This window comes from Leptosomus discolor, chromosome 6 (genome assembly GCF_034619465.1).
Source record: "Leptosomus discolor isolate bLepDis1 chromosome 6, bLepDis1.hap2, whole genome shotgun sequence".
Lineage (NCBI taxonomy): Eukaryota > Metazoa > Chordata > Aves > Leptosomiformes > Leptosomidae > Leptosomus > Leptosomus discolor.
The window spans coordinates 57,904,553-57,976,641 of NC_141396.1; the positions used below are offsets into that span (position 1 = coordinate 57,904,553).

Here is a 72,089-nt window from a genome sequence, read left to right on the forward strand (position 1 = left end):
TTTGTGTTCAGGGGAGAAACATAAGAGAAGGGCACTTTAGCCAAACTGGTATTAATTTTTTAAAAAATAAATAACAAACTCTTAGAGTGTTTTCTTCTTTTTGTTTTTTTGGAGCCCTTTTTAACCTTTGCTTTCTCATTGTTTCCAGAAGAGAACAAGCATGGGGAATGCACATGTTTTGCCATGTCTAATTTACTCACTTTTATGTGCTCAGAGCTTAAGAGAAAGCGATCAAAGGTAAGGCCGTGTGGTTTGTAAACACGAGACTGTGGTTATATCGTGAAATTTGCATATAATTCTGTCACGTGTTTCTGTTTGCTTGTCCTCTCCTGGAGCTTCAGAGGACATGTCCACAAGGACTCCCCTAAAAATGTATCCATTAATAAAGTAGGACTGTGTGGGTTTTTTAGGGGTTATCTGGCTTGGGGATGGGATTTGTCTGGTTGATCCGGTTTCAGATTTAGATGGGGGCCAAACTGGAAATTCAAGATACTGTTAAGAGAGGACAACAAATGAGGAAGGAGTTGGGCTCAAAACATGAGAGGAGCCCAGAACTGCCTTTGCCACTCTCGGCGGGATCAAAAAAGGATTTAGAGCTCCCTGAAAGAGATGCAAGTCAGGAGCCTGCCCCACACAAAACACACCTCCTCCCACTTCCAGGGGTGCATCCTTTGAAGTAGATGTCCTGAAATTCATGCATACATCACCAGGGATGCAGAAAACGGCTTCACATACAGCTTCTGTTTAAAGGGGTGGAAGATAAATCCCCTACGTCTCCTCCAGCCTCAGCTTCAGGTGATTTTACATTATGGCTCCTTGGAGGTGGAGGCCTCACCTCTGCTGCCCATAAGCAGACTGGCCTTATGGAAGAGACCATGAGGCCAGTCTCACACAGAGGCATTGCTTTTCTCCCTGGACGGGGCCTACCCTAAGCTAACTCAACAGGTAAGTTGTGTTCAGCAGAACCATGCTTTAGACTACTTGTCCTGCTCTCTGTGGGCTAACTCTTCAAATGCATGGAAAGGCTTCAGTAAACAGATTGTGTGAAGGGTTTTGGGGTGACCTCGGGGCTGGCGGGACAGCATCCTCGTCTGTGATGTTGTCCAGTGGGTGCCCAGTCACAGGGAGGGAATAGCCTCTGCTGCCCTGGCCCAAACTCCACCAAACCTGTGGTGACAGCCACAGTCTAAGAGATATGCTGTGTGTGGTGTTCCCAGGCTTGTTCTGACTCTGCAGCCCCCCAGTGCATTTCCATGGATAGGTCCTGCATCATGTGCTGCTCCCCTTGCATCAAGCTCACTTCAGAAAAGCTCTTCCACAACGCTGCTTCTGCCATGCTGGCCCAGCACTCCCATGGCAAAAAAAAGTACACTGCTGCCCTCCTGGTGTAAATTCTCTATTTAACAGGTTGTTATGGGACATGCCTATTTTTTTATTCCCTCCTAGGTTGTATTTTCCGTGGTGAGAGCAAGACCACATCAGAAAAGACAGCACAGACGGAGAACTTCACCTTCCCGAGAGCTATGAGCTTGTTCGCAGAGAGAGAGCACTTAAAATGAATTAGTGTATTCCAACACAGCAAAAGCTATAAATAGAGTGCTTATAAATAAACCAGTTTTATCCCTCACTCAGGCATCAATTCAGCAGTCGCCCTGTCCGTGTCTAACACAGGCGTGTACTTACATCCCACTGACTGCAATGGGACAAGGTACTTGTTTTCAATTAGGCATGTTTTGCTTAATTTAAGCCATAATGCTAAATCTATTCAGGTACCAACCCTTCTTTCCTGTTAAATCAATAGTGCTTAGGAGCCTAACTCCCTCTGTGAATCCAGATTTTACATTTTAGGACAACTTCGATGTTTTATGAATGAGAGGTAGATATTTCCTCTTTCAAACGTTTCTGTTCACTGTTCCTAAGTGACTACCCTTCCTTGCATAAGGGAGCTACTATTTGCATAGGACATCTTTCTTATTCCAACACATAAGCAGCCTCCTTATGTTGTGAAAGAAAAAACATCACAACTGTTACAAATCTTCTGAAACAAGGTTTAATTTGAAAGCAAATACGTGCAGTTATCACATGTAAGCAACTCTAAACAGACAGCGCTATCATATCAAACACATTTTGACAGGCCAAGCCAAAAAACCCTTTCAGAGTTGTGCATTTCTGGATTGGCAAGAAGAGCTAGAACATATGGTTCAAACACATCTGCTTAGTTAAACATCCTGAGGACAGTGGTGGCATACTCAAGGAAGTGGTCAAACATCTGATATTAACACATGCAAACTTGGATACAGGTTCATGCCACCCCTTCACACCAAGTATGTGCAGTCACGATCATGCAGAGGTGTTTAAGACAGCCAAATCGATCTCTCTGAGCCTATAAGCAGTTTTGAATCTATCTGACAAAAAGACCGCAGTGACTCAAGCAGGGAGCCTCGTGTAACACAATTTCTGTTCTAACATACCAGCTCTGCTAGTAGTATCCGATTTTGCAGTTTAGGCCTAGCTTGAAAGCTTATACTGACGCACAGAAATACCTTAGGTAATAAATTAGCTTGAATACAGACATTATTTACCTGCAAATTGCAAACAATGGTTTTGCCCTTGTCATGTTTGCTAGCTCAAGAAATGTCATGTGGATATGTGAGACGCCTCTGAGCGCCTGCCGTCAGGCCACCAGCCTCTCCAATGAGTCTCACTGCCTCTTTAACCATTTTCTCCTTGGCTGATCTTTACATCTGAGTGCAAAGCTTTTTCCTTGCAGAAGTGGTCTGTGCTCCTGCTTACTACCATGTATGTATTTTAGTTTCTTTAAATTCAGCTGCAAGTTCATTTTCTTTGCTTATTTTCACATGCTTTCTGTACATGCACCAAAAATACAGTCATCAGTGCTTTATTTTGTTTTTAAATACAGCAGCTAGTTTCAGTATAAACTGGCACAAGCAAATGAAAAATCTGCCACATCTACATCAGCTGAGCAGCAGGCCCAGAGGCTGAAGGCAAAGCAATGCTCAATACCAAGATATGATACTGGGTTTTGAAATGGTCTTTTCCCCAGCCTTTAAAGCTAGCTCTTCTAATCAAACCATAGGACTGGGGAGAATTTTGTTGTTTTGAAGAATTTTGACATAACTAATGTCATGTGTTAATTTTAATGGTGGAGCTGCCTTTATATACTATGAAGTCATGCATTTTAAAAAATTCACTTCTGCTACTGAGATGCCAGAATATGTTGAATTTCAGGTTGCAGAGCAAGGCCTTTGTCAGGGCAAGTCAAGTAAACTCTCCATTATTAATTGTTTCAGTCTCTTTAAATGACAAAGTTCTGTGTATTTGCTGGTACATCGGATAGGAACGATCGCAGTATCACATGGACTGCCAAACGACTGCTGTTGGACTCTTCTACCCTGCCTCTGAAACTTTCTGAGGTTGCCACCAAACCTCTAAGCACAAAAGTTTCTGTGGAGCCCTCTTATCTTCTGTAGGATTTGAAGTAGCCATTAAGTTCAACTGCATACCCCACCATGTGAAATCAAGATCATTTCTTGCAGGTGATGCTGAAGGTTCTTCCTGTCTCTTGTTAAAAAGTGGGGCAGAAAGCACTTTTGGGTTGTTCAGAGCTGTGAGTCATTTCAGAGGAATATAGTCTTCAACATGGCAGAAAGTATCTCACACACTTAAGAGTCCATGCTGGTAGTGTCCCAGGACCTTGTTCTACACTCATGTTCACTTTAAGAAACACATCGTCTTCATGTTTCTCCTCAAAAGGGAAATAATTTCTTTGTGTAACTTTGATATTTTTTTAAGGAAAATGGCAAAAGCATTGGAAACAATAGAACATTTAATTTTGTCTTGATCAATGCTAAAAAATCTTGCACTTTAAAACAATTTATAGTATCTTCCAGTCATGGTGTCTGGAGGTGTTAAAAGAATCTGCCAATGTCACCTGGACCTTAAGAACAAACACATTCTTCTTGAAAGAAGACAGATTAAAATAAAGGCCCGAAATCTACTCCCACAGAAATTTACCCAGCAGAAATATTTCTAAGGCACCGAACAAACCCTGCAGTGGCTGAGTCCTCAAATATTCTGTATTAAGTACTGTCTCTGGAGAGGTGCTTAAAAATTCATAATACGGTGTATCTATTGATGTATTTAACGGTACTCTGGAGTAAGGAAGTAGAACTCTCCACCACTGTCAAGATAACACTGCCAAATTTTCCTTTGGATCTGTACACCTCCAGATGAAAACCTGAGTTCCCTTGGGGCCCAGATATTATAGTTGAAGCTGACAGCTTGGATCTCTATTGTGAGAAATTATTCATGATATTAGCAGTTCTTTCCTCTTAAGGTAAGCATGTGAAATATTACATCTTCACTCAGATTTCCTGCAATAACCTGATACATAACTCAATATTAGGAGACGTTCATCAGCAAGAACAAACGTGTAAGCGTTAGTGCAGCAGTATAATATAACAAAACTCGATACCAGGATGTAGCTGTTGAAGTGAACTTGCAAAGAATAGCAACTATACAGACATTACATCAAGTCAGGAGCCTTTTAGGGAAGGCAGTTAGATGCTTGCACTGTGAGGCTTTCTCACTATATATCAAGTCTTTCCTCTGCATGAGTGGAATTCAGCTTCACAATAGAGCTGCACTCTCTAGTGCATTGTGAAAATATTTGCCCTTTTTTATCTGTTACCCTAGTTTGATACTGTCAATAAGCTATTTGTTGAATATATGGGAGTAAACTGTGTGTTGCTATTGAAATGTTCCATCTGAAAATTCTGATATCAAACATGTGAGAAACAAGAGGGAGGTTAAGCCCTGCTTTGGAACAGGGCAAATCTTTCCATTGAGAGTAGCTTCTTGGTTCATGGTTTTCTGCTTATGTGACTCCCGTTTCAGAATCATACCATCCAGGAGTAGTGAGGCACAGGAAGAGGAGACATGCAGAGGACATACACTGCACATACCTAAATGGAAGAAAATTTGAGTTATAAGGGAGTGCAAATTAAACCAACTAGCATTATTCTCTACATTTGACCAAAAACTGAACATGAATAAAATGCTCTGAATCCTATTGGTTTTTGCCAGCTCCACATTCTCAATGTTAAACCCCACTTTCCCCTAAGCAAATAGACAAGGATGCATTTGATGATATGATTTCAAAACTTTTGTCTCAAGTTTCACTGTGTAATCGTCTGGTCTCGCTCAGGCCCAAGTTATACAGACTTTGAAATACAAAGAGCAGTAAAGACTCCGTGCAAACCCTTCTAACTTCAACATCTGAGTGACCTGTTCTTCTTCTGGAAAGGAGATTGAGGTTGAAAAGCAAATACTGCCCTGTAGTATACATGATTTTTTAAGTAGTCATAGGCACATATAATGACCAGCTGTAAATCCTAATAAATGGAGCACTTTTTCCCACACAAAGCTGAAGAGTTCTACAGTGTTATTTAATTTATACTTTTCCAGACTTTATTGATATGAGAGGTATATTCCATAGCTTGTATCCACACTGGATAGCTTTATACCACATCTGCTTTTCCAGAATGCAGCAATCATTGAAGAACCCAAGAAAGTCTAAGGTCTCAAGAGGTTACACATGAAAAAGAGTTCGACCTGAATTAGTCCAAGGCTTCTCAGTACCACCTGTAAAATTGAATACTGCTGGACAAAGGATGAGGGGCAGGAACATGAGGGAAGCAGGGATGATTTGCATGGGAAATAACGGTAGAGAAACAGTAGATGTACCAGGGATGGGAGGAGAGGTGGGCTTCTTGATCTGCAGTGGTGGAAGGAGTTGGGGCAGTTGTGCCTGCTGCTTCCTGAGAGCGATCTTCCCCTTTCCCAGTAGAAAAGCTGCTCTAGCCCAAATCCTTGTCCCGCCATCAGTAGCAGCAACCAGGCTAGCTCTCTGCGACTCTGGCATAAGCAAAGTGGGTAGTGGGGCCCTGGAAGTCCTTGGCAGCCCTGGCATAGACAAATGGATGCTTTGCTGACCCCAGATGAATTCACAATACTGCTCTGAAGGGAGCCACATTTTTTCTCTCTTTTTCACCAAATTACAAATGGAAAGATTAAAAAAATTCCTTATGACTTATCTTGTGGCAAGTGGCAAGAATAAAATGTGCACTTCCTGCCTGAAAGCCATGCCTTTACCCATAAGGCCACCCTTGCGTCCCACTGACATAGCTGAAGAATTACATTGAATGAGTCACCAGTAACTATTTATATTTGAGGGCTTAGAGCACATGCTGTTAACTAGAACACAGAAGTTATGCTGGGCTGCTGCAAAGGACAACTTGTGGATGTCCAGGGAAGGTCTCACTTGCATTTCCAATCCATCCTCCCACACTATCTTTGTCATAGGGCAACAAGTAGCACAGTGGCATTTTTATGTGTTGGTTTTTTTCCCACCCACTCTGATTTCCGCCTCCAATTTGACCTTTTGGCTGCCACAGATGTCCATTGGAAAGCCAACTGGGTTGCCACATCGCATAAGACCAACCCCTACCCATTTTGATGGACAGAAGTTTAGCTGTCTCCAAGACACTTTTCTACATCTTTTCTACTACAACTCAAAGATGTAAGGAGGAGAGCTGAAAGGTTTGCATGGCCCATTTTGTACGAAAAGGTCCCATGGACTCATGCAACATTATGGTCTACGAAGAACGAATCTGGTGAAGTATGTTTCTGTTCTTCATACAACTTACAGTGTAACACAATCTCATCAAGAGGTTTAAACAGGAACATGAGGAGCAATATATATATTTATATACATATATACACATGTATATGTATATTTGCATGGGCTAGACCTTTGGGCGGTGTAAATCTGCATGATGTTCTGTAACTCCCATCCACTGGCAGTACAGCCATCTCCTGGTGCGGAATTTACTATGGCCTATGCATATTAGGTTAAAAAGTCCAGATTCAAATAGAAAAATAAATAATTGAACATTATGTTAAAAGCTATAATAAAGCTATGATCGATTAGTAAGGTACACTTAATAAATGGTGAACCAGTTTTTAGAATCCAACAGGTTTTGTGTAATCAGTGCTTACAAACATCTATTACATTTCCTTTTGATGTGCTTATAACCATCTATAATAATTATGTATGTAACACAGTCGTAAATCCACTGACTCTACATTAAACCTCTCTGAACCTTTCGTAAATGGAATCTTTATACAAAAAGTGGAAAAGGTACTCCGTTATGGAAACTCAGAAAGCAAGAAACATCTAACGTTAGCAATTTTAAGGGCATGTGGGAGAACTACAGTATTCTGCCAGTTGTGTGCATCTATGTGCACAAAACATATTTTAATCAAAACCGAGAAAAAAAAAATCAAGAAATATTCTGAAAACAGTGAATTGTAGAGTAGTAGATATATAAATGCTGCCCTATTAATATCTACCTCGCTGTATATGCCTATTAATATGTAGATCATATTTGTTCTTTCAAAGAAACAATCTTTCCTAGAATATTTTTTACTTCAATAATGAAAACAAAACCATAAATGTGTATTTCTAAAGATCAGTCAAGAATTAGGCCAAAGCTTGCTCTTCACTGCAGCCATTATCCTGAAAGTGAAATTTGAGCACTTTGTAGAAAAAGCACAGTACTATCTTGGAGAGAAGTTTGCATGACAGTAGCCATACTGCATTAATAAAATGCAGGTTTTGTCTCTCCCAAATGCAAATTCGTTCCCGTAGACTTCAGTGGCCAGAAGCTCTAACACAACTTGAGTTTTTTAAAAAGAAACGAATAGATGGATTAATGCAAAAGTGAAGCGCTTAGGCACTTTTGCATAGGTTTGCATACTGGATTGTCTGCAGAAGCATTTCACAACCTCTCTTAGTGCCTGACTAAGGAAAAGAAGGAGGCATTTTCTTTTTTCAGAATTGCATTTGTACTGTGTAATCCTGTCCAAGGATCACCTCAGCTTGATTGTTTAATCATTTCTTTAAAACAATGCAAATGGAAGGCAAAGTTATTTTGATCCACCACCACAGGCTGAAAGGCCTTGTCTGAGATTTCATACCAGACAATAGAAGAAAGACTGCAAAGAGATAACAAGGAAAACATGATTAAATCACAGAAGTGACACAAAATCAATAGAAGCAGGCAAGGATCAATAATTCTTTGCTCTGAGTAACAGTCAGTAGCGCTTGTACTCATTTTCAGATTTTTCCAAGATTATTTCCTATTTGATTTGTGTAGACAGAGACTTTCTTTACAATATTGCTCTTTTAGCATTTTTATTAAGATTATTCTTTTGTGGGTATTCATTGCCTAATTCATTGGCTACACTGGCGTCATTTGTGCTGGCTTATGCAGGAGCCTATGACTAATCACAAAATAGCAATGTATAGCAATTATTTAAGAAAAGTTGATGTGGATTTATAGCCATAGTAAAGAGGGATTTTCAGCTTTTCATACTTGTAGAGCAAGTTTCATCTAGTTCTTCATCTAGTGTGTCAGTTCACAGTATTTGTTACTAAAAATCCAGAAGACAGTGGCAATTCATTAAATGAAGATGTTCTAAAACAGAGCAGCTGGAGAAGAGAGAATCACTGCCATGGAGTCAGAGGATCTATTGCATTTATGCTGGGGTGAAAGAGGAAAAGCACCAGACAAACTGTATTTTGCAAATTGTCTGAGTTGTACAAATACATCACAAATAAACCTTGAGGCCTATTTCTCAAGTTTTCCTAAAAATGCCTGTTACAAAGCAGCCCAAGCCCCTACAATACTCCAGCAGAAACAACAGCACAGGCGCAGACCCGTAACACCACTGATTCATCCCATGGTGGATCAAGAAAAGAGTATATATGGTCCTAGCCCTGAGTTAACAATTAACACAATGCTAAACCTCAGCCCCTGAGAACTGTTGATGTACCTGATTGCCACTGGGTCTAAGGGAGTAACGACCCCATATGTTATACCCTGCACTTTGGTGTCACTGCAACTTCTTAAGGTGGTTGCTCAACATTCACAGACCCCAAGTTGGAGTAGCTTGCCCATTTATGTCAGTTTTCATAACTACCAGCTCTACAGCTATCCTACTGTATCAGCAGCTATGAGCATTTAAAAATCACTAGTCAGGCTACAGAAAACATAAGCCTGGTTTGCAAACCTCACAAGGTTAAGAAACAGTTCTTTTTCTTTGCAGTCTGGTGCTTGCATTGGTAGGCTTCATTCCAGTTTAGTTTCCCTTTGCATCATCAAAGTTTAGTTCTTCCTCATGAAGGAAGTATTAAGTTCTCACCTAGATTACTACCATGGCTGATACTTAAAACACTGTCAAACCCCACTGCTGTTGACTTATGTTTCAGCATTTTGATTCCAGTGGGGCCAGGATTTTGTCCCAAAGTCTTGGCAAAAATCATGACAGTTTGTAACATCAAGCTGCTTTATGTCCTAGGAGGACTTTAGCTCTTTAAAACCTGTGCAGAGCGTTCTCAGTTCACCTTGATGTCTCTCTCCCATCACAGCAGGGTAATCGAAAGGGCTTTACTTCAGTTAGAGCAGTATGAAGTGGGAATAACACCATGGCAAGAAAGGCCACCAAAAAAGGAGTGAGAGGTACAAGGTATTACCTCGAAGTATATCCTACCTGTAATCACCTGCTAACTCTTAGTGTTTTTTCCCTCAGGTGCTTTGATTTTAACTACTTTCAAATACACCTGGTAGTTTAACAATAAACTTACTTGAATTGCAATGTAATGGAGCATTTCACAATCTGGCCTTGATCCTCTCACCAGATGACACAGAAAGTCACTCAAAAAAGCCCACTCTGAATTTTCTGGAGGTGGCAGGAATTTAGAAAGAAAGATATTGGAAGGATGAACAGAAAAGAAAATTCCCCACAACTCTGCAGATGGGTATGAGGCTCAAAAAAATGTTCATCTCTGTGAGGAATAAGAAGCCTTAACAATACAGCCCACATATGCCTTGCATAGCTTCTACCTAAGGAGAGCGCAACAGCCACGGATCCTTCCAGGCCCAGCGATCATCAGAAGGGGGAAAAAAGAGAATATCAGCTGAATTGTTTGATCACCAAAATACCCAACCAAGGTGGAGAAAACTGGAATAAAGGTCAGATGGTAAGACTGTCAGCTGTGTGCTAGTATTGCCTATTTCAGGTAATAATGATGTCTTCAAGGAAATTCATGTTTCTGCATGTGCACAAGACTGTGAAAGTCCTTGAACGCTCATCAGTAAATGGTCAATATCCAAGTACACACTAGTCGATCTGAGTGCCTTACCTACAAGAAGTAGGTATCAGAATTATAAAAAACAGTATTCTCAAAAAAATATCCTCTTTTCAAAATATTCACACTCAGCAGGATGTGGTTCATTATAGGCAAGTATATTATCATCAACCCAAGCTAGTGAAAAACATCTTGTTAGATCTTGTAATCATCTCACAACATTTCCACTCTAGCCCATGTCCAGTGCTAGGTATGGTGCAGACAAAGTGAATAGGAGACACCAACAACTGTCAAGTTTTGTTCTTCATAAGCTCCCCAAAAAAGGGCACAAGTTCCCGACATACGGAGGAACTAAGCAAATGTTAACTTCATATATCCTTCCCATTCAAGCCCTTTCTTCTAGAGATTAAAAAGGCCTTTGAGAATGGATAATATAAATGTGCTAAAGGAAAGACTTAATACAACACCTATACTAGAGTCAAGGATGCACCTTTAAAAGCACAATGTGTTATCTTTCAATTGCTTACACAGTAAATAAAGTGGAAGAATAAAGTATTTTGGTGGTATATACAACTTCTTCTAGTGGTCTTCAAAAACAGAGAGGAAAGAGACACAGCTTTAGCATATCCACTGTTTAGACAGGACATTAGTACTTGGCAGGGATATACCAAATTACACTAACCTGTGTGAAATCCCTATTGCAAGAGAAAATGTAGGAGAATTGTGAGATTTAAGTAGTAGACATCTTACAGAAAAGCTCAGCCCCTTTGTGCCTTTTTGGTCTATTTCCCTATCAGAATGTGCCCTGGCAACAGCGTTTCACAAACTTCTGTAACTGCCAGGGCTAAAACTTCAGCCCTGTAGGCTGCGAGGATAGAATAAAGCTGGGGAAACAATATAGGACTGGATAGCGACAGTGCTCCTATCAAGACTTCCAGGGTACACCAGCAAAATGTCAAACAAAATCAAAATTCAGCCTGCCTAACCACTCCTCTCAACTCCAGCCCTCCCCATCACCAGCAAAAGTCTTCGGTGGCGAACACAGCTGGACCCATGAGACAGAAGAAAAGGAAAAGTGATGAGTAAGTAAGATGAAGGCTTTTCTAAAGACTCAGAAAGTTCTAAAATATTTGTGACGTATGTTAACAAAAAACATACGATTATATGATGAGCTGTATAGCAGCTTCATTCCATTGACAGTGAAGCAATTCTTGAACAATACAAATTCACGCACCCTCAGATAAGCCGCAGTGGTATGATGATGCAACACATACATATACCTATACATTCATATGCAAACACAGAGTTTTAAATGGCATTCCTGGACTGCCTGCACATGCTTGCACTGCTTACGACCCAAAGTTATTTATATCTTGGCCAATATAATCACATAACAACATACTCAGGAGTATTTTGGAGGTAATATGTTTCATGTGTAGACAGTAGCATCTCAGCCTAATGCCACACCGGAAATAGTACTAACTGACAGAAAAGCAAATGCAATATTTGAGTAAAATAACTTGGAGAACCTCAAAATGGAAGGAGGCTCTTTCATCGTGATACCAAATAAAGTTATTTTCCTCTTTATGGGGACCTACAGGATTTATGTTACTTCTTCAGCAAGGAGCACTTAGAGGCACCCTGGGTTGTTCTGTTGGTCCGCAGCTCTTCTGACAAAACATGAGAAGAAGGTCTCTTTCCCTGGGCTGAGCACACCCTGTGCATATAAATAATGAAAAAAAAAAAAAAAAAAAGAAATCTGTAGCTGTTCAAGAGTGGTAAGGTACCATATTTCTAAAATTCTCCTCCTGGAAAATCCACAGAAAATACAGCTTTCTAGAAGTTTCCTTTGCCTCATAGTATGAAAAGAGAAAAATAAAACCATTTATTGTTTTTTCAAAATACTACATTTTAGTCCTTCATATCTTCCTGTAATAAACAGATGCTGCCTTCAAGCTGAAAGTTTTAATTTAACTAGTTTTTAATTGCAATCAGAAGTTTATAGTCCAACTATATATAACCCTGTAAATCATCATTAAAATGCCTCCAGTCATGAAACAATGACCAGAACAATAATTACTGAGTGTATATCAAAAGTGAGAGATTTACACTCCAGCCGAGACAATAGCACAATAAAGCAAATGTTTGCAGTCTTCAAGAATATCAATGTCATTTATAAAGTATGAGTAATAAAATCAATACTGTTGATATTAATCAGTATCTGGGTGGGCCTTGTTCTTGGACTTAAGACAGGCTTTCTGATAAGATAGTTAGCTATTCATATTCCTTCTTAGTAAATAAAAATATATTTCCTTGAAGATATAACTTTCCAGCTATAATAATGTGCCAGTATGCTGACGATTTATAAACATATTATAAAACACACCAATGCAACAGCTGTGGAAATAAAACAATCAGCCTTCCACCTCTCTGTTATATTAGGTCAAACCTCTTATTTGCCTGTAACGACAATAAGGAATAAATAAATACCCCAGTACCTGATGAGGGGGGTGAGGATCGCTATTCTAGAGTATGTGCCTTGCATCGCAATCAACAGTGTGCACTGAGGGAGGCAAATGACATGTTCAACCACTCACTATTTATAGGACATGTAGAGGATGTTTCTTTCAGAGACTCTTACCTAAGCTGAACTAGAAAGGCACTTATAAAATTGAATCTGCTGCTCAGAACTTGGACTCTGCCGTAAATTACGATCTATAGTTCTGCCTGTCTGCTGAGCCACGATGAGCTCACCGAGTTGCTCGAATCCTCGCTGAGGCCGTGGTTTCAGTTTGCATTTTATGCAACTATCCTTCTATGTCAGACGCACACAAGAAATAATAATCAGAAGGCAGAGAAACACGTCACCAGGAAGAAAATATTTTGCAAGAGCAGCTTCTAAAAGGATGCATTACTTCGTCTTTACAACACAGTCCTGGCTCAGCAGTCCTGCTGCGGTCTCATAGTAATGTTGGTAGAATTAATCCAACCCAGTGTTATGAAGAAAAGAGAGGAACTGCTCCTTTGCAGGTCACAGCCTTTCTCTCTGTTTTCCCTCTCATTTGTACCTCTTTTATGGGGCTCTGTCAGACTGTGGCATTTGCAGGTCACAGTAGCATTCATTGGGTGTAACACTTATTTAAGCTTATCTGCAGAAAAGAACCTGGCAATGATCTACCTGGAGCTCTTTTACTGCTGGAGATGATCCAGGTTTTCCTTTCCTTCCTTACCTCCCCCCTCTTTTCATTGCACGAAGCAAATACTAAACCTACCTCACTGAGCCTGTATTTTGCAGGAAGGGGACTGAAGGTCCAAGGTTGACAGAACATAACTTCCTTCAAAACAATGGAATTATTTGGGCTTTTACATTGAATTACAGAGAGAGGGTTTCGATCTCCCAACCAACACGGAAAATAAATCAGAATCATTCAGCTCTACAGCAAGACACACAGTACACCAGGTAATTCGGCTGGCTAACAAGCTGCGGCAAATAATACACGTTTGCGTCCAAAATTAAACTTGCATTTTTGCTGTTAAAATCGATCCGAGAATGGTTTATTCAATTAAATTCATTTAAAAGTCTCACAGTAGTGCTTGCATGCTTCCTACATTTTGATTAAAGTCACTAAGAATTATCCCCATTGTGCGGAGACTAGCAAAGTAAAACTAAAATATTAAAACCTGTTTTGTCTGCCAAGCACAAATAAGCGTTAAGCTGGCAGAGCTTGGAGCCTGCCAGAACCTCATGATTTCAGTACTTGTGTTTGTCCAATAAAAATAATTCTGAGCATTTTAGATCTCAACACAGCAACTCGCAGCATAAAAATAGAATGCTTTGGGATATCAATTTTGCAGGCAGCCGTGCACTTTCACAGAAACCAGCTAGATCCAGCAGAGCTGGGACTGCTCCTGTAAAAAGTCCATGCTCATCTGAGTTCAGCAATCCAGAACACTGGCTGCTAAAGCGGTGATCTCAGTAGCAAGATTTTTGTCTTGTCTCACCCCACCGAAATGGAAAATACTGTAGATCTGGAGAACCACTGATTCAAAGTGTGAATAGGCCTGGATGATTTAGAAAGAAATGAGACAGATCAGCCTTTTTTATTGTTGTGCCCTCAGAAATATAAATCTTGGTACGCGGCATGCGTATCTCTATATGCATATCTACACACGCATAGGTAATACGTCTTACAACCCTAGAGCTACCTCAGTGGTCATGTGTCCAAAGTCTTTCTGAGACAGAAATGCAGTCTTACAGTCAGATAGATTTATTGTTGTCATTGCTGTTGTTGTTTCACTGAAGACAAATGTATGCTTATCTTGTATCACATTTTCCTCTGTACACAAGTCAAGTCTTATCTAGGAATGGTAATCAAAAATAGTGCTTAAGATCAAAAGGACAAGGAGTTATAATCCAGCTGGAAAATTAGGTATGACAAATCCAGCACTATGTCCGTGAGCTGGCGGGGAGGAGACTCGGAGGACTCTCCAACACAATTACCTTCTCTTGAATAACTCTACAGCAGGAACTCTATTATCTCTGTGAGACTAACAGGTTTCTTCCTAGCTCCCCCTAGTGAACCTAGAGACTGGCTCCTACTACATCCCACTGACACCCTCAGCCCAGGCCAGGATTTACAACAAATTGGTATTTTCCTTTAGTGCAGATGCTCCTTGCATGTAGATATGGATATTATTTTCTTTTTCCCAAGTAACTGATGGAAGAAGATGAGGCCTTTGGAAGTTAAGGATGAGATCCACTTATCTCATCTCTAAATATAGCCCATGAAAAGTTAGATGTTTACTCTAGACCAGTTGTCTGGGCTCCACCTATAGTCAGCACAGAAACATAAATACCTCCAGAAGGCCATTCATTGCACTCTACCTGTTTTCACTGGCAATGGAGGAATCCTAGACAACCCATTTAGATTAGATGACTGAGTGTCAAGGGGATAAATCTAGGTGAGATAAATCCCTTGTGGTCTGACTTCTCAGTCTTGACAATATCTTCAAGACTTCACTGTACCTGCCCCTTTGAAAATTTACGTATTTGATTCAGCTCTTCTGTTACTCCTCCTGTTAAAGTATGTTCTTCTCTAACAAAGTTCATTCCTAACCTCGGTCCGGAATCATGAACTGTTTAACTAAACAAAGCAGAAGCAGAGAAGCCTTCTAAGAATGATGAGCCCAGCACCATCACAAAGCAGGCAGCAGGGTACCCACATTTTTCTCTGACATAAAATAACTTTTAGATGAAAATATAGACCATCTGAGTCCACTGTAAGTTCAGACAACCTTTGAACCATTGACGTAGAAGCGTGAATCTCCAAGAACTAAGCAAATAGTGGCTGGGATGAGTTCATCCTTTCTTCTTCTGTGAAGTATCCATAGGAAAACATTTTTTTGAATATCTTCTCATTTTCACAGGTTTAGTTTCTACGTGCACCTAATAGACTATTCATAAAAATTTCACTCTGAGAATTGAAACACACTGATTATTAAAGACTGCAGCGCAGCAGCACCCAAAGGCGCTGACCGAAACTGAGGTGCCATTGAGCGAGGGGGTGTGTAAGTACCTTGGGGCCAGACTCACGTACTTTTGCTCCCATTGGATACTCCCAAACAGTCTCACAGAAGCCAATGGGATTGCTCAAGGAGTATGTTGCTCAATGGGAATAGATGTACCAAGATTTGGTTTACCCTGAGGATCTTGCAAGACTAAAGAATATGGGTGAAATATTTGGTCATGTTAAAGACAGCGTCAAAGAAAACAAAACAATTAATTTCAAAGAGCAATATTTCACCCAAAGAATAGGCAAAGAGAAGAGGACACATCATCTGCACAATGCAGTCAGAATGGCAGCAAGCACTGCTTGGCTACCTTTTTCCATTCTCAATGAAAAAAACACAGATACATACAAAATTTGTGGAGAAACAAGCAATCAAAATTACTATAAATGTTACTACTAGTATACCATATATATGCACGCTTATATCTCCATTGTACACATCTCCTTTAGTTTGCTTTCTAAATTGAGAGTTGTTTACATCGCACAACATGGCATTATTCCTCTTTCCTGATGACATAAACCCAGTCCTAGTCAGAAACGGTTTTGATCAAAATATTTTTCCATTGGAAACCTCCAGTTAGGTGAAAACAGTGCTTGTAAAAAGAATAATCACTCTCATTTAGTGACGACACAAGCTCAGACCATGAGCATAAGCTCATGGTCATGTGTATATACGTATACGACAAAGAGAGAGTAAAAGTCTTAATAACCTAATGGCTAGACCATAATGAGGGATTATTAAAAAAAAAAAAAAATGGGGTACTGTCCCTGTGGTGATGGATTATTTATACAAATGATCAAGTCCTCACAGGAAAGACTGAGAAAATTCACTCCCCAAACATCTCAGTGGTTAGGACACACACTGGAAATAAAGGAAACCAAATCCTCAGTCTCTGCTCTCCAGCAGGCAAAGCAAAGCCTTCCTGAAGTCCTCTGAATCCCAGGTGCGAATGGAGACTGCTCTCAAGTATGCTTTTCTGTCTTTTTTTTGTGTGTGAATAGTCTGATGGCTCTTGCTTTCATCCTGCTGAGGAAAGAGGTTGAAGTTTCCAGTATGCTTTATGGTGGGAAAAATTCAGGCCAAGTTCTGCCACTTGAAGACTCACACTATTCAGACTTTTGGGCTGACATCTGTTAGGGGAGCCAACAGAAAAGCAAACCTACTGAATTTTGGGAGGAAATCCTGCCACTTTTAGTATCATTTCTCTTAGAAAAACCAGCTCTAAACTCAACTACGTAATGGCAATTTCCTCATTTAAACCTTCAGCAGGGCAGGTAGGAGCAGGGCCCAGGAGTGAGCAATACCCACTCTGGGTCATGGGGTGGGGAAAGGACAGAAGTGCATTACTCCAGGAAATACCTGGAAGTGCTGGGGCTCCTTTGAATATGAGCACTGTCTGATTGCACCATCGCACCTGCTGAAAACCACCCTGACTCTCCAACAGAATGATGCAATTTTCTGTGACAGTGCTACAGAGGTACCCTCTAATCCTTGCCTGTGTTAAGTGCCTTTGTGTCAAGATTCTTAAAAGAAGTTTCCTGAATACTATCATTCTAACAGCCTTCTGTCCCATATGAAATATAACACTCACAGTGGAAGTGGCCAGGTGTGGGAAAACACAGCTTTCCACAAGGATTTCTGTATGAAATCCCCTTCACTGAAAAATCAACCAAATATTTGTGGGTAAACATAAAGGGAACACACAGTATATGCTATACATAAATGTTTTGAATCTTCCTGGGTTTTGCAGCGTTCACCCAATGTTCTGCAGCTCATTAAGAAGATAAAGGTACAAGATCTCCATTTGCCAAGCAGCTGGGAACAAGTTGGGAGTGAGCTGCAGATTTTAACTCTGTGTGTGTATGTGTGTGCATGTGTGCACCCTCACACACATTACACAGCAAAATGTTCTGGAGTTTGCTTTATTATAGTTCATCTTTATCACAGAAAAAAAAATTCAGTCCATGATAGTATAAAAATGATAACAGATTGCAGATTTTGATTTATAAACTGGAAAGTTACTGGAAAGATTAATCAGAAATGCAATAGGGGAACACCTAGAAACCTATTGTTTAATTAAAGATAGTCGACATAACTACAGAGAAATCATGTGTAAGCAAATCGCAATTCTTGACTTTTGGACACAGAGCCATGCAAAAGCATAACATCATACATAAGTATTGGTTGAAGGGCAAGCCAGTCTGTTGATAAAGAACTGGCCTATAGATTAAGTCCATGTGAAATTAGTTCGGGATAGAAGGACAAAACTCAAAAGGTTTAGTATATGGATAAAGTTGCTCATACAGGTACGCCAGTGACCTTAAAGAATCAATGAACCAGGTGACTAAATTAGCCATACGGCATCTGCTTGGAAAGATGGTCATTAAAGAGTGCTCCAAACCTGAGATGAGCTTCTTGATTTAAGAACGTGACATGAATGAGACTGAATGATATAGAGGATATGTGCTATATAATAGAAGCTAATATGTAGGACAAGAAAGAAGTATTAAATAGAAGAAGTGGATGTTTTTTGTGTGTTGCTCTAACTTTTCCTTTTCAATCTGGGTGAATTTTAGCACTGCCCTCAGTGGCAGCAGCTGTTGGTGCAATTCCACATTAGACAAAGGAGGACAGGTTGCTGTAGTGGCTGGTGGCTGCAGGAAACTGGACAATAAAACCAGTGACTGAGTTCTGCCGGAAAATGGACAATACTGAAATGAAAAATAAGAAATAAAAAAAAAAATCCGCCTATCTCCAAGACTGCAAATCAAAGGAGACAGGTTTCAAGACAGAACAAATTATCTATAGTAAAGGTTGTAGAGACATAGAGATATATACAGGCCATAGAGGTCTGCCATATGTCTGTCAGACATAACAATGATCACTAAAGTGGATGGTAAAGTCCCAAATCAAAGAGAATATTGTCACTTCTACCACTGTGCAAATCACTTCTACACTCGAGTTAGTTACATCCTTTCCCTGTTGAATTTATTTAAGAAACAAGGTAGACAGTTGTTTGTGACTTCACATTTAAATGTAGCTCAAAAACAATGGGACCGTGATTCCACAGATGGTTTGTGGTTGGCATTATAATAGAAATAATAATAATAAATGTTCATCTAGTTTTGAAAGCATGCAACAGAAAGAGAAGCAATCAAGGGCACTTGGAACAATACTTAGATTCAGGAAGTTCATCTGCATCAACATGTTCGGAGAGGATTGTTCACATTCATTATAAAGGAAAGTACACATATGGCACGAGGGGCCTGATTCATTGTCTTTTAAACTGGCAAAGTTCTTCTGATATATTTATTGTAATGTTTCAGTGATGAGAGAGAGCATTATAAAGATCTAAGCATACTAGGGATGACAGATGCCAAGAGACTATCTCCATTATTGATAGAACTTCCCTTAAGATAAAAAACTTGAGAAGACAAGGCTGAAGATGACTACTGATGGCATCCTCACATAGGCTTCTTTCTGCAGATCAGTTGTAAACAGGAGCTATAGCTCACAAGTCAGACAGGACGGATCCAGATGGGCCCTTTGGCTTCCTTCCATAATAAAAACTTTAATTTTCCTAAAGAAAATAACAACTTCATGCATATGCTGCTTACTTCAGAGCACAACTTGGTTTACGAACTCAAGTAGTTTAAGGATTAAAAAGTTTAGTCTATCTCTGCAAATGAACTTTATCAAAGTGCAGGTAAAATCAAGCCTTCAGGTAAACAGGAGCATTTGCCAAGTGGAAATCCCAGCTCTTTGTATATTTAGTAATGAGTGAAGATAAGATTTCTTTTTTTGACAGCATGATGGATACAATCATAAAAGGAATCACGCTGCTGTAACAGAGTATACTTGAAGAGTGAATTTGATGGCTACGGCTTTATTCCCAAACATGTCTTACCTTTCTTTTATTTAAAGTACATGAAAGCTAGTTTTTCTGGCATGTGAAAATGTTAAAGTTTTGTTGGGTTTTTTTTCTTTACTTCCCCCATCCCACTATGGATGTGTTACGTTTAATTGTCAAACTCAGATGTGTTTCCCAGTTCAATAACCACTGAGTCATTTAAGCATATTTATTTATTTTTTTTATAGATAGAAAGGTACGGTAAGCAAAGAAATGCAACCTCTTGGGCGAACACAAGCTCGTAAATTGTTACATGTGATTCTGCTACTGTGGGTTAAAGGAGGGAGCAGCACCAAGAATGTGGTGAAACCAGCTGGTTTAAGCCCTGGTATTTCAGTATAAAAGCCATGTTCAAATCTGCCATAGATTAAAAACGAAATGAGTTTATTGGTCTCAGCCTGTTACTTTTTGGATGCTTATCCACATCACAAAACCGACAAAAGCTGACTTGACTGACGTGTCTGCTCAGAGAAAAACCTCGTAGCTGCTAGCCACTTGTGACTGAAATCTAATGACCCAGCTCTACTGGAAAGCTCATGTAAAGATAAATTCTACTGTACTTCACTCAAGAGGTATAGCACCAAGATAACTATCTTTAATTAGTCTTAGCATTCACCCGAAACTTGAAGGTGTTTGAAGCACTCACACACAGGACGTAGCTAAGCATAGGTTCCAGAATTGTGGTGGGCATTCATCATAAGGAGTCCTTCAGTGATTTCTGTGAGATTCTCTTTTCTCTCAAAAACCTCCTGAAGAAAGCCCAGGGCATAACACTTCATAACACTAAGCTCACAAATTGCATAAGTAACAGAGACATCTTCCAGCTGACCTCTTTGGATACCGGATGCATCAAGAGATCCCAGCAGAAAGAAGATAAAAGTATGAAAACAGATTACCCCACAACGCATTCGTCGTTCCATGACTGGCCTCAAAATGAGGTTGTGAAGGTGAAATGAAAATTTTAGCTGATGTTGGCAGGCCAAGATAGTCCAGTTTACCCACCTGGGAAAAGATTCCACAGATGACTGCTGTCTCTGACTTGTTCTCTGTCCATGGAGGGAAGGGGGCCTCATCCAAGCCCAGCCACATCCTTCTGCAAGCACTTAGACCATGCAACAGACATTTGCAAGGTTGAACTTCTCTGCCTTTAACCTCTGATCAAAATGAGATACAGGACCCCGGTCCAAAATAAGATCTACACCTCTGTACCAAACACAGTCCCAACTGAAGTCCTTCACAGTCAGGTAGTTGATGATTTGCAAATGAAGAAAAGGTTCTTATACAGCAGGGGAAATGCTCCTTTTCACTCGTCAACTGAGAGAAAGTAAAATTTACCATTCTGAAAGGAAAAACAAGACATGCTATTTTTGATTGTATTACTTTTATTACTTGAAGTTCAAATCCTCTGCATTTCTCATCAAGGAATGATGTAACAGAGTTCTCAAAAAAAATTATGTTGAAAATGTAGACTTCCATTCATGAATACATAACAAATTATCCGCAAAGGTACTCGTTGCAAAAGTTGTTACCTGCAGACCTCTATGGCTCCAGGAACAATGGTGGAGGACAACCCAGTAATGACCAGAGCTGGGAGCATCGGTAGCAGCACCCCAACCTATGGCAAAAATATGGCCTCTAGTTGGCACCTAATAGATGTAAATTGTCTTGTCTAAAATGCAATGGATTGGGAGATTTCAGTCATTACAATAACAAATGGAGAGAGGATGGATTGGAGATTATCTTAATAATTTAGTTTATATTTAAAAGATTTCCCCTCATGATCATTTTAAACATTTCTTTTTAAAAAATGATCAGAGAAAAATTGTTGGTTTTCTATGTCAAGAAAAAAAATGGTAGATTTTGATCAAAAATATCTGTGGCTTTGCCACTTAGAAACAGGTCTTTTGAGTTTAAGTCTTCATTTTAGAAAAATTATATATTTGTTCTGGGAACTCTTTATCAAATGCAAAAACAAATTAAGTTCATTGGAGAGGAAATATTTACAGCCTCTCATAAACTATATTAGGCTCCAATAACTCTCATGGGGGTGTTTTGTGGGCTATGCACATATAGAAAATCTGGCCTAACAGAGTCCTAATCAAACAGGTCTGTACAGAGAGGTGTCCATAAGTTCAATAGATATCCTTCCCTCAAAGTGCTCTCCTCACATGCAATGAGTGACGTGAAGAAAACACTGTTTTTTCTTCACAATCTGGAGAAAAATAAGTTCTCTGGTAGTTTCGCTTTCATCTCCCTTGATGATCTCAACCCCCAACACTTTTTTGTTTCGTAGGTATTCTACAGAAAATCAAGGGTAGCAATAACTTAACATCCCTTAAATACAGTAGCACAGATCTTAGTAACTATGTGATGTTTTAAGAGGGCCTCTCCAAAGTCATTGTGATATTTTACAGAAATACACAGTAGACACTCTTTGTCAATAACAGTTCTGCCTTCCTAGAGCCTGTCAGTGCGTTGCACTAGCATAACAGAGGCAAATCTTTGAAACGATACAGTATGTGAATATGCCAGGTTAGGATATTACTCTTACAATTGTTGACAGTGTATGAACTAAACATGGCTTCTATGGAGTCATTCCAGTGAATTCTGCCAATGCAGATCAGGAATAGTGTTCACAATACTTTCTTTTGAAAACTATGAGTGTATAATCCTCAACAGGAAGTCACTTATTTTCCTTAAGGGAAAAAAAGATTGCACAAAAGGTCAAAGAGTTTGAGGAGGATATAGAAGAACATTTCAGCCCTTCTCTAAGAGGAGTGCATGGTCAGCAGTTACCTATGAAATACCTTCTGCTGGGGAATCTGCAAAAGGGTTGAAAGGGGATGTTGCCGTTCTTTCTTGATGCACAACAGAAGATGCACAATGTTGTAGCCAGTGCCTCTAACATGCACTTGTTTCCAAAATCTGCATGTTTAGTAGTGAAGCAGTTCTGGTTTAACCCAAACCAGGACATATGTCTAAATAGGTGATCCTGATATGACGCAAGAAGTAAAGCTAGATAAACTTCTTGGGATAGTTTCTAATTCTATCCCATAATTGTGCTAACCAAAAACTAGGTGGGGTTTAAATAGCAAATTTCAGGTTTCTAGTATTTTTTAACTTGGAGGGGGGAACAAAAAAAAAAAAAAAAAAAAAAAAACCCTCTGTCCTTGAATTCAGGGTATGAGAGTCATTTAATATATTAAAAGAACTACGGTTAGAATTAGCAACGCAGGGCTTTCCAGCATCCCAGCCAGCTGGACATGGCTTTGCAGGTCTCAGACTGCATGGATCCCAACAGAAGTACACAGGTATAAACAAAGGCAGAATTTAATTACAAGTGCACATTTTGTTGCACAATAATCTCTCAAAAATGCCTACATGAAGTAGAAACTTGACACTTAGTGTGATCATTTGTTCAAAGCTCTTTGTTAAACAGAATGAGTGCAGTGTAATACTCTGCCATCTTCTTACGGGTCTGACATTTACTAAGGTAGTAAATTAAAGTAATTATGTTAATGTATAATAAATGTGTTCAACAGGAAATAAAAAGTGTACAGTGCAAGAACAAAAAAAAAGATCTTGTTTTTCTAAGTTGCTGTCATGTACAGAAGACTAAGATCTTAGCAGAGATTTTTTGGAGGCTAATAATATCTTATAAGCATGGCTTGAAATAATCCTTATTTCTAGTGAAAATATAATTTAACGTAATGAATTTCAAGACATCAGATTAGAAAATGGCAGTACAAATTAAAGATATCCATTCTCCATGTGCTGTGTGTGACTTTAAGAAAAAAGGTGTGGGTTTCTTTTGCTTCTTTTCTCTGTGGAAGACTTGCCATCTGCAGTCTGATTCCTGGTTCACTGAATAACTTGGACAACATTTTCGTATCTAAGTGACATTTTCAAAAGCCACTAAGACACTTATGGATCTGTAGATTCAAAGAAGTACTCAGGTGACAAAGCTGAGTTAGTTACCGTGCTGCAGCTCATCTACTATCACGGGCCATGTGTGCTCTCCCAGCTTACTGCACCCACCAAGCAACATGAGCTTACTTAGACCGTCCCATCAACCTGTTCTCGCACATCCACCACGAGCAAGGGTGCCACCTTGAATGACCAAGCGAAGCATCTTGTGAAGCTTTGCAATTCAAACTTGTGCTGGAGCTTGCAGATGCACAAGTCACTCCTTAAAAAGTGCCTTTGTGCTACCAAATCACCAGGGCTCTCTAAAACTTTTCCCCCCTTGGCGCCATCCAGGCCCAGTGACTACTGTTGGCTGACCCTCAAAACTGGTATTTACACGACAAGGTGTTTAAAGGGAGAGTTTCCTCCTGGCTCTGGACAATTAATGGAACTTTCTGTCAAAAATTACTAAGTTTGCACATCATTTAAAACTGTCCACTCAGCACACATACTCCAATTAGGTGAGTATCCAGTCCTTTTTGAAACACTCTGAATATAATTGCCGCAGCAATATCTAGAGATGATGTTGGCCAGAAAGCTTTAAAATGTGTGGATGAGATCTTCAGCCAAGGCAAGTGGGATATTTCTCACGCTACATCCTATTAACAGCATCTGAGGACTTTTACAAAGTTTCATTCTGCTACGTCAGATTGGAAATCTCAATATACCTCATTCTGTATATTCTCCACTTACTTCAGTGGGTCTTCAGGCAGATCAGGTGAAGTACAAACAGCACAAATAAAAGGGTAGGTTCTTTGAAGAAGAGACCTTTTTAGATTTGTTTGGGTAGAGCCTGGTAAAATGGTGCTTGATTCTCTCTTGGCTTCTAAGCTTTGCCACAATAAACAGAAATGAGTAAAAAATAGCAATAGCAAGCTGCGCTGATGTCTGCAGCCTACTGGACTTGCCCCAGGATTCAAGTGGATACTAATAGCAAAAAATTCTGATTAAGGCTGAGCAATTTTGCCCCAAATCAAATTCATTTTAACAGCATAGAGGAAGGGGAAATATTATCCTGCTCTTTGCTCAGTGTATATAGATATAATGACATAATATGAACGCATTCCAAAAATTGCCTGTCTTCAGGTAGTGCGTTTTGGAGTGATTTCAAAATTCCCTTAGGTTATATCAGTGAAACATTTTCCCCTGTCTCAAAAATCACTAAGCTCTCAGTGCCCAATTGTCTGTGTCACTTACCTTGTTTACATGGTGGGTTATTTTCTAGCCTATGGTCTGTGCCTTATTTTGTCAGGCTGCCCTTATGCTACTTTGTGACTGTTTTGATTTTCAAGCCTCCATGTATAAATGATGATTTATTTTGCTCTCTGAGAGGAAGGCTGAGTGAAGTAATAGAGTGTGGGGTTTTTGGTTTGTTTTTTATTATGAATATTTCAATAGTGTGTTTGTTTCTTATGAAGACAATTCTGCACTTCCAGCAAATTTAATTTTTTCTTCTATACATATAAAACAAACACAGAGAAGAGCTGAAATAAAAAGAAAAACAGTATCTTTTGTTCAAGCCTTAAGAGATGCTAAGTTCTTCTAACTCCAGTACTGGAGTGAGAGATACATCGTACTCCTCAAAAGTGGCCTTCTTTGGTCATTAACATTATTTTACATACAGATGGGTACACTGTGCACTACAGTATTGTCAATGCATTGTTACTCCTTGCCCAGAGAGAAGCCATGTGCAGAAAACATGGTTGTATGAATAAAATAAACATCAACATCAACACTGTCTGGTTTTGAGCATTAAAGTAGTGAGGCATACTTCTCTCCAAAATTTACTAAGCTGTTTTTTACGATAGCGAGAGCCAAAAGACAAGGGCATAATTGAACTACTGCCCAAAGGCAATTACTGATTGAAATTGATTAATTCTATGAACAAATTTGACCAACAGATTAATTGTCACGTTATGGCAGATTTGGGCAATACCGCTGCAGTTGTGAAGGAGACATAACCATCCCACATGAATAGTTAATACAGTTTGTTACCCTGTAGAGCTGCTTGTTGAGTTACCCAAAGAAATCTCACCAGGGAACTGAGCAGGACATGCTACTTTGATGCTATAAAACCATTGTGTTACCTCTCTGCTTTTATGTATGAATCTGAGGAATTGTTAACAGCACCAAGAGCAGTTTGCTCTGAGCAACACAAATGTAATGAACTTAAGATCAAAGTGATGCAAAATCTACTGAAAACAACAAAAAGGCTCCGGCTGAATCCAGGGGACTTTGAATCAAGCCCTACCAGGGTCAAGTCTGCTGTCCTAATGGGTTTTCTGAGGGGATCCTGTGGGAACTTGGAAAAAGGATTTCAATTTCTTGAAACCAGGGATTACTGAGGTTTCAAGCTGCCACTTCTGCAAAATCATTGGTTCAGCTTCAGCTTCTTTCCTCTTCCAGGCCAGGACACAACAGCCTGGAATAGGAGCTCTGAGCTTCATGGTTGCACAAATCACTCTCTTCATCCAAGAACCCTCCCTCCCTCCATCCCCCCAGGAAAGATGCTCCAGAAATGCATTTGAGGCAAAAATAATCGATGCTGCTACTGCATGCCCAGAAAGAAGCTGCGCTTGAGTTCCTTACATCATCACATGTCAGAGGATGGTGGGATTTAGATGCAATCATCCAGTCCTTCCATGCTTGGAGATTAAGTTGCTGAATTGGGCATTTTGTTATATTATTTCTGAAACCAATCTAGAAACTGAAGATGGTATGGGGTGTGGCAGCTTGCTCCTAGTTCTGGCTTCACACTGATTTCACAACTGTTACTGGTGACTTAGTTTGAACGGGTTTCTACACCAAGTTCAAGGCTTTGGTTTTGGTGCAGAAAGCCCCATGTGGCTTGAAACGAGCAACCAGAAGACTTCCTGAACTGCCACACAATGCAGTTGCAGATGTGATCAATGAAAGATGTCCTTCTGAGGTTTTCTAATGTTAATATAAGTAACTTCATTAGTTGACTGTGCAGAGGATTGGGGCCTTCTCAGTTCATGAGGACGTATTAGCTGATGGAGCGTCTCACACGCAGTTTCCTGAGCTCTCATATCTACATCTTCACTTGGAAAGGGCAGGGCTTTGTTAAGCTTTCAGGAACATTTCAGAGCTCTTTTTTCCGCTATCAAGGTGTTTTAGAGGGAAAGGACACAAATGAGCAATGTGAAAGATATGGGGAGCTCTTATTTTGGTTGGGCAACAGATGAGGCATATGGGTAATTTATTGCAGTATAATTGTGTTATGTGATATCGATGCTGCAGTATTAATGACTGCAAAGTGCCCAGATTGATTCAGATGGCCATTTACTGTCATTATTATAAATCTAAATAAATAAATAAGAGCGATTGCATTGATGCATCTAAGAAGTGTTTCAAAGTCACTCAGTGACATATATGAAGGCGCTTGTGAACAGAGAGCGACTCAAACAACATCAGGGACATTTTTTATTTGGGTCAGAAAGAAATAGAACAATTAAGTCATTTTCAGTCATATACAATATATTAGGAACTGTTTTAACAAGCACACTGCTAAACTGACTGGCATGAACAAAGCATTTAAAAAGCTGGGGTGTAAATATGCCAGGAAAAAAGAAAGGAAACATGTAAACTATGCTCAAAAATAGTCTGCAAATGTAAGGAAACAAGAAAAACTAAGACAATCATGCACATACCTCTCCTGCTACCATGGCCCAGTGAATACAGTGGTTACCATGGCTGGATCTGGCTATGAGGTGGACTTTAGAGGGCAAGCTTTGTTTCTGATCTCTGCCCAAACAGAGAGCCTTGATCCAGTCTGTTGGTTTGTGTACTTTGGGCAAGCCAACCTCACACTGCAAGAGCCAGCAAGTTAAGTTTGAATTTATCTCATGCCTTCAGGTTTCTCTTAGCATCCCCTGTCTGGCTGTCATATCATAGAGACCAAGAGATGTGTTATTACTCAGTATTCCAAAATATGACTCTGCACTTTTTCCCTAAAATGCAAGAACAGTGCAAGTCAGACAGCTAGCATTACATGCATTTCACAATGCTATTTATGTATCCAACTTTTTTTTTCTGAACAGAAAACAGTACCTTAAAATGCAGATCTTGCTAAAAGGTATTTTTTCCATTAGCCACTTGTGCAGAGTATTAATATATATCAAATATAGGCTCTTTTTTTATGTCAAACACTTTCATCAGCTTCAATAATCATTAGTACTGAAAGCAACAAGAGCAAGCCTGTTAAAATAAATAGCTTCTTCATACTCAGAGGTACATTTGAGAATAGGTGAGACCCCAAGACAGCCAAGTAAGAATGTCCTGGTATTGATCTGCACCGGAAAAAAAATCTTTTTTGACTCTTCATACACCCACAACCTCTAATGATCATTGACTCAGTTGTCTAGATAAATTCCTTAGAAAAACAACCACAACCCAAATTAACATACTAACCATTAATAATCTAGTTAACAATTTTTATAACAAAAACAACAAGAAAAAAGATATTATTTCTTTTGAAGGTTTATTCTTAGCAATGTTTATGTGTGCAAACACTGGATCTAAGTCACCTTCCAATGACCAGGAAAGCATTACAACCAGGACTAAACATTGGATATTCTGGTACTCATGGTTGGTGCTTAAGCAGCCACATTTCAATATCTCTTCATTTTATGGGTCATTAGAAACTTAAGAAATATGAGTCATGGTTGTTTCTTGCCTCCATGCACTCAGATAAGCTCACACACACACATCACAGTTCAGTGTACAGAGGGACAGGAAAGTAACTTCCAAATACTTGGTTGTAAAATTGTCTGCTATGAAAAGAAAAACCTCCAAAACTTGCCCATTTGGTAGGTTGCTGCCTTTTTTAAAAACCTGACACCCGCTTTGAAACTTCCACTCCTGGGGACCGCTGAAAGCTATGTAAGCTGCGAGGAAGATGCTCGGAGGTTACTCCCTGCATGGAGCTCCCCTAGTGGCTGCTTCCTTCCCACCTTCCCTGCTTGGACAGAAACACCTCGACATCTCAGCTGGGATTTTCCCCACTCATGAGCAGAAGGAAGTGGCTGAAAAGGGATGTAGATCACTATCCAGGAAGGAAAAAAAAAAAAAAAAAAGCGATAATCATTCCTACCCAGGGCTTTTGGTACGGGAAACTGTTGCGTTATTCAAGGAGAAGTGAAAAGACCGAAAAGAGAAATCTAAGGGTTTATCTATAAACCTATAATGAGACACTATGTATTGCCCTGTAAGGATATAAGGAAACTTGTGGGAAACTCTGCTTGAGAGTTTGTATTAGCAGCAAATATACACACAAAACATAGATAACGATGTCTTATGAATGATGCTGCCTTTGTTGTGTTTTGCCTGTACGATAGAAGGCTCTGTTGACCATATTCAAGCCAATGATTAGCATTAATCCACAATCACATCGATACGAAAACTGCAAAGTCGATGCACACAGACACAGTTATTCTGGAAATAAACCGTTTTCTGCCTCTCCATACACACAGAATATATTTTTCCTGTAACAGAAATGCTTAGAGAGTACTGCCAGACTAAGGGCACATCGAAATAGATACCAGGCTTCAGCTGCATGACTCCCTGAATTTTGCTGTCAAACCAAATGGGTGGAAAACTATGAGCCTAATTTTTCTTGTTGGTGACAGGGGTTTGGGTTTTTTGGAAGGAAATTCCAAGGAACAAGACTTGTTCTGCTTATCACTGTAAAGGTATATCTGCCAGCTAGCCAGTAAATCTGAACTGAAATTTCTGAGTTGATTTTCAACATAGATATTGCAGTATCACCAGGACAGGCAATGAAGGATGTGTAATTATTCCTTTAAATAAAATAGTTTAACACCATCATGAAAGAGGGTGGAGTATATTAAAAGAAACAAACAAAGCTTCAGATTAAAAGCCTGCCTGACTCTCCTGTTTACACCAGTTTTACTCCAGCATAACCTCTGTTTTCACTGAAGTTGTTCATGATTTACTTCGCTGTCAATGATCACTTTGGTCCCAAATGTCTTGGGAAACCCCATAGGTGCAAAGAGGCTACAAGAATGAAGCTTTAACACTCTAAAAATGTATAATTTATTTAAAAATCATGTATTAAGTGTGAGCACAAATGATGGCTATTAAGAGTGATAAGTGATTAAGACCCAGTTAAAAGCTACACAAACATTTGCCTCCCCAGTTTCCTGAGGGAAACATCCTGTATTTTGGGATGCATCAACAAAAGTACATCAGCGCAAGAAAACTCAGGGAGCTTAAAATGGCCAACAAGCGACCTCGCTTCTGCGCTCTGAACCCTTTCCTGGCTTTATGCAGAAAAAACAGCTGGCAGAAAGTCCAGATAATAACAATAATAGTAACAACTAAGATTCTCAAAGAGCTTGGCCTGGGCCTGGGTGCGCCCACTGCTGCCCCTCCTCAGCCTGGGCCCTGTGGGCATGGCCCAAGTCAGGGCTGCCCCACAGCCCTGTACATGGCCCTGCAAGGTGGGGGAAGTCTTAGAGCAGCCAAGGGGTTTGGCAGAGCTGCTGGAAGAGCCCGTACATCACCAAGGAAAGCTAGGCCATGGGGCTGTGATGGGGGCTTGCACAAGAGCAAGAAAAATAGGACTCTGTGAGGCAGTGGTAGATGCTTCTGGGACTGCGGTGCTTGCTGCACACAGGAGGACCAAGGGTCCAGATGACCCAGGGGACTTCCCACCACCCCACCAGGGCTTTGGGACCTGACAGGGAGCCCAGCGGCAGCTCCAGAAGGTATCTGGCTGTGTGGGCAGGGGTGGTGGAGCAAGTGAGTCTGCACTTAGGGGCTTTCCCCAGTTCCCTCACCCTGGGCATCCCTGAAGGGCCCCCTGAGGACAGCTCCCCATGGGGGGCAGTGGCGGCTTTGGTTTGTGGTGGCACTGGCAGAGGGGTGCAGAGCATCTCACTCCCCTCCCAGAAGACTGGGACAGCCCCAGCCTCCCTTGCCAGGGAGCAAAAGAGCGGCCTGCAGGTTTGGGGGACAACAGGATCAAACATTGATTTTTATAAGCCAAGACCGAGGGATTAGTCCTTCTAAAGAAGGCATCAGTGCCCACCCGGCGGCTGTTGTTTCTTGGTTTGGGGGTTTTGCTGCTGCTGTTGTTAAAATGTGGGTGCGGGCAGGGATGGGTGTGGGTCGGGTGCTGCTGCTCCCCTCGGCAGCGCTGGGCTGGGGCTGGCGGGGATGGGGATGGGGACGGGACACCCGTCGGAGGGAAATGTGCTCCGGTGCCTTTACCCGCTGGTGGGAGCCTGGGGGGATATCGGGGGGGATTTTTTTTCCCAGAAGCTGTAGCATTTAAAGAAGAAAAAGAAAAAAAAAAAAAAAAGGAGGGGGGGGAGGGGGGAGAGAGAGAAGAAAGAACAAAAATTAAAAGAAATGCTTAACGTGGGTAGGAGATGCAGTGCTCATCCCGGAGGCCCGGGGAGCGGCGGGGCGGGCGGGCGGGAGCGGCGGCCGGGCTCCCCCGGCTCCCCCCGGCTCCCCCCGCTGCCGGCGGGGCCGCGGCCAGCTCCAGCCTGCCCTGAAACTGAGCAGACCCTCCCCGCACCCCCCAGCTCTGCTTTCTTTCACATCTAATTTGATAGGAGGGTGATTTCAAGCTTCCCACAGTTACAACTTTTCTTGATTTCTCCCTTTGCCCCCTCCCTCCCCGCGCATTTATTACTTGCATTTAATTAATTCCTTCTTTGCGTTTCCTTTCCTGTTAATCTTTGGGTGACTGCTTTGTACATATGGCAATCTGATAATGAGGGAGTTTATCCTTATTCTCTACACTTCTTCATTGCGATGTCCACCCGCCTAGTGCCTGGGATATCGATCATCTTTCCTTGGGGAGGGGGACAAGGTAAGAGGGGTGATAAAAGATTTGCAGTATCCCACACCATTAAGAATAGCTTTTATTCCTTGGCACTGTTTAATCAACTGTTATATCAAGTCATGCTGTTTAAGCAACCACATCAAAAGAGCATACCCTCTTTTGTATAAATTATATATTCCTTGTATCTGTCTTCTCACATGCACGCAGACAGGGAGATAAAACTTAAGTTTGTTTTTTAATAGCACGAAGCAGGTATTTAGCTGTTATACAACTTGTTTCTGCAACTAAGTCGGTTGATAAAAACCCAGAAGCCAAGCTGCTGACTTTTTAACTTTTTATCCATTCCCAACTCAAAACTCCTAAACGTAAAGCTCGGAAAGAGAAATCAATGTTTCCCTGAAACACTACAAAGAACATAAATAGCAGAAGAAAAGTATAGGTTAAGAAAGAGGGAAGAGCACCAGTTAGAGTCAGTGTGAGAGCTTCGGATCACTTCTTTCGGCTGTTTTCTAAAGTTTTCTCAAGGTAAAAAGACCACTTCGTCGCTTAAAAAGTCCGTCCTGTCCTGCTTGTTACAGTTTGCGGATACACAACTTTTTTACCACTTAAAAACTAATTTTAAAGTCCATTTTCACAAGGTTTAAGTTGATTACAACTCAGCTCAATGTCACAGACCGGAAAACTCCGTATAATTGTTCGCCCCAAAGAGTTTTTTGTTGTTGGTTTTGTTGTTGTTTTTGGGTTTTTTGGTGTTTTTTTTTTTTTAAAAAAAAAAAGGAAACTTAAATAAAGTGGGGGTTTTGCCTTTTTTAATTTTTTTTTTCCTGAGAGTGGACTTTGAATTACTTCAGTATATCGTCCTGGCATTTTTAAGAACTCCTAAAAAACTCCTGAAATTTTCTAGATCCTAGGACAAATTGCATTTTTTTAGGAGCAAAAGTAAATTAGCTCTTTACAGGCAGAGAAGTGTTTGTTCATATGGGACTTTGCTTTTCTGTCTAACCTGCTCTATCAGCCCCATCTCTGCAATTTTGCTCGTCTCTCAACACCTTTGTCTGATTAGTAGCTTTTGGAGATCGGGATAAAGACATCACTTGCCACGCTGCATGAGATAACAATTAATTTAACATTAAACTTATCCCCTTTCCATTCACTTTGCTTGGATCGATCTCTGTTAATTGTGTTTGCGGATGCTTTCAGCACTATGCTTTTCTTAAAAACTTAATGACACCCCGCAAGGAGGTGTAAGAGTCTGAAACGCTCCTCTTCGACTTCGACCAAAGAAACAAAGAATACAGCCCCAGCGTGCTCAGGAGACCATCTATTTTTAATCTGTTGACTTTTCATGCACTTCTGAAGATACAATATTATTTTTAACTGGGTGATAGTCCTGGTTTTATTTAAAAAAAAAAAAAAAAAAAAGCCATTTAGATCTCTCCACGTTGCAGTTGTGTGACACACAAGTCAGACACGCTCGCTTCATCTAGCTGCCGCCTCGCATCAGACTTACTTGTTTCTGCCTTTAAAGTAGTCATTTATCAGCTGAAAGGCGAGTATGTTTAAAAATGTATGTCTTTAGGAGGGAGAGCAATCCCCCTTTTCAGGGGGAAGAAACCTGTTACAAAGCCACTTAGGTGGGTGCGCTCTTAAATGGCACTATCCGCGCCCCCCCCCCCCCCCCCCCCGGGCGTTAATATTTCCCCAATATATTTCTGTTCGCACGGCTCCCCGATAATTCGGCATTTTATTTAAGCGCAACTCCCCTTAGAAACTTGACTTGCACTGAGGCAGCCTGCTAATCTTATTTTTTTTTCCTCTTTCACAGAGGCATCTGTTCCTCTTGCTGACAAATGTACCATTCTGCCAAGAAAGTTTTCAAAAAAAAAAAAAAAGAAAAAAGAAAAAAAAGGAGCGTGTAATTGATGTTATCCCAAGAAAGCGCGATCTCCACCCCTCTCAGCTCCAAGCCCTTCAGGTAAAAGGAAAAAAAAAAAATCTTTCAAGAATTTGTTGCCTTTTTGAGGGTTAAAACATCAGAAGACAAGCTTGTCTCGCCTTGGCCAATCAGCTCTCGGCCCTGGCAGCTATAATATAGAACTAAAGGCAGACTCCTCTCACAAGCGTCTTGCTTTGCTACCATTAAAATCAGACCCTTTTTTTGTCTCTCGATTGCTGTCTCCCGACCAAACTCCGATGTGTTCCGTTATCAGCGACCTAAAGCCTGCCATTCCAGCACCTGTCTTGCTAGGGATCGGTGGATAGTATACGATTCAGAAAGCAGACAAGGACATAGGAGGAGAGAGAGCTCTAGAGACAGCCAGGGATAGGCACAGAGAGCTTTGAAGTAATTGGATTCAATGGACGAAATGCTGCTGTTGACAAGAATTCTCTTGGTGGGCTTCATCTGCGCTCTTTTAGTCTCCTCTGGGCTGACTTGTGGACCAGGCAGGGGCATTGGAAAAAGGAGACACCCCAAAAAGCTGACCCCTTTAGCCTATAAGCAGTTTATTCCCAATGTGGCAGAGAAGACCCTAGGGGCCAGTGGAAGATATGAAGGGAAGATCACAAGAAACTCCGAGAGATTTAAAGAACTAACCCCAAATTACAACCCTGACATTATTTTTAAGGATGAAGAGAACACGGGAGCTGACAGACTGATGACTCAGGTAGAGCCACAGAGATACCTGTATTTGTGTTTGTTAACCTCTCTGAGCAATCCTAAAGGACGCATCTGTCTTAGTATTTTTGAAAGACCCCCCCTTTCCCTCTCCCCCTCCTCCCCCCGCCCCTCCAAACTCGGCTAGTTCCCCCCATTGAATGTAAATACCATCTATACAGACAAGTTAGCAGGGGCTGGAGCTGGAGCTATCTAGATATTTGGTGGGGGAATCTGTGTGATACTTACAGTCATTACCGTGCCATGGCGTTCCCTGTAACTTGGTTAGAGATTGCTGTTTGCATTTGTCCCCAAGGATGCACTTTGATCAAACGAATTGCATACAGCTGAGAGGACCCCAAGTGTATAGTGACCGCCAGGCCACTCACTCATTATTACAAACCTAGTCCTCGGTTGCTACGCCTGCTGACTTGATTTATATATATATATTTTTATTATTATTTCATTTATTTTATTTTTTTTGCTTCATTTCATTTTAGCCTTCATTATTATTATTATTATTATTATTATTTTTCCCTCGCGAGCATATTCTAAATTTAGTAGGCATGCAGTCGTGCACTCACAAAAGGCAGCTGAAGCCGGATCGACCATTCCTCTCCTGATTCCGTATTATATAGCTCGTATTGCAATACCATCATTTGCAATTGTGCCCATCAGAGCGTAAATATATTGATATTTCTTTAAGGATGCTCGCCACCAATGCTCTGGTACTTCCATAGGGGAGGGACTTGCAACTTATCGGCATTGCATCACCTTCTGTTTTAAAAAATCTGATGGCACAAGGTTTACAACTGGGTAAATATTGGATCTCGGGTGGAATCAGATTGCGGAACCATTTTCTAAAAAAAAAAAAAAAAAAAAAAGGAGAGAGAGAGAACCTTTCCGAGAGTCACCTCATAATTATTATTCATGCTCAACAGAGAGCTCGGTGAAGTCAATTGCTCTGCCAATCCCGGAGTTTCTGAAACTACATGCAATCTAGGCACTGGAAATGGGTTTCCTCCAAATATAGGTCAACAGCGCTTTTTTAATATTAATACATTTAAGCCCCACCTTCAGTGCTAGAACAGGACTCGCCTGGAAGGACTAGGCGGGGAGTGGACGCGGGGAAGGGGGGGTGGGGGGGGTGGAATTTCCCAAACTCTCCCGGTTCCTCGGCCTGATTTTCCGCACGTTTGCCGGGTCTCCCGGGGCGAGGGACCGGCGGCCGCCACCATCTCCTCCCGACCACCTTAAATCGCCCCGTACCTCCGAGCGCGGCGGCGCGCCTCCGCCCTCCCGCCGCCGCCCCGCGCAGGGGTGCGGAGCGGCGCGGAGCAGCGCGGAGCGGCTCCCGGTGTCCCCCCCCCGGTGTCCCCCCCGGCTCGGGCGCAGCGCGGTCCGCGCTCCTCCGCGCACCCGCGCTCCTCCGCCCTCGCCGCCTCCGGAGCGAAGCGTGCGGCGGGGCGGGCGCATCTCTCGCATTTTCAGCTCCACTTACTCCCCCCGCGGATCGATCGCGCCGGCTCGGGTTTCGCCCTTCCCTCCGCAGCCCGGCGGCGGCGGCGGCTCCGCGGGAGACGAGGCTCCCGCCGGGGCACGGCACATCCCTCCCTTGCGCGGCTGCGCCGGTGCGTGTGCGCGGCGGAGCGGGGCGAGGGGGGAGCGGGAGCCGGTGGGGAGAGGTGGGCGGCGGGCCGGGGGCGGCGGGCGGGCTGACCCCGGCCCCGCGGCTCTCCCGGGGCACGCCGCGCCGGCTACGCGGCTGGCCGCTCTCGCTGCATTAGCTGGCAGCATCTGAACTCCTGACCTTCTGTCAACTTCCCTCAGACGAACGGAACGAAAACAAATACTTTCCCCCCCCCCCCCCCCCCCTTTTCTCCCCCTCCTTCAGTGCTTATTCCCCCGCCTGAGATACAAAGAGGAGGAGGTGGGCTGAGGGCAGCGGGAACCAGGAGGCCGCAACGCCGGGTACCCAGCGGCAAAGAGGGGAGCGAGGTGGGGGACCCAGCCGGGCTGCGGCCCCCCTCGGCGAGGCAGGGAGCGGGGAAGCGGAGTGGGGCTGGAGAGAAGACGGAGGGGGATGCCCTTGCCCACCCTCCCCCGGGCACGGCCGGGTCCGCAGGTGCCGTCCTGCCGCCTGCCTTCCTTTTCCCTCCTTCCCTTTCTTCCTCGACCAGCAACCTCTCGTTAAATCCCAGCCTTTAAACGCCCGCTTCGTGAGCCCTTCAACCATGGAGAGATCTTCCCTGAATAGAATCGTTAAACTTGCAGAATAGTTGCCGAATGCATTAGCCGCTAGTTAATATTAACTCCAGAAAGGAGGAGGGGGGGGGGGAACGCAAACAGAGGTAGGTAAGTCAGGTTCTCAACTTTGCAGGTGACAACAGCAGTTTGCTGAAGGCTCCCCCCTTCCTCCCCTCCCTCCCCCCCACCCCAGCCATTGGCTGGATTCGGGAGAGAGATAAGGAAGCCAGGTCAGTATGATAAAGCTGGAATTTGTATGAAATAAAATAGCAATCTCGTGTAATGCAAGCACACAACCGGTGCGTGATGTGAGGAATTTAGAGATCAACTTGGCATTTAGGAAGCCCACCAGGTTGTTTACACTGACAGGTACCTGTTAAGTGTTTCCTTCAAGCAATTCATTTGTGAAGAGATTAGGAGCTGGCAGGAGAGGGCTTGTTGAACAACTTTGCCTCCACACAAAGCGTTAGTGGAGGCAGCCCTGCTGAGCTTCACGGTGGCTGAACAGAATTGGGCTTGATTTGTGGCACACGACCCAATGAATTAATAAATAGTCTGGGCTTCACGGCTTTTGACTCTGACAATCCAGCTCAGTCAGTATAAAAGGGAGGAAAGTCCTTTAGGAGGTCGTTTCTTCTTTATTTCGCCTGAAGCCGGGAGCTGGTGCTGGCAGGGCCGTAGCGGCAAGAGCCCCCCGGCACTGCCCGCACCCCTGCCCGCACCCCTGCCCGCTGCCTCCCGTGCGCGGCGGCGGGGACAGGCATGGCCGTGTCACTCAGGACTGTCGCCTTATCAGTAGCTGAGACGTTTGATCCTTCACCCCCTTTCAGTGGAAGAGCGTATCCATCCTCTCAGGTGTGCGAGGGAGAGGGCGGGGGAATAAATCAAACTCCACTTCCTTGTGCTGCTGCGCTTTGCTGCCGGGAACAGTGCCGAAACCCAAACACCCGGCTCTTTCCATAAAACGGTAGGCCAGAGAGTCCAAAGTGAGCTCACGATTGCGTTTCATATCTCTCGGGGCCCTGTGTATTGCTGGAATTGCTTTTTATGGCTGTTGATAGACACACGGGAACTTTCTTGTTGAGCAACCTGGTCACGTCCCTAGAAGTAGCCTCGCCGGGATAATAGAGTGGCTTTGCCTTTCTGGGAGCTGTGAAGGGAGCCTTTGCGGTCTGGTGCTGGGAGAGCACTGGGGAGAACGGTCCTGCAGGAGGCCAAGCATCCCAGTCAGGCCAGCAAAAGTGAGGGAAGAGCAGCTTACTGCATCCCGCCGTGGCTTTAATCCACATTGACATTTGCATCAAACGAGCCACATGGTGTAGGTCCACGAGTTTTGAGTTCCTCTCAAAAAGGGGGACAAAAGTTGGCAACGTGTGTGTTTCTTACTTTGTACCTTCAGGCAAGCGCTTTTCAACGCTTTCGGTGCTGATTTCCTGTTTCACGGGGGTTGCGAGTCCTTTTGCCCACTCGCTGGCGTGTCTATTCCCAGCCTTGGCTAAGCTAGGAGTCTTCCACCCCCCCAAATTTCAGTGTTTCATTTAAAGCTTCCCCCCCACCCCCCCTCCACCACTGCAGCCCCCCTTCCCATCCCTCTCATCTCGCTCCTCTCATTTACTCAGTCCCCGCGGGTCCCCGGGTTCAGGGCCCGGTTCAGCCCCAGGGAAGGCCGGTGGCTCCCGAGGGGTGATGGAAAACCCTGTAGTGGCTTCTCCACGGAGTTGGAAAGCATTTGCCTCCACACAAAGGGTCTCCTAGCTTGCATAGCATCCCTGCTTCGCTTAACTTCCCTCCTTGGCCCTCCCTTGCTTTTCATCTTCCCACTAAGAGCTATATTATTGTGTGGATTTGCTGGGCTTTGTAGGCGAGCGCCGATGTATGTTTGAAGCGGAGTGAGCGCTCCCAGCCCATGCTGCTTTGAGGGCTCTAATGAGTGATGGGCGAAGGGAGAGAAAAAAAACCCCACCCCTCCCTCCAGCGCATAAAGGCTGTTAACATGTATTGAGACCCCTTTCAACACAGAATTAAGCTGAAAAAACCCGGAGAGACATTCCGGGGGGGGGGAATCCGTGACTTCGAGATATATGGCAAGTGTTTGTTCTTGGCAAAAACTTTGCTCTCGGGAAGGGGACAGGGCCCTTAGCGGCAGGAATTTGCTCCTTGCAGGTGGCTTTGAACCGACGCACTCACACACCCGGCGCGGTGATGGGGCGGGGGGTCCCCCTGGGGCAGGGGGTCTCCCTGTCCCTGCGGCAGGTGCTGCAGGAGGGACTGGCTCCGTCCCGGTGGGTCTCTGTGGTGCTTCTGCCCCTCTTCCTCCCGTGTGCCAAAGTTTCACCCCCCTCCTCCTCCTCACCTGCCTCCCAGTCCTTTCCTGGCAGCGGGGGAGATGTTCAGCCCTGGGGCGTCCGGGGTGGGGGGCTGCCGCCGATTTGGCTGGGGAGGGAGGGCAGGATGCGGCCCTGGGGGGGGGATAGATGGTGAAAGGGGGGAGTCTGCCCCTGGCTGCAGCACCCTCCGCAATGCGCCCTTCCCCCTCTGCCCGTATCCCCGCAGCGCTGCAAGGACAAGCTGAACGCCCTGGCGATCTCGGTGATGAACCAGTGGCCCGGGGTGAAGCTGCGGGTGACCGAGGGCTGGGACGAGGACGGCCACCACTCCGAGGAGTCCCTGCACTACGAGGGCCGCGCCGTGGACATCACCACCTCGGACCGGGACCGCAGCAAGTACGGCATGCTGGCCCGCCTGGCCGTCGAGGCCGGCTTCGACTGGGTCTACTACGAGTCCAAGGCGCACATCCACTGCTCCGTCAAAGCAGGTAAGGCGGGCAGCCTGCTCAGGGACACGTCGGGGTGGAGAGGGGCACCCCAGGGCCACGGCTCAGCCCCCCCCAGAGCCTTCCCCGCCCTACCCGGTGCCTCCCGGGCTCCCTTCTCCCCGTCCCCGCAGGGTCCCCATCAGCCCTGCCCGCCCCGTCGGGGCTCCCCCGGGGATGCGGAGCGGAGCCCCCGAGGGCGCAGCCTACCTCCCCCGCCCTCCTCTTAGCGATCCTGCCGGCGTAGGGGTGGAGGAAAGGAAGGAGAGGGGGGAAATAAAGGAGAAGAAGAAGAAGAAGAAAAGCCCAGCCAGCTGCAGCCCCTTTTGACAGCATTTTTGTTTGGGTGATTTGCTTGCCCAGCCTTCCCACGAGCGCTGCGCCGCAGCCACACACCCTTCTCCTCCCCCCGTGGGATTTGCTGCTTTCCCCATCCAAAAAGCATGTTCAACACAAACACTAGTGGCCGTCTTCACTGGCTGCACGCCTTACTCGCGATCGCTAATCTCCGAGTGGGAGCCGGCCAGGAAAATAAATAAGAAACGTGGTCCCCTGCCTTCTTCAGCGGTAGCCGCTAGGAAATTCCCAGATAGGGATACACAGACGCTGAAATTTTTTTTCCCTCCCCTGTGCTTACAACGCCACACGCTGTCTCAACCCGGGAATAGCTCGCAAGAAATTCCCGACTCGCCGAGTTCTTTTTCTTGACACTTTTTTGGGGGAGCAAAACTGTTGGCAAGTGCCAGACCTGCCCCGCCTCCCCGCCCCCCGCGCCCCCCCGCCGCCTCCCTCCACCCGGCTGCATGGCAACTAAAGCGCTTTTTAATAGCATCCTCTAGCCCAGCATGCTGGAAGTGTCAAGAAACACTTGGTTGCAAGAGAAAATAATGGGTTTTCTCTAAATATTGCCGTTGGCTTCAAAACCAGCAGCCCCATGGCAGGGAAACCAGCCCGGCCTCGCTGTGCCTGTCTGCCAGAGGGGCTCATCCCACCCCACTCCAGCCCGAAGCTTCCCAAGGGCTGAGCCGAGGTAGCACCTCTCCTGGCCCATGTGGGCTTTGTCCTCAGCGCCTGCTACTGCTTTTCTTCAGCTCCCTGGTCCTTTCTAGCCAAAAGGAGGCCCTGCAAAGCCGTCAGCCGTGCAGTGATGTGAAACACCCCTTTCAATAGCAAAGATGGGCTTTATAGCACAAGGTGTCCGACTGTGGCGCGCAATGACCTTAGCCTAAGCGCACCCCCTAATCCACCCCCATGGGTGTCTCACAGGAGAGGAGTAACCCCAAGCTGCTCATTGAGATTCGGCACACACGGGCTTGGGGGCAATATTTAGAGGGTGTCAGGCAGGGTCGTGTGACTGTACCACGCGGGCTGCAAGGGAGCGGGCTTGAATTCCACCCGCTCAGCCTGATTTCAAACTGTCCAAACCTCGTTTCATGACAGAGCATCTTATGAGAAGATTAAACCCCCATAATGCCAGGCAGGAAGATTCTTTATCTAGATCTCTGTTTGCAAAAAGTATGATCCCGGAGACTGGAATGCAAAGAAGAGTTCCCCCAAGGCCTGAATTATTGTCACCAGGACAGAGGAGGGAGAGGCAGGGGTGGTAAAAGGGACATTGATAATGCGCTACAGCAAGTATTTAGAGCAAGCTTCTACATTTAAAATTCAAATACTGATCTTGAGTGCCTTGGAAAAGTGGCTCTGCTGTGCAAATAGTGCTTGGAAGGTCCTGGGTTTTTTGGAGAGTATGTGTGTGAATTGGCACATAGGGTTTCTGCACCTGAACAAATAGGGAGGGGGAGAAAAGGGGGGGAAGAAGCTGGGAAAAAAATGGAAGTGTCCTCTCTTCCAAGAGTGTCTGCATTTATTACATGAATCAGAATGACAATGCTGATCCTTTATTGGATTTTAATTAGAGAACCCAAACAAGCACTGCTCAAAGAAGCAGATTTTCACACCTCTGCCAATTCACTGGCATGTTTGTAGAGCTGCTACACTACTAGATCTATTCATCAAGTCCCTGAATATGCAAACAAAGCTCTAGCCAGACCTTTACCGCCGGCTTGTAGGAAGGTGTAGTTTGCTAGCAGAGAGCTCCACATAAAGCGCATAGCTTGTTTGTTGCCATGTCCTCCCTGAAGAGGCCTTGGAGATCTTGCTGCTTCATTTCTGAAGGAGAAGTGATAAAGTCGTTAGCAAATCAATAACGATCTAATTTTTGCCCTTCCTGTCCTTCCTGAGAAAGTCATTAGGAGAAAATCCAAGGATTTATTTAAATCATAAGAGCTTCAGTACCAGCCGCAGAGGCAAAATATAAAATCTGACTGCCTTTAGGAGATAAATCACCAGGACTCTAAACTGGCATAGGGAGTAACTGGGAGAAACCAGGGGAAGGCAAGGGAGGGATGAGGAATGTCAACAGCTGTAGCAAAGACACTTGCTCGCGTGACATACCGTGGGCTACTACCCAATATACAGAAAATCACAGCTTTTAGGAACACTGCAGAGTCCCTTGGTTAAGCCAGAGACCAGCTTGGAACAGAGCAGAGGTCCTCTCCCACCGCCTCGCACGTGGCTGAGCTTCCAGAAAGGGATTTGCAAGAGAGACTTAAAGTCTCATCACTGTTTCTGCTCTCTTTAAACCTGTGATTGTTCTTCTCAGTAGCAGCAGTTGGCAACATCATTTAATATCTAAATTCTGAGTAAATCCAAGAGCTGGAGGAGGTGAAGAAGGGACATACTTGGGTCTGGCGCAGGCGTGGGGCTGCCCAAGGACCACATGCCTTGGAACAAGGAACAGCACCTTCCTTCCAGTGGGGTGGGAGAGGCAAGGGAGATGCTCTTTTTTTTTGGAAAGAGGAATGAACCAGTGTGCTGGAGATGCCAGGCAGGGGTGTTGCGGCAGGTGACATGTGCCCCAGCAGCCACCGTGCCGAGCAGGAGGGCAGCGAGGTCTGGGGGCAGCACAGGATCACAATGCAGGGTGATGGAGGAGGGCTCGGGACATCCAGGCTGTTGCTTTTCAGTGAGGTGATGGACAAATCCCTGTGCTCCTCAGGGCAAAACTTCCTCCTCTTCCCTGCTGTTTGCTGCCCTAGATGGGGTCCTTGAGCAAGAGCTGTGTGGGGACCCCGAGCATTGCGAGCGCAGACACTTGCCTAGAGGAGAAACTTTATGCCAGCAAAACCACTGGGCTTTGAAAGCCTGTGAGCTGTCTGGCATCAGGCGTCGGTGCAGGGCAAGCAGTAGCTGAGTGGGAAGCTCTTCCAGAAGAGATTTTTTTTCTGGAACAGTGTTCTCAGCAGAAATATTTTGGCCCGTTTCCTTACTAAGAAAAACCACCATTGTAACTCCTACCCCAGAGGGAAATGCACTGGCTCAAGTCTAGCAGGAAGGGGATTCTCCCTTGACCCTCTCAGTGCAAACAGGGCACGGTCATAGATGAGGATGGAGGAATTTTGGAGGGGACCGAGGCTGCATCCTGCACCTGTGCCTCTTGGGCGGGTAGGGGTGGCCAGGGAAGCGACGTGTCCCCTCATGCCCCCATGCCCCAGCCCAGCAGGTGCCCCCTCTAACCCTGCTGTGCCTCTCTTCTTGCACAGAAAACTCAGTGGCGGCCAAATCGGGTGGCTGCTTCCCTGGCTCGGCCACGGTGCAGCTGGAGCAAGGCGGCACCAAGCTGGTGAAGGACCTGAGCCCCGGGGACCGGGTGCTGGTGGCCGACGCAGAGGGCCGTCTGCTCTACAGCGACTTCCTCACCTTCCTCGACCGGGAGGACGGTTCTCACAAGCTCTTCTACGTCATCGAGACACGGCAACCCCGGGCCCGGCTGCTGCTGACGGCCGCCCACCTCCTCTTTGTGGCCCCCCAACACAACCAGTCGCAGGCGGGGACCCCCAGCAGCCGGGCGCTCTTCGCCAGCCGCGTACGGCCTGGCCAACGGGTCTACGTGTTGGGCGAGGGCGGGCGGCAGCTCCTGCCGGCGGCCGTGCACAGCGTCTCACTGCGGGAGGAGGCTTCGGGGGCGTACGCCCCGCTCACCGCCCAGGGCACCATCCTCATCAACCGCGTACTGGCCTCCTGCTACGCCGTTATCGAGGAGCACAGCTGGGCGCACTGGGCCTTCGCTCCCTTCCGCCTGCTCCAGGGGATGCTGGCCGCCCTCTGCCCCTCCGACTGGGGGGCCCCGGTGGGTGCCCCCGCCACCCACGGCATCCACTGGTACTCTCGCCTCCTTTACCGCATCGGCAGCTGGGTGCTGGATAGTGACTCTCTGCACCCGCTGGGCATGGTGGTGCCGTCCAGCTGAGAGCATCCCGTGCCGCCCTGGCCGCCTGCCAGCCTCCGAGAGAGAGACAGAGACACAGAGGGAGAGAGAGAGAGAGAAAGGAGAAAAAAGGAAAAAAAAAAAAAAAAAGAAAAGAAAATCCTAAAAGAAAAAAAAAGGAAAAAAAATTACATATTTTTAAAAGAGAGCACGGATTAAGACTTAAAAAATAATAATAATAAAATAATAATAATTAAGTAGGACAGTCCAAAGTAGACTTTAAGGGAAACAAAGACCCCGGGAAGTTCTGTTCTGTTTAGTTTATAAATATATATATATTTTTATTTGTTCTTTTGTTTTGTTGTTTTGTTTGTTTTTTGTTTTGTTTTGTTTTGTTTTCCTCCTCTCCTGGATATTTATTTCTTTGGTATTTTGAATAGATGTTTTAAATGATATGAACCGGACCTTCAAGAGCCTTAAATAGTTTCTTTGATAATTTATTATCATGTGAACTGTACTCACAGGGGAAAAAATTATTTTGTGAGGCCAAGCAAAACTGCGCAGAGTCTATTTTTCTACATGTCACGTGTGTCCTGACTTTCAGAAAGCAAAATTCTGTACTTTCCCATCTCTCCATTACATTGCTCCTTCATTTCAGCAAGTCTAAAAACTAAGCAAACAAACAAACACACGAAAAAAGACAAACTTCATGGGGGTCCGTAAATTATATTTTTATACACAGAATAATGTAAATTAGATTTTTTTGAGAGATCAATACTTAACTGAATCACATTTCGTTTTTTGAAATAGTGTAAAATATGAGAATATATTATTTTAATTTAAATAGTTTCAAATGTAACGACATTTCCTGTGTTGTTTTCCATGTTTTGCTTTGTAAAAACACCATTTGGCCACGTTCATGGAAGTCAAGACTGTTACACAAACTTTTTATTTGAAAAAACCGTAAGAAACTTTGTTATTTTTAACTTCAAAAAAAATTTATTAGAAAATAATATTTTTTAAAAAGCGCACATGGCGGCAATTCTGTGACGATGGAGACGGTAGTTTGTACAGAGGGGAGAAAAGGATGTTTTGCATTAATAAATTGAGAAATAACTGCTGTAAATTTACTAAAATGTATTTTTGAATATTTTGTAATAGTTTTAATAGTTTTATAGAAATAAAATGTGCCATGCACAGTCTGGTTAGTATATAATAACTAAGAGTTCCTGGTGCATCCCATTTTTTTTTTCCTTTTTGCTTATTGGTTTAGGAAACATGATGCCTAAAGGAGTGCCCATTATTTTGTTTAGATGTGTTGCTTATAACTTTTAATTTTGGTACTTTAATTAAGGAAACAAATCCATCACATCTGCGCATAACCTGGAATCTCTTGTACTAACAGTAGAACCTCACTTATTCGCATGAGTGACTGGGAGATGCCGTTTCCCTTCACCGGAGCCCCAGCTCCCCGTCCGTGCTCAGGTGATGGTCGCCTCTTCCAGCTCCAGCCCCAGCTCCGTGTTCACCTCCCTGTCTGGTCTGGAGACTGCAGACGGCTCTTAAAATTGATTTCTGAGGGCATTAACTCAAGTTTGCCTTTTGAAGCACGTTAATCTGAAGGCCGGCTGCTGCCTTCACTTTGTGGCACCACTGAGATTTTGATCGGCTTCAGTTTGGGTGCCTGGGAAATGGAAATCTGGGGGAGAGACACTAGCTTTTATGAATTAACTGGGATTCGTGGGACTGATGCTGGAAGAAGGAGGTGGCCACTGATTCCACTGGCCACCTTGCCTGAGTAACAATGTGGGGCTTGGGGCCACCAAGAAAAGTACAAAACACCCTTTGCAAAAAAAAAAAAAAAAAAAAAGGATAAAAATTTGTTCGTTTATTCTGAAGAGTTCCTTACCTGTAATGCATCAGAGTCTGTCCCAAGCCATTGATGGGTGAACGTATTGGAGATGTGTTTTAGGAGCCGAGTGGTGGGGCCAGTGCCGCATCCCCTGCCTGGTCCCAGCCCCAGGCCCCTCTGAGGGGCCCGTCCTTGCTGGGTGCTGATGAGTGAGGTTCTGCTGCACCGCGTGCTCCTCCCCGGAGGGTTTCCAGGATCCCTTTAAAAATTTTGCAAAACATTGCGTGTGCGTGTGTGTGCGCGTCTGCGACGGGACCATGCTGGAAGGGAGTATTCCTTGAATGTTTTCTCACTTTTTCTTCGGTTTCCATTACTCACCGGTCTAGGACGTTCATCTGTTGGGCATCCACGTCCTCCACCGGGATGGATGGCAGCTCCAGGTGGCCTCCGGGGACGTCTCTGTCTAGGGCCACCTCCAAAGAGTGTAGACCATGCTCTGCCACAATGAAAGCCTGGGAGAATCTAGAGCGGTGCCGGGAGCTGATGGCCAAGTCCTGGGCATGAGCACTCCCATGTCAAGCCCTAACAGATGGATGCAGTCTCTCCTTCCTGTCAGCTTCTAGTCCAGGGCCACCTTCACCCTCCAAAGCTCAGACACGGCCGGGGTGGTGAGACTTCAGTGAGACCACCGGCACGCCGCAGCACCTGTGTGGACCGCTGGGATAGGAACCAAGTCACCTTAATGCCCACACGGTGTGGGGCATTGCAGTGGACTGTGGACTGCCCACTGGGTACTGGGGACCTGCTGCCCACGCTGGCTAGGACTCTGCCGCCTCTGTGTCTTTGGGGTCTGCTGGTGCGTTGGGGGCTGAAAACACAGCTGGTTTGGGGCGTGTAAAAATGCGGTCATGGAACAAATGGGTCTCTGCTGTAAAAATCTGGCCTTCGTATGGCAGTGTCTGAGCTCTCTTACCCCTGTCTATGAACAGCAGCTGGCTTTTTGTAAAACCTTTACACTCAAAAAATGACCATGTTGGAGCCTACCTTATCCAGAAGTCAGGTGGTGGAGGTGTTTAAGGGTGTCAATGATCAAACTGAAAGCTGTTGGCTTGGGGACTTCGGTCTAAATTGTAACTGAGATGAAGAAGGCCCATTAGACCAGAGCCCACTCCTGTGTCAGGGTAGGGTATGTGCCGCAGTAGGGACCATATCAGGCATTGCCATATTTAACCTTCACCAAAGGGCCAAGACGAGCTCAGAGCTTTGTGGTGTGAGAGAAGCTAAGATGCTGTCGTATACTAGGATCCACCTGTTTCGCTAAGCAATGAAATGCCGTGCCATGTTCTCCATCACACGTATTTTGAGTGACTGTATGCCTCCCTCTCACCGTACATTTATTACATCTCTTCTGTCGGCACCTCATGTCTGGATCACCCCTCCGTGGTATGCGTTAGAAGTGCTTCGTTAGATGGACTGATCCAACCTATAGCTACAGCTCTCGTATGAAGGATGTACTGTCATAACATTGTGTAAAACGTCTAGGAGATGTCACCGTCCATTTTCAGGGTCTGAGTATGGCAATAGTTTGTATAAAATGTACACATAGTGGTGGCTACAGAATAGTTTATGACTAAATACATATCTATTACTGTTAAAATAATGTATAAGAATGTACTTGAAGCTATTATCCTTGTGCTCTGTTGTCCGAATAATTAAAGAAATTACAGAGACTTCCTGAAATGTCTGTTATGTGACAGCATTCCTATTACACACTCTCAATTCTGTTTTTTTCCCCTGGTGACATTGAAACAGGGTGGGGAGCTCGGCACTCGGTCCTGTGGGATTTGGCACAGGAATCTTCAAGCACAGCAGGAACTGTGCCCATGCGGCTTCATGTGATGGTGGCAACCTCCCTCTTCTCTCACCTAGGGCCACATAGACAGTCTGTCATTTACCTGCAAAATACCGTGTGGCTCTGCAAATCCAACTCATTTGGCAAGGTTTTACTGGGGAGAGAGAGAGATGCCCTGAAGGTCAGCCCATCAGCGGCTGCCTGTCCTCCCCAGCCTCCCCCATCCAAGCCAACGTGAGAAGTGACCCTAATGAGACTGGGGATAATTTCTGTTTGTCTGACTGGGCTTTCACGCAGTGCCCCGGTGCTCAGCCGCCAGGTAAACCAACTGAAGGGGAGCTTGGATGTGCCAGTGAAAGAGGATCACATCCACAATGCCGTTAAAATCCAAGCCAAGCGCTGGGGTAGACCAGGTCTTTCCCAGCTGGGTAGCTGTGCCATGCCACAGCCAGCAGCTCTTTGTGCCCTCACATACGAAAGTTTGCTTAGCTATACCTTTTTTTTTGTATATATATATATGCACATATATGTGTACATATATAACATTATTATCCCTGTATTAAGAGCTCAGCATATCCTACTGGCTATAAATATGTTTACATTGGCCCTCACGAGCATTCACATCATGCTGAGGTTGAGCAGGCGATGTAAATCAGCCCAGTGGCGTGATAATTGGGCAGCAGTTTTGCAACTCCTGTATGACATCTATTTCAATTACAGGGGAAGGAAATCAGAAAGAGCATTTTATTTTACTCATTACTGCAAGCCATAAGGGACCACTAGATTTGCTAAGCTTCTGAAATTCTCTCTTCAGCAGTTTCTGCCTTAAAAGTAGTGCAAACCTTACTGAAAAAAAGGTCAGTTTTCCATGTACAGAACATTTCAGAGCTTTCAATGGAGCAATGTTAATGTGATCCTTGGCCTATGCAGGCTGAAAGGGAAAAAATCATCTTTAAAAAGTGCATCTTTACAAGAGATGGGATTGTCTCAGATTTTGATAGGAGCAGGATGAGGCCCGCAGGCACTGTTTATGCTGAGATTTAAATATAATTTTTAATTATTTCCATTTGGGGGGTTTAGACTTACATATTTAAACCATTTTGGATTTCAGGACTGAAAAGAAGCGAGCGAATCCAGGGAATACAAGTTTAATAATTCTGTCCTGGTTCCAGTAAAATCAAGAGCAGCATCCAGAGCTGATCTGGGTGCACAGGGAGTTGCTTGTTACCTTAAAGCCTGGTGCAGGACCCTATATAACTTCTTTTCCTTCCATTTTTAAGTGAGAGCAAGCCAGCTCTCCAGACAGATATCGCTGCAAATCAGGAGTGAAAACACAAGGTCAGGAAATCTGTTTGGGGTAAAAATATTTGTTTTGATGTCCTGTGACCTAAATGTGAAATAAATATTAGATTTGCTCAGTTTGGTGTAAACAAATGTCCGTTCGGATTACCAAAGAGAAGAGGTGACAAGGGATGCTCTGTGTGGCGTGACCGCGGAGGGTCCCTTGGCCACCAAACTCGCATCTGGCTGCTGCCCAAGGGCAGGAGGGCTCGGACATGGGCAGGGGAGCAGGGATGCCGTGGGAGCACCGTGTGCTTTGTGTGGCTCTGCCCAGCTTGCTCAGCTCCAGGGACGGCATGGGGACCCCTTGCTCACCCCATTGCTGAGGCAATGTTTGTCTGGACCAGATCTCCGGGACAACACGATCTCTCCCTTGAAAAGCGGATGGGCTCACAGGAAGAATATACTTGGGAACGCTGTATCGTTCCAAGTCTTGAGTCTTTTGATGGCATTCACTACAAGGGAACGGATGATAAATCTGTATGCAATTACAGCAACATCACACACAGGCACTATGTCACAGACCTGCCATGGGGTTTCACTTGACGGAGGAATTTTATTTTACAAGCAGGGTATAGCTCGGGCTTTGGTCAGTTCAGAGCACTAAAATATGTTTTTTTGAAAGGTTTAGGCTGGAAGGGGTCTCTGGTGGTCTTGGATGCAACCACAGCCCTCCAGCAGGCTGCTGGAGGCCATCTCCTGTCTGGTCCCACATACCTCCAAGGATGGAGAGCCACCACCCTCTGGGTAACTGGTGTTGTTAAATAAGCTAACATTTTCGCCCAAATATTGGAGTATTCTGTGATTCTGTATCACGTTCCAGCTACCAATAACATCCCTTTATATTCTCTTCCTATTTCTTCTGGAGGGAAAGGAACCCAAGAGATAAAACAAGATTAGTTTTAAGAAATCCCGGGTTCAAAATCTGGGATGTCCAGAGGTCTGCCGAGCTCTGCTTCTGTTCCTGCAGCACCCACCAAGCAGAGAGAGCTAAAACATTACTTGCTCAGCTAGACTCTTCTCTGTAAGTCTGTCCTGTCCTGTTTTCCACAGCAGTAAGCACTGCTTTTAATTATTAGACTGTGATGAATGCAAATAAATATTAGTCTCAGGATTGCTCATGAACAATTCTTTTGGAATAGTCACCGGTTTGGTGTAAGCTTTGTTGGCTCTGCCAGAAGATGCCCTTTCTACTCTGCAAAGTTTTTCTAGAAACAGGAGCATAGTATGTACGGTATCAAACAAGTCTGTTCTGGCACAGTATTTGTATGAATAACCATTTTGTGCTAACACTGGTGGAAGCTACAGGGTTCACAGGCATCAGAAAGTCCAACTGCCATTCAAATATTTGCAAATAATGAATCATGTGATCCCACAAATAACAACACACCAACCTGGTTGCTTTCATTGAGGAAAATGATTATGAATCACTGTGTACTGTGGTCTCAATCCAACAACCACCAGCGTCAAAAGGAGTCTTTCCACAGCTTCAAACAGGCAGGGAGCTGAGCTGTGTTTGCTCAGCTTTACTTGGTGTATCCCTCACTTTCATATTGCATGATTAAATAATAGAATTTATCAGGCAAGCAGGAATTTCTCAGAGCAGCCAAGAGTGGGCAAATGTCATCTCCTGACTGCATATGTGCAGCTCCCACTGATGTCAGTAGGGTTATGTATGGGCAAAATGAGGTCAGGCTGTGTTGTCCTACTTTACGTGCCCTGTGGTATTACACTCAATTAAGTTTTGTCTCCCAGGACGCAGCCTCCCTCCCACTTAAGTCACCGGGAACTTTGTCACTACACAACAGTACAGGAGAAGGCATGAAATCCTAGTCTTTGATCTAGAGTGCAATAAGATTTAACTCACATATTTAGGAACATGTAGCTGCACTTTGAAGAGGAGGGGTTAAATTCAGTAGGAAAAAAAAATCCATGAAATCCCAATGTGGGCCATCTTCAGGAGAGGGGAACATCTTTGCAAGCTCGCATACAGACTTGCAGAGCACAGCGGCCTCAGCAAGACCTTCTTCCCAAGGCAGCAGGGCATCTTCCCTGCCCTCTGCCAGCAACTCCCCACAGTCCCTTGCAGAAAGATCCTGAACATCATAGGCAACACTTTTTAGGCAGTGCAGGAGAGTCAGCCACATCTTCTGTGTGGGTGACCACATGCTAGACTACTTTGAAAATATTAACCACTGATTATGAAGTGAAACTATAAATAGCCGTAGGAATGTCAGCTGAAGGAGAAAGCAGTAAAAAAATCCCTCATTACCAACAAACAAGTTGCCAGAATGATGCTGTGCTTTGAGTGAACTGGGTTTGGTCCTTGCTCCTTTGATGGGGTTTCTTCTGATTTCGAGCAAGTAGCTTGTTGTCTCTCTGCCTTCATCAGAGATGTGCAGAAAAACATCTCTGAGGATAATTTTCTGTGGTCTATGTGGTCTACATGATGAGAAAAACAGTGATTCAGATATCATCTACTGCCTGGGTGTCACTCTCAGGGATCTCCTCTGTGTGTGCATGGTGAAACCCAAGGACAATCCAGAATCTTTACATTGCAGGCTATTTGAAAGCCCTCTTATTTATGTATTAGTTAACAAATTGTATTTAGTTTTTAAATCTCTCACAACTGCCAGTATTAGCCATTTTTATATATAAAATAAGCATGTTTCCTATGGGATTTTTAAGTCCGCTCTAAATACCTTTGGAAAAGAGGACAGCTGGCTTTTTATATGATGTTAAACTTTGCACCCCGCACAAAAGTCACGAGGAGGAATCACAAGGTAGTAGCCAGCTCAAAGCTAAGATGTGATTTTGGCTTCTGATTTTGTCTCCCTGTGTCTCTTTTAGTGCAGTTGGAGGGCAGTTTCATTCCCCCTGAAGTATGTACCCACTGGCTGGCTGGAGGGGTCTGGGTGGACAACATCTCCACGGATTAATGTGGGAGCTGAGACACCAAGAGCTCACAGACACCTACAATTATGTGTCTGAATGTGGGTGTCCTAACTCAGAGCTGAATCCTGCCCAAAACATCACTTCAGCCCTCCATTTTTTGCGGAGGCTCCCCATGGAGTGTGAGGTTATATTTGGGACATCCTTGACTGATCCAGTGGTCCTGGTGAAGGGTGCATATAGACTTCCCATAGCTCTGCAGAGTGACAGAGCTCTGGGCATTGACTTACTCGCCCCTGCTGTGTTTCCATGCTGGGGTAAGCCCAGTGTAGTCCAAAGCCAGAGCTTTCTCTGGGGCTGGTCCTCCACTATGGGATGAGCTCAGGACTTCAGAGCGGCCACAAACCTCAGCACCTCTCTTTCCAAGAGTGAGGCACACTTGTTCAGCCTTGCCTGAGTTGGTATAAACACTGTGCATGTACAGTGTAGTTAATTAAAACTATTCCCACTCAATTTTCCCCTGGGGGAAGGAAGGGAGAAGAGATAGATGCTCATGGGAGAGGTGCTCTCACATTGCTTAATGTGATCTGGAGAGGGATACACAGTGCTGGGGGGATATAAGCTTTGGAGGGCTGAGGGTTTACCATGGAGAGCATGGAGAGCTGTCCTTGGAAAGACATTTCCCTCAATCTGTGCACTGTCAAAAGGAAGAAGCAGTGTGTTTCTAGGAGAGAGAGACCAAGACTGTCCACTCTCCAGGGCAAGTAGGTATGGATGGAGGCCTGCCCTGACACCCACCCAATGCTGACTTCTTTCTTGGGACCTTTTGGGATCTTGGGAACCTCCCATCCTCCAGAGCCCAGTTTTGGGGCAACTCAAGGAAAGGACATGAGTATTCACAAGCGGCTGGGTGTGGGCATGACACAGCCGGGCCTGCGCCCTGGCGCTCGGTCTTGGTGACTCAGCCCTGATGCCAGGAGCTGTCCTGGGCATCAGACACAGGAGAAGAACAGCCTACAGGTCTCCTGTCTGCTGCTCCCGGGTTACTCATGGAGACACTGGGGAGTCACTCGCGCCTTTGTTTTGCGGTGTGTGGATGCGAACGGGCTCGTTCACAGAAAGCGAGTGCCCTGGTCTGTGCAGCCAGTGCTGCGATGTGCAGGGTTGTTTTCTACCTCTGGGAGAGGCTTGGTTCCCAAGCATGAGGGCAGACGTCCTCTGCACTGAGCACAGGACATGGGACAAACCCTTCTGAGGCATTTTCATTTCAGATCAGCTCTGCTGTCTTGCTTTTGTCAGTGCTGAGCAGCTTGCATTGAGCTGGTGGTGCCACTGTGGGAGGGATGCAGCTGGTACCCACCAGCGCACGGGGTCCTGCTGCCTCATCGGGTCCCCTGGTGCTTTCCAGCAGGTGCTGAACGGTACTGGGTGCAGAAGGAAAGGTGAAGCTTTGTGGGGCCTCGCCGGTGGGCCCTGGCAGGTGCTGCAGCGGTTTGCTGATGTATGCACAGCAAGAAGGACCTAAACACCACCAAGAGATTTCCACCTCTCTGGATAAGATCATGGAGGTGCAAGGGGGCTTTGCTTTTCCCAAACCAGGAATAAACCAACTGCACTTAGTGATGGGCAGGATGCTGTCACTCATCAGGGCAACGGCGTTGTCTCCATGCAGCCCTTGTCCCACCAGAGACTGAGTGGGCAGGTGACTGGGCAGCAGCGACACCATTTCGGAGGGAGCTGTGGCATGGGTTCCTCTCCTGAGGCTCAGGCACTTGTGACCCCACAACAAGAGGAGCCAGCAGGGTAGGGCTCAAGCAAGCCCAGATGTCCAAAATGAAAGAAAAGTTGGATTTCATGCTATAGGTTCCCAAGGAGGCAAACTATTACTTTACAAATGTAAAAGAAGTCAAGTTTGGGTTCTCCTTGGAGTTGCTTTTTGCAGCAGGAAAACATTTCACCTGATCACAAGGCATTCAGGTTTAGGGTTTTTTTTTTCTCTCATCAGGGAAATGTCTGCACTTTGGCTATCAACTGAAGCTGAGAATGAAACACACCTAAATATTATTTCACCTTTGAGTGTAACAGATAAGCAGTAAAATTAGAATATCTTCTTGCATTTATACATCAGAGTTATTCTTTTCCTATTTATAGGGATCCTGACAGGACAGAACTATTTATTGGGGGTTAAATAATGACATCTGTTATCATGAATATCAAATCCAGTGGAAGCTGTTTCATATTAAAAAAGAAACTCAGGGCCAGATTTCCTCTTGATGAATATAGGCACAGCTTTAGAAACTTCTTTAAAGTTTCACTCTTCACACCAGAATAAAATTCAGCCCAAGGAGCTTCTATAAACAAGTACTATACACACGTGCAAAAAGAGTTTGCTTTTAAAAAATGTCTCACCAAAAAACAGAAGCAGAAACAAACACCAGATCTTTTAGGATTTGTTCCTTTAGGTGGAATCAAAGTGACCTCTAGTGATTCCCTATTAACCGTGCAGCTTGGCAGCCGCCAGCAAACAGCACGTGTGGTGCGATGGTACGCTGCTCTCTCGTCTGGTATAAATGCAATCGATAACTGATTAAAGCTAAGTTATAGCAATTAATGTCTGTTACAATGACCATTCCTACAATTCAAGTATAAAATGTTTTCCCGAACTCTACCGTTTCTTTTCATGCAAGTCATGCACTGTTAAAAGAAGAGGATTGGTTTTATTAGCCCATTAAAAATAAGCAACACAATGAATTTATTAGTAACTTATCATCCATGTGTCTTCTGGCACTGCTGGCGTGCTGTTCTTTGGGAATAGGCAGGATAGGAAGTGCACTAGATTTGTGATTTAACTCATTTGTTCCTACTTTTTGTAACAGTCACAGGCTGATCACAAAATTGTTACCAGTTGTGTAGGGAGCATGGAGTGCTCCTGCAGGGCTAAGCCATAACCAACCCTGGGTTCCACCAGGCTGGACAACAGGAGAGAGATTTTCACCTCTATAAGGTCATCTTTTCCCTCCCAAACTATCAAGTTTTTTTTTTTAAAAAAAAAAAAAGCATAGAGAGAGGATATTACAATTCATCAGCTGTGGGGGAAACTAAAAGTATCTATCAGCCAAATTATGTCGGTTTACCATAAAAATCAATAGAAAAGGGGGTTAGAAATGAGATGTCATCATTCAGAGGCAATGCAGGGGAAGCTCAGTCAGCAGCAAGATGGTTGCATGCTCTGGCCTAATATTCCCCAGGGATATTTCAGCGTTGGAGAAGGCAGCAAAAATCATTGATTCCTTTGGCACAGGAGACAGAGACAGGCATGAAGGAGATGCTGAGCTCTGCTGAGACTCAGAATGCAGGTATTTTAGAAAAATGTATCTTCCACAGGTTAGGTGTGTCAATCTCTGAAGCAGAACTAGGTGAAAAACAGGACACTATTCCTGCAAGAAAAAAAACCCACACATAACTGCTTTAGTTTCATCCATGTTTTGAAGAAGTTAAACTCCAACTTCTGATTCTTTCCTGCCCCATCTCCATGTCCGTTAAAGACCATGAGGTTTGTAATCTGCAGAAAGGAGGACAAGAACATCGCTTCCCTCTTGCTCTCTTCCCCTGTTGCCGGCTCTCTGCAATGGTCATGCTGAGAGCAAATTGCTGTTTGAATCCTTTCCAGGGCTGTTTCAGCATTCCCTGTAATTTTCGCGGAGGCTCTGCCGCAGCCGCTGTGATGAAATGTGCTCCCTTGTTGTGGTCAGTGCTACTTTCATCACCCACTTGCAATAAAGCTCCTTTTTTTTGCCCAGATTTGTCAGCACCTTCCACTCCCACCAGCAAGTACCGTTTAGGACATTCCTAAGATGCGTTTCAGAAGGACTTCTCATGGAAATGAGAAGTTTTCTAACTGGTGTCGTTCAACTCGCTGGCTCAGCCTGACACTCTGCCTGCACCACCAGCCCTGTGAGGGGTGCTGGGGGGACCTTCCTGCCTCTCTGGGGGGTCCATGGTGTAAAACCGGGCTGTATTCCTAATAACCACTGCTCTCTAGGCCCCAAATGCCCAGGTCGGACCTGGGTGCTGGGCTGTTATTGTCAACCTGTGGTTTCACCTGCTGCCACTCAGGAGCATCTTCTGAATTCAGCCTCCTCCATCCTGGGGCATGAAGAAACTTGAATGAGTACAACTGTGCAAGTGTTTGTCCAGGGCTTAGAAATTAGCCAGAGAAGATGGATTTGTCATCAAATAATGAATCCAGCTACCACAGAGACTCAGCCCAGGCTCTCTGCTCTGCCTGGGTGAGCCTTCTTCAGAGGCATGGCCGGGGGACCAAGTAACAGGTCCTATCCATGTTTCTGTCTTAAGTCAAATATGACTTGACCTGTGTTTGTTTTTAAGGCTCAGAGACTGAAGGGAAATATTTTTATTTGTCACGAGAAGCAAAACCAAAAAAAACCCAGGTAGGTAAGAAGCAGCAGGGTGCCCAATGCAGGATGATCTGGTGCTAACTCTGTGTTATCTTTCACACCCAGATATCTTTATTGCTGTTAAACCAAACCAGCATCTTTCTGTATTTTGGTTCATTTCTTTCCCAAAGAGTGTTGCACATTTTATTAAGCTCCTTATTAATTTTATTTTCATTTTGGATAAAATGATATAATTTTAATGAAAGGCAGCAGCTAGAAAAATTTATTTTGTCTTGAAAGAGTCACTTTCTGACAAAGAGCCATCTCCTTATTTTTAAAGTAAGGGCTGTGATAATCTGAAATATTTGCATGGTGTTTGAGTCCCAAACCTGAAAGCTGTAAAAATATAATTTATTTTATACATGCATGCTGTGGGTTTATATTTCCAGCTAAGGAATGAGAAAACAGAAGCTGGTTTCACTTTTGTGGTCTAATAGGTCAGTGCAGATTTACCATTTTAAACATGTGCAGCCATAAATACACAACAAAACAAATTGTTGCTGCTGCTGTGATCCAAACCCCAAATTAAAAACAAACACAAATTAGAAATCCCCTTTAGAAATCCTATCTATCTAAAGCTGCTGAAATATCATCTTGATGACAGAACTTCTCGGATAACAACAGTGCACAGTAGTTGGACTTTTTAGAGTATTTTTACTAAACGTCTTTTTTGTTTGTTTTGAATATCTTAATACTTGAGGTATTTTCAAATACCTGACTCTGTGAGCCATGTGATCCCATGCGAGTTCCAAATCAGGTTGGGGTTTTTCAAGTTAGCTTCCAGCCTTCATTGTTTGCAACAAAGACGTTAAGATGATGAACCTGAAATCTCGAAGACCTGGAGGCAAAAAAAAAAATTCAAATAAAATTTGAGTTTAAAATGATCTTGTATTTATGTCATGGTAAAATTTGTGCAGTTGAAGTGGGCATCAGGAGATCAGCCAAAAGTAGCACAGTGGAACATTTGAATTCTTTGATGCCGGGAGCTACAGAAAAGTATAAACCAGCTACCTGGATACCAGCCCACCCAGCTCAGCCTGTCTACAAGAGAGTGGGTCACACTGGTCCTCCATGGGCACTCGTTTGAAGGAAGTGAAACATACTTTATAGAACATATTTTGTTGCATATTTTATAAAACGTCCACCAGTGTCTGAAGGAAAGTTTTCTAAGGAAAGTAGGTTTGACAACCTGTTCCTTAGACAAGGTCTCATCGGGTTTGTTGGGAACAAAAGCAACAGTTGAATGCAGAAACAGAGACTACTCAAACAGCCTGGAGAAATTGTGGTGCATAATACTCTCCTGCAGACCCTTCACAACTATCGGTGCAGTTTTGTTTTTCTAAATCACCCAAGAGTGATTTAGTAATGCCAGAGAAGGGAGCAAGTGAGAGGAGGGGCTAATATTGGGGCTGGGGATGTCCCTTCTGCTCCACCTCCCCAGCATCTCCTGACACGGGTTTCCAATTGGAGCCAAACGCCCTGACTTTCATCATACCAGAGCGGGGAGAGACTTGAAATTATAACAGCACAAGGCTCCTTGGCTCTGGTGGGGCTGTGCAAGCTGCCAAGCACATTTTGGGACCAAAAGCAAAAAAAAAGAGTTTGTCAACAAAACCTTGCATTAACTGAAATGACAATGGCCTGACGTGGGTTCAGGATGAATGGAACTGAAGAGACAATGTCCTGAACATATCGTGAAGCCTTTCGGAGGTGTTGAAACTAATGGCTTTTCTCCCTACATCTTCCTAGGTTGTGTTAGTGTTTTAGCCAATTTTGTGACACCAATAAAGTGCTGAAAATGCATTTCTAGTCCTTTTTAGGCACTCTTGCTCAAAGCCGAACCAGACACTAACATAACTGCAGGCAGATGGCACTCTTGGAGACAAGCTGGCAAACCACTGAGCAGCAAAGAAACCAATCTTTTTGAAGGTTTACAAAGAAAATTGCCAAAGTACAGGTTATGTAGCTCAGTTTTGCATAGGAAAAAGCTAAAAGTTCGTTGAACATCCAGATAAACTGAAGCTGTGCAAGGATAACTTCATTCACCCTATGGAGAAGAGGGAGTCAAAGATAACTGAGGTATGGCTTCAAAAGTACTTTCCCGTGGTTTGCAGGAGGATTCTGATATTGAACATGGGAGGAATAAAAAAAAATGGCTCATGGTAACAAGGGTATGTACGGAAAAAACCTGCATCCACCGTGGAAAAAAGTTGTACTTTTATGCCCTTAAAACAAGAAGCCTTGCTGCTCTCCGTCCAAGAGCAGGAGGGAGGCAACATGTGAGATGTGGCATCCAGGAAGGATGATGTGTTCAACATCATTGGCTGTGTTGGCAGGTGACCGGACAACGGTGAAGGTAGAAACTTTAACTTGTTGTAGGGAGGAGGGGGCCCGAGCAAGCACAGAGCACAAATATCTTGACCCCAGCATTGCACAAGGAAACAGAACAGGTTTTAGATGAAAGAAGGATCAAAGATAGAAAGCCAAACAGAAAATGGGATATATAGTACTGAATCGATTTGGTCAGTTAATGTAGAATGGTTCTTTGATAAAGTCAGCAATTGTATTTTATTTTTAGACAGAACAATTGATCTAAGAAGAATTTGCAATGATGTTACATTAGTATATGCTACCTAAGCCCAAGAAGATGGAAACAAGTGTGTGAGCTGAAGGCTTGGCAATGAGAGGCTGTGAAGGGCTTACTGTGAAATGGAAAGAGACAAATGGATTTCCTCAAGCATTGATTGTTTCACTCATCTGTTCTAATAGCCCTGGTGGAAATTTAGGAGTATGCTGTGGTGGGTGACAAGACAAGAGCTGCCATGGTCAAGAAAGGTGACCAAAATGCTGGTCAGGAAGCATGAGATGACCTTGACTCGATAATAGAAATTATGTGAAAACGAATAACCAAAAGTGCTCCTTGCGCACATAAGCAGTAAACCCAGTTATTCCTTTCAGAAACTGGAGGTAAGGGAGGAGAAATGAGTCCTATGGGCATTAGTCACCTCCATGTAACCATCATGAACACGGCATGCCCACGCAAAAAGCTAATATGATGCTAGGAATTATCAGGAGAGGTATTTCCACCAGAGTTAGGGGAAAAGCTTTGGGAAGCAGCACTTGTGTATAGGAAGGAAGGTGTTTTGAAGTTGAAGTTTTTGCTTAGGATTAGAGTGACTCTGATGATGACAGAGTTGTAGGAAGAAACTCAGGGGGTTGTGAACTCTGAAAGAGGAAGGCTTAGACATGGGTCCTCTGCTGAAAAGCTGTCCGTTCTTCATGTACATTAACACTGGTCAGTCACACCAGTCACGGAAAACTAAGCACTCAGCAGTACATCACATCTCTCCAGGAATTTCATCAGGTTTCATGGATATCTCTATAGCATGTTGTTTAAAACACTGTTTATCCTGCACTTACATGTTGGAACAGGTTTTCAGGGCTGCCAAGCCTAACCTATAGGTGTAGGAGCAGCAGTTAAGAGAAGGATAAAAGCCTAGGTCACACTGAAGATACCCAGCCAGATTCAAGCACTAGTGAATCAGGCATGTCAAACCCAGAGGTTAGGTGTTTGGCAGTAGAGAACTGCAGGCTCAGCCATGGGGCACGTGTTCAGAGCCACAGCCCTGGATGGGATGCCTGGATGGGATGTCCAGATGAGATGCCCAGGAGGGCTCACTTATGGCTGCTGTTATTTTTGGTGGCTGCAGTGAAAGGGCTAGTATGATGTGGGTTAAGAAGAGAAGTTATGACTTCTGTGATGCAGGCACAGGCCAGCTCTGCTCCTGTCCAGGAGCATCACTCCACCACAGAAGCTGGGCACAGGGCAGTGCCCGATGGAGGGTCCAATTTCGGGCTTTTCCTGCGTGGAGAAAGAGTGCACCAGTCGGAGTGGAGCCCAGTTTCTCCCCAGTATGATGAAGGGACCTTTGCCTGGCCAAACCTTCAAGTGTAAAAAATCCACCACCAATATCTGCCCCCAGCCCTGAGCAGGTCTCTGTGCTCAGCAGCACCCTATCTGCCCCACGTCCTGCCCACGCCACAGCCTGCTGTGGGACCTGCCGTGCCCGAGCAAAGCTCCGAAGCAGCTGATGGAGAGAGCTGAGACTGCAACCCCGTAATTATTTAAGACAAATTTGCACATCATGCTGGCACTTTTTTTTCTGTTCCATTGGCTGGGTTAGTGCTTTGATCAGTGGGCAAGATGCTTCCAGGGCGAGCGCATAGAACTGGGCTCCGTGTTTGCTTTTCCCCTGCTCTGCATCCTTCCAAGGATTGATGTACCTGCCAGTGGGTCTAAGCCCCACGTTAACGGGCTCTCCAACTCCTGCCTGGGAGGAACTGGGAGCTTCCAACCCGGCTGTACAACAGGCGTCCAGTTAAAGGCAGCCCAAAGGAAACAGGGAGGGCGAGGGAGCAGCTGGGGCCCTTCCCTCATCAGGAATGTGGGTGGTGGAGTCATCGCCCCACTACCCACCTGGGATGACCGCTCCATCCCCCTGGAGTCCACGCTGCTGCCTGGCTCTGCTCATGTCTGCTGGGTCCCACTTCATTATTTCTCATAGTCAGTTTCCTTCTGTTCAAGAACCTGCTTTTCTTTAACATATGCACAGTTATTATTGAATCAAAACCTTCCCTTTTTCAGCTTCACTCCAGGTAAAGAAAATTACAATTAACCTGATTCGGTTGTGAGTTAATTCATTTAATCTCCAGGTGCCCCTAGCCTTAAAATTAATACCCCTAAAACACTGCTAAATAGCGTTCAAATCTCTTCCTTTAATTATACGTGTAATGAAGCTCATTTAGAAAGCAGCCAGCAGGGTGGAGATCACATCGCAGGCTTTAGGCCTCTTTCCCACTACCATCCAAATCACTTTTTCCAGGTTAGGGTGGCACTCAGGACTTCACTCCCCTGCCCTGGATGCGGCTGTTCAGGCAGCCCAGGGATGCTCTGTCACCCTGCCCAGCCTCCCTGCACCACCTGCTGACACCAGTCCTAAAACCAGCCTTGCACAGTGGCAGCCATGGCCTGGGAATTTTCAGCTCTGCCAAATACAGAGGAGAAAGGGCCTTGGTGGGCTCAGTTTGAGGTGTGTTACAGTTTCCCTACCATCCAACAGCAGGTAAAGAGGTTTCACTGGCAGCAATTGCTTCTCATTCCCCCCACCTCTCCCTGCATTAACGTTCCCCTCTGCCACACATCAGTCAGGCTCCTCCAGCCCTCAAACACTGTAACTGAGCAGCAAAAATGAGTTAAACTATTGTTTTCTACCTCATATCCTCTGTAAGTCTGGAGACTGAGGGGAGACCTTATCACTCTCTACAACTACCTGAAAGGAGGTTGCAGTGACATGGGGATCAGTCTCTTCTCCCAAGTAACAAGCGATAGGACAAGAGGAAATGGCCTTAAATTGTGCCAGGGGATGTTTAGATTGGATGTTAGGAAAAAATTCTTCAACAAAAGGGTTGTCAAGCATTGGAACAGGCTGCCCAGGGAAGTGGTTGAGTCACCATCCCTGGAGGTGTTTAAAAGACATGTAGATGTAGCACTTAGGGACATAGTTTAGTGGTGGATTTGGCAGTGCTAGGGTAATGGTTGGACTCGATGACCTTAAAGGTCTTTTCCAACCTAAATAATTCTATACTTTGGTTTCCTACCTGGAGAAGGGCTGTGAGCTGGACAGTGTTTTAACTGAGCCTTCCAGCAAAGTCCTCAGCAATGATGACACTAGAGCTCAGGGAACCTTCTCCCCTGAGGCTAAAAACCAGTAAAGGGACTGAGGACCTAAGAATCTTGCCATGGCCTGCTTTGGCCACAGCGACAGTGACAGAGATGGCCAAACACTCACAACAGACTGCAGCCCCTCGGTGATGGATAGCAAGGGCAGCACAGGGGATGAGGCCGTTGTGCGGTGGCATGCATGGGGTACCTGAGCTCACATGCCCCGGTGCAATGCTTAGCTTTTTACTCGGGTTTTTGGCTAGTTGAATGTTTTCTTTCAGGGTTACTTTGGATGAGCATCTCAAGCTGGCCACCATTCAAGCACAGGTCACCAGGTGCCAGCCTGCTGCCGCCTCCAGCACCAGCTGTCGGGTAACTGGCTGTCCTGGGTGTTGTGCTTGGTCACAGGTTGCAGCTGCCCGACTCCTGTCATGGAGCACGAGTGTGGCTGGCTTATGGCATGGAGATGTGTCCTGCAAGAAGCATCCTCCCTGCTGCCCTATGCTGCAGCAGGCTGCATTTCCAGAGCTGGCTGCTTCCTTGCCTGTTCATTACGCTTATGTCTAAAGACGTTGCTGGGGATGCCAGGGGAAAAAAACAAGAAGGAAAAACTTCCACCCAAACCCCTTGTATTTAGTTCCTGTAAATGGGTTTCAAGCCTGGTTTCATCTCTGGCTCAGTCTGACCTAGAGTTTTTTTCATGATTTTCCAAAATGATACGTTAAAACCGGTTCTCTGAGAATGTTCTAGGGCATTTGGTATAAAAAATGCTGGTCTAAAACTGCAACAAGGGGTTCTTTGGGGTTTTCGTGTTTCCCTGGTGTGTTTCTAATAATGGCACGAGGACCATATTCCTGTGGGAAACGCAGTCTCACTTTCCCTGCCCATTGAGAGTCCCCAGCCTTCGGGGAGCCTGGCAGCGCCTGGCTGGGCAGCCAGTCCACCACCACACACATCTTGACACACCAGCTCCTGCCCAGACACCTCTCCCAGCACCTCTGGGCTTGACATGAGCAGGAAAACTCCAGCATAACCACCACCACGTTCAGCATCACTCCTTCCCAGTGGCCTGGCATTGCTTCTGCCCACTCCATTACTCCATGTGGGTCCATGTCCCTTCATCATGAAATCTTATTGCAGAGACAGGAGGAGGAAGGGGAAGGTAAGCACTCAAAATAGATCTCTAATCCACAAAATGGATTAGAGGTGGGCTCAGGATCTTCTCGGGATGGAGGGACCCCTTCCCAGGTGGGATAACACTTCCCTGATCCCACTGCCTGTGCTAGGAGAGGCACCACGAACAGGGCAGAGGATTTGGGAGGGAAATGGGAGGTGTTGTCCTGGGGGAAGAATTTCTTGCCATGCATGCCTGTTAGAACTGCATCATGAATTGCTGGCCTGGGGATGGGCAAAGGTGTGGTTGAAGGACATATACGAGGCTTAATTATTTAACTTTATGAGGCTGAGGAAGAAGAAAAGCCCTTATACCATCATGCCCAACATGAGTCCTTTCAGCCAGGGCCCAAAATCATCTTTCTTAATACCTTCTAGAGAGCTGGCATCAGTCATTCACACTCTCTCTCACACTGGCACATCCTCTCTTAAGATACGCTCACCAATATAAGGCAACCTAAAAAAAATCTGAAGACTTTCATGAAGCTTGGTTTTTATGTTTCTTCTCATAGGTAACTTCACACCTTCACTCAGGAAGCAAACCCAAATATCTTGTAACTAAGTACCACCTTCACAGAGAAGGTTCCACTCCCTTCTGTTGTCTTCTCCTCACATTTAGAAACCCAGGGGATTTGAATAGGGTGTATCAGCATTTTTTCATTCACTTTCAGGTTTTTGATGTTTCAAAACGCTTGTCTTCAAGACCTTGACCCCATGGACAGGAGCCTGTAAGGAAGTGGGTGCTGATAACATGGCTCCTGGAGATGGAGATTTAAGGACACTCTGGAGGACTGTGAGAATGGGACCCGTGTTTCCCCACTGGCTGAGCCTCCCTGGGGCACTGTGGCCCAGACGGTGGCTGGGGCTGTGTGCTGGGGGCTTCTGTAACCCCAGCCCCTTCCTTTGCTTTGCAAAGAGTTTTTTAGAAACGGTAGAAGCTGGTACAAAGCTGGTGACCAGGAGCACATGCTTGCAAGGCATTGATGGTTGCTGGGAGGACAGCATCCTTTCCTGGTTGGGTCTTTTCATTTGGTGGGTTGTCTGGTTTTGCGGGTAGGATTTTTGGGTTGTTTTGGGGCATTTTTAGGCTTTTTGGGATATTTATTTACTCTTTTATACTCAGCCTCACAGAGAAAGACTTTGGGTGTTGGTAGATGAGAAACTGAATATGAGCCAGCAGGGTGCATTTGCAGCCCAGAAAGTCAATCACATCCTGGGCTGCATCAAGAGAAGTATGGCCAGCAGGTCGGGGGAGGTGATTCTACCCCTCTGCTCCACTATCATGAGACCCCACCTGCAGTGCAGTGTTCAGCTCTGGAGCCCCAGTGTAAAAAAGACATGGAACTGCTTGAGCAGGTCCAGAGGAGGGTCATAAAGATGATCAGGGGGCTGGAGCACCTCCCCTGTGAGGACAGGTTGAGAGATTTGGGGTTGTTCAGCCTGGAGAAGAGAAGGCTCCGGGGAGACCTTATTGCAGCCTTCCAGTAGTTAAAGAGGGCTACAGGGAAGGGGAGGGACTCTTTATCAGGCAGTGTGGTGATAGGATGAGAGGTAATGGCTTCAAACTGAGCAAGGATAAATGTAGGTTAGATATTAGGAAGAAATTCTTTACCGTGAGAGTGGTGAGACACCGGCACAGGTTGCCCAGAGAAGCTGTGGCTGCCCCCTCCCTGGGGGTGTTCAAGGCCAGGTTGGATGGGGCTGGAAGCAACCTGGTCTAGTGGAAGGCCTCCCTGCCCCTGGCAGGGGAGTTGGAGCTAGGCAATCTTTAAGGTCCCTTCCAACCCAAACCATTCTATGATTCTTGATAAAACAAGTATTTCTGTTCTCAGTAAACCATCCGCTTCATTTAACCATTCCCACAGGAGGAGAAGGAAAAGTGAGGCTGTGGCAGCTCCTTGGTACATTTCCTAACCTTTCCGTTTCCCAGCAAAGAAAAGAGTGGCTCCTTTCCTACCGGAACAGAGAGACACCACCAGCATGGCAGGGAGAGGATGCTCAGAGGACATTGCAGCTCCTCTCCCCCAGCTCAGTGGAGATGCATCCTCCAATGAAGACCACTGGTGTTGGCCAGGGGCTGTCACCAGGGTGGCCACGAGGCTCGGCGGTCTCTAGCATGCTATCTTGTCACAGTGTCCACCCCATCTCCTTCCGAGACCAAACTGAGGGGGAAGAAGCTAAGGCGGCAGCAGCCTCACATCAGGAGGAGACCAAACTGGTGACAGGCTGCATTTGCACTAGATGGCCTGTTACAACCCATGGGAACCTCGGCCCTTTCATGGGTGAAATCATCATCTCAAAATGCAGAGTCTTATCAGAAACAGTCACTTAAAAGAGGAGTAACGAAACAGAGGCTGCTGCAGAGCCTCACCGAGTTGTTCCTTCACTGATGCGGTGCCACCGAGCCCTGTTTGCACCATGGTGGCTCACTGCAGCCATCTGGTGACCATAGTCATTATCTTCTAAAGAAACTAGATAAGTGACGGGGACAGCATTGTAAGGCTGCGGCCAGAGCATCCTCCCATCTTCCTGAGCTGACCTGAGTTGCCACCTGGTTTCGTTTGGGCAGTACGCAGCACAACCCTGGATGGGCTCTTATGCAATAATAATTAATTTACTGATCTGTTTTAATGTACCCAAAGCGTTCGAATGCTCACCAATACAGTAACATAACTAACGAAGCCAGAGAAACGTAGTGGCATTCAATTCTTGCATGCTCAAAACAGTTAGGGTTTGATTTATTTTTTTTTTTTAAAAAAAGGATTTGGCTTCATTGTGATCTGCAAGGACGCCGTCTTCACACTGGAGCACTGCAAGTCTTTTTCTTCCCTGATCTAGGTATTCAGCCTCTCCAGCCTACAAACAAATGCACTCATCATATCTGTTCCCTGCAATTGATTAGAAAGGAATTAAAAAAAGGTGCTTTTAAATCCTAATGCACATCTTTGCAATAAGAAACACAAGGGCTCTTTCTTTGAAATAAAAAGGGCTAAGAGACACTCATCAGTTTTAATCAATAATGCAGGGAATATTTGGCTCTGGGCTCATCCCTGCAAGAAGATGCTGTGTCAAGGTTTTGAAACCCCTGGGACCAGAAAGACAGGAGAGATGTGCTGAGCCACCAAAGGAGATCACCCTATACAAGAAAAACCTTAGTGCAAGATGCTCATGAGAGGTTTAACCGAAATATAGGTATAGAAACTGCTGTAGAGGATCCTGCCTTCTCCTGGGACAGCCCCTTCATCAGCAGCATTCACAGTGTGAGGACCCATTTCACCTCTGTGAGAGTGGGTAATTATTTCTTGTCAGTTAGACTCAATCACTGAACTCTAAACAGCTGGTGGTAAAGAACCATTTAGCCTCATTTACCGCCGTGATAGCCTTTTAGCTCTTCCACATTTCACACGGTCTCTGCCATTTCGCCCATAAATTCTCCTTTAAAAAAAAATCATAAAAATTTATGAGGGGAAAAAAAAAGGCATAAAATGGAGGCAGCTAAGAGAAAAGGTACTAAAATTTTCAAATGAAGATGAGGTTACGTACCCCCAGCTGTTTGAAGTGCAGTGATTGAGGGTCTCGCTGATGAGGGATGATTACATTCCTCCTGCTCCTCACCCCCATTAAAGGCGATGTGCACCCTCCCTCTGGATATGGCTGATTAACAGTAGCGCAGGGAAGACGTGGGAACAACGCATTTTCCCTGTTTTGATGCAACCCATGAATTTTCCTGACCTTAGTGAATGAAAACAAGCCCTTTCCAGTAAGTTAGCACCTTTAAACAGTCTGAAAGGTTTGCAGCAGTAGGAACTGCAGGTATCACTTTGCAGAGGCCAGTTTGTGGGAGTCTTTAAGATGGAGAATATACAAAGAAATGATCTCCTCATTAGTTAGATGGGGTTTGGCTTCCAGAATGGTTTTGTGTCACAAAAATCCAGGCTAGAAATAGAAAAGGACATATTTGCAATGCAGGGGTCGGTTCTCAAACAGTACCCAGGGCTCCGCTGACCAAATCCCAGTTATTTCCTTGGACACAGATTTTGCATCCAGCTACTGTTCACAGAAGCCCCACTTTCAATAATAAGGTTAATAATAATAATAGTTTAAAAAAAAGCAAATGATGGGGACAAAGAATAGACAGGTATCAGGGCCTCTGAATATCTGCCAAGAATCTTAAATCCATCCCAGAGGAAATTCATAGCAGCCCCTCTGTTTTGTTAAACACCTAAGCATGAAGTAGTAAGGATTCACATGACGAGTGTTCAGACTGTCATTTGTAATTTGATTTGCTATCAACTTTTCTTAAAGTGTTAGATTTCAGAAAAATATTCTATTTTTTATCAATTAGACCATGTTAATGAACTCGATTTTGCCTGCATGCGAAATACTTGATACCAGCCACCACCGGTAACATAAATATTACCCAGAGAGCACTCTAAACTCATGAGTACCTGACGCAGGCCCGGTTTGATCTGTGCAGAGCTAAACAGACACTTTATACTTAAGAAAGTGCCCCAAATCCTTGCGTTGTACCTTGGAAACAACAGCTTGAAGACCCCAGCTGCCTCTGTCTGCAATGAGGGCTGGAAGAGCAGCCAGGCACCCCAACCCCCTGACTACCTTTTACCTGCTACCAAAACAAATGGAAGAGCTGCCTTTTACCTTTTTCCTTGAAGCTTTTAGCTATTTCCCCAGCCCTCAAGCCCTGCGGAGCGGGATGCACGTTAACTAAGGCTGTAGAAGGCACAGAGCATGGTGTTGTGCACCTGACTCACCGCATAGATGCACGAAGGAAAAACATCCCCAAAACCCCTCTCCCTCTGTTCTTACTAGCTTTGCTGCAATTGTGTGATGCTGTACAGGAATATCCAAGTTCTGGAAGACACAGCCTGATTTGGTTTTGACCCAAGAAAACGGGATTGAAAAGGGTGCTGGGCTATGTACTCCATCCTCTCATTGTCTTAAAATCCTTATGGAAGCAGAATCCTCTCATCAGTAATTTAATGAAATGTGGTTGTTAATTAGCTAACAGTCAGCGGAACATGGGACTGTTAGAACATGGGAATATCAGAATACGGGAACATCAGACTAAACGGAACTGCTCAGCTCCCAAGTCCTCTTCAAAACAGCCCCAATGCCAACCGCATCTCCACAGAACGATTTTCCTGAGTCAGCATCTTTAATTTTTCACCATTTGAAGGCATACCTTCCCTTGGGAACTTTTCAAAACAGCACAGATGGGTGAAAATATTTAATGTATATTCAGCAGTTGCAAGAATTGACATTTGAAACCAAGGAGCAGTGGCACCGTGTGACCAGTCAATTCTCATTGAACTCATCTAAGGATGTTTTCTGTAGCTTAAGCCCTGGTCTTTGAAAGGCTGAATGTGTAGAGCAAAAGCAGAGAAAATCTTTGATAGCTGAACCGTTCAAAAAAACCTCCCTAAAATAAATATTCACAGCGGGGGTTCTACTTAGGGCAGCAGGGAGGTGGTTGATTGTGCTGCTATTTTGAAGTCCAGCACTAAATCTTCAAACTACACATACACAAGTTAATAGTTCAATCCTGGAAGTGCCTGACCCATCCATCCTAAAAAGGCAGTTTCTCATAGTTCACCACATCTGTAGATCAGCTATCTGCAATTAATTCACTGGTCTTTCTCTTTTCCCAGTGACTCTTACAGCAAAAATCCTTATTTATTAACACCAGAGTGCATGCTCTTGCACTTTGCAAGATTAAATTTAATCTCATCTCTATTACTCTAATTCTCTAGCTCATCCAATTCCTCTAAGGTACTCCGATCCTCCTCCTCATCTGAGCCCTCCCTCATGCATCTCCCAGCACGCTTGGTGAGCACACTCCTACTCTTCCTGCCCATATCATTACAAATTAATTAAGGTCAATCAAGACCAATTTTTGAAGCTCTCCACTAGGCCTCTCAAAATTTTATTTTAAAGGTTTATTTGTACCTCCCTTGGTCAGTCCCTTTCCAGCCCTTCAATAACTAGTTTTTAGCCCCATTGGTTTCCTCCATCACTTTGCAGTTGTCAGCCTTCTAATTCTCAAAGCACACCTTCGCGTGAATCCTGAAATGCTACAAAATTACTTCTAAAAAAATCACTTAAGACCAGAGGGACCGGTAGGCCTGATCCTAACCTGTGCTCTCAAAAAGAGCTTGTTTTTCTGCTATGTAATGGTTAACCCCTTCAGTTTATTGCAAGAGTGGACTGATGAGTTGATGCTCAGTGGTACATCAGCTTCACTAAAACACAAATTCATGCCCCAAGACTAAACTGACAGAGGCAGGGAAAGAAGGTAAAGAAGCAAGGAGATCTAACTCCTCAGGTTTGGGTTTTGAAGGGTTTTGGTGAGGTTAACTTTCACTTGGAGCTTTCTGTAAAGGAGGAGACGTGGAAGAGGTGATGCTGCAGTCAGATGGGTGTTTACAGCGTGCTCCTGCTGCTAATTCAAAACAGAATCACAAGCTGAAAACTAAGTTGGAACATCGTAAGCGAAGATGGTTACTCACACATTGCTCACTATAAAAAAATCACAGAGGCTTTTTTTTTTACCTCAATGAGCTAAGGTCACTGTGTTGCTACTCACTAACACGTCCTCTATCAGGTACAAGCAGAAACAACTTGGAATATCATTAGTCTGCCCCCAGGTGACGATGTTCTCTTGAGACCTACCCCCAGTAACGACATTACATGCTGTAACGCTTCACTGAAAGCGTACAGGCTGGATCACAGGGAGCCACTTCCAGCCACACCAGGGCAGTAGTGAGATTTTTTTTTACACTTAACTTCGTGAATAATGTTAACAAGATATTAAAAACCCTACAAAGTGCAAGGCAGCTGATTCTGACCTCTTTTCTTGATACACAATATGCCAGTGGAATTAGCCTCCATTTATGGTGATATAATTGTGTTTAGAACATAACTGATGGTGACCACACCGAGCTGGCTGAGAGCTCCTCTTTACATCATGAATTAAGATAGTGAATATCTGAAAGTACAGCTCTTTTACTAGACATGTCAGCATGGCTGAAAACAAAGAGAAAGCTTTTACACTCACAAGCTTTTCTCCTATACCTATGTTAGGAGGTCCTTGCTAGCCTCCAGACCCTTTGAACTAGCCACACAAGCACAAGCCCCCTATGCCACCACCTATCCTCAGTCACCTGTTTTTCCACCTGGGCCACCTCTGCACAGTTCTGAAAGAACCCCATGCTACGATGCTGATGTAAAAGGAGGGGCCCAGAGATGCTGCCATAATAAAAATAGTACAAGAATATGGTATGTGAAGCTTTTTCTGACAAGTGTGAAGTTCAAGTTGTACATCAAGTGACAACAGAGGAAATAACGGTAAGGATCAAGTTTTATTGACACAGTTTAGGTACAATAAATATATTTACATGTTGACATTTTAAACATGGAATTACATGTAAAAAAACTTGTACATGAGATTGTCTTTGTGTTTCCATTTTTACAGTCACTTAAATAGGTACGACAAAGATCTCTTATGCAAGAGGAGGATTCGGTATAGTTCAGTCATTACATTCACGAAATCAGTAGTAAACACCTTGTGCAGATGATGCTGTAGAAAACATGAGGCAGACGAACCCCCAGTGGAGTCAGTATGATACAGTCGGCTGTTGAATTTATATCCTGAACTGCTAATAAACAAACTCTGTAATCCAGATTAGAGCAATACATTTGAAGTGATTCTTGAAACACCCAAATACACACAGTGTTTAAGACTTTACAGGTTAGGAAGGATCACATTCAGTAATAGTAATAGGAGGCAGAATTGTGTCGACAGTGTTCATATTTCTACATGGCAATAAAAAAAAAGTGCTATTACTATCACTGAATTCAAGAACAGAACTCCTGAAAAAGTGAAAAGGATAAAAGAGTTGTTAATCCTGTTTCGCCTGGCTTGCCACAAATGCTAGAACACGTACGCAAAATATTTTAATTCTCCAATATGGGTAAAACTGCAAAGCAAAACTGTTAAGCGATGCTTCTCCAGTGCTTGTATCTCCTAAGGTGTGACACCTGTTAAAGCAACCTCAAGTTTATGCATCAGAAGTACAGTATGATGTGCTTTCAGGGCGGGAGACCTGGGCTTCAGGTATCCTCAAGAGAGCTATAAGAACCGAAAACAGAGCGAAAGATTGAATGTGATGAACTCAGATAGGAAAATGTCTGGAGAGATGAACAGGGAGTGAAACGAGGAGGAACATAACAAGGATATAAATATCCTTGTGGGAATGGAAAACTGGGGGCAAATGAGATGGAAATGAGGAAAAGCACAGGGTAGAGGCAAAGGGTACCACAGGAAAAGAGAAACTTGACTTACTCTAAGGGCGCTTTGAATCAAAGAAATGGCATGCAATGGTACGGAAGATCAGCTGTGAATAAAGGAGGGTTAGCATCTTGTCTTTGCTGTATCTGTAAGTGAAAATGCGTATTAATTAGAAGATAAACCGTTGAAAGACATTTCGCTGCCTGCAAAAGAAATCCTGCAAAAAAATGGTTTTGTTATTAAACAGAAATAAAAGTATAAGTTTCCAAAGTCAGCCTGAGAGACACTAGGAAAAGAAACAACGCGTATTAAAAACCATTAGATGCACACGAAGAAATCCTGAACCACCGAACAAACGTACACAAATACAGCAGTGCTTTAAATTGTGATCTTCCAAGCGACTACACACAACATTGCAATACAGCCACATTTAACTGTATACAGGTTCTTTTACAAAAATATTCTTAAATCTGTAATACCGCTTAAAATTATTTAAATGGTAAAAATCACTTAACCTGTGTGCTGTTACATTAAATAAAAGCAACGTCCCCTGTTGAAAAACAGTGCATCTACAAAGCCCATTTCCAGTTAGTTAGAAAAATCAGTGCATCCAACCAAGAGGTGAGAAAGCAACACAGGCACCTGAAAGACCCAGTGAGGTTAACTTTCCCCTTGAGGTTTTCTTTAGTGCAATAAGGACCACACTTTCCACCAAAATAAGCACAGAAGTAGAAAACAGAGGTGTTTTTTTAAATAAAAACCCCCAACCCTGCAAAAAGCAGCATTATAAAGAACAAAATGATCCTTCCCAACCGTATTATACCAGAAGTTGGTATACGTGAGGATCCAATATGAATCAGTGTTTATGTACACAAGACCCTGTGCTCATGTGGATAATAAGTCATCTCCATGATTAAAAATCAGGTTACAAAAAACCTTACATAAAATCCTTAGGATTTGATACTAATTGAAGACAAAATACTTTCAAGTAT

General features: G+C 44.3%; 1 protein-coding gene across 2 annotated transcripts; it reads left to right on the top strand.

The window, feature by feature from the left end:
- Positions 1-33,875: 33,875 nt before the first annotated feature.
- Positions 33,876-45,896, top strand: SHH (sonic hedgehog signaling molecule). Of its 2 annotated transcripts, XM_086466746.1 has the most exons (4): positions 33,876-34,184; positions 38,975-39,236; positions 42,836-43,524; positions 45,879-45,896. In XM_086466746.1, exons 1-4 carry the CDS (start codon positions 33,876-33,878, stop codon positions 45,894-45,896), a joined length of 1,278 nt encoding a protein of 425 aa, XP_086322872.1. The 2 variants fall into 2 exon arrangements, with proteins under 2 accessions (XP_086322872.1, XP_086322871.1); XM_086466745.1 differs by lacking the exon at positions 45,879-45,896 and having other exon boundaries at positions 42,836-43,542.
- The last annotated feature ends 26,193 nt before the right edge of the window (positions 45,897-72,089 follow it).

What these genes read in the sequence shown, in the direction of transcription:
- SHH (XM_086466746.1), top strand. Translation starts at nt 33,876, where the DNA reads ATGGACGAAATGCTGCTGTTGACAAGAATTCTCTTGGTGGGCTTCATC. An exon ending in CTGACAGACTGATGACTCAG is followed by an intron (nt 34,185 to 38,974) that starts GTAGAGCCACAG and finishes GTATCCCCGCAG; the next exon opens with CGCTGCAAGGACAAGCTGAA. An exon ending in CCACTGCTCCGTCAAAGCAG is followed by an intron (nt 39,237 to 42,835) that starts GTAAGGCGGGCA and finishes CTTCTTGCACAG; the next exon opens with AAAACTCAGTGGCGGCCAAA.